The sequence below is a fragment of the Trichechus manatus genome, unplaced genomic scaffold, assembly GCF_000243295.1.
Source record: "Trichechus manatus latirostris isolate Lorelei unplaced genomic scaffold, TriManLat1.0 scaffold00092, whole genome shotgun sequence".
NCBI classification, from domain to species: domain Eukaryota; kingdom Metazoa; phylum Chordata; class Mammalia; order Sirenia; family Trichechidae; genus Trichechus; species Trichechus manatus.
This window is the reverse complement of record NW_004444028.1, coordinates 4,392,862-4,457,828: the sequence shown is the minus strand read 5'-3', so window position 1 is coordinate 4,457,828 and position 64,967 is coordinate 4,392,862. Positions and strand designations below refer to the sequence as shown.

The 64,967-nt window shown below is 44.6% G+C and overlaps 2 protein-coding genes across 2 annotated transcripts; both read left to right on the top strand.

The window, feature by feature from the left end:
- Positions 1-4,794: 4,794 nt before the first annotated feature.
- Positions 4,795-22,637, top strand: DNAJB11 (DnaJ heat shock protein family (Hsp40) member B11). Its single transcript, XM_004382252.3, has 10 exons — positions 4,795-5,068; positions 8,010-8,166; positions 11,601-11,698; positions 13,236-13,368; positions 17,308-17,450; positions 18,568-18,650; positions 19,281-19,338; positions 20,916-21,027; positions 21,467-21,626; positions 22,544-22,637. Exons 1-10 carry the CDS (start codon positions 5,001-5,003, stop codon positions 22,606-22,608), a joined length of 1,077 nt encoding a protein of 358 aa, XP_004382309.1. The 5' UTR covers positions 4,795-5,000; the 3' UTR covers positions 22,609-22,637.
- A 21,984-nt stretch (positions 22,638-44,621) lies between these two features.
- Positions 44,622-53,040, top strand: AHSG (alpha 2-HS glycoprotein). Its single transcript, XM_004382251.1, has 7 exons — positions 44,622-44,993; positions 47,467-47,577; positions 47,892-47,976; positions 48,548-48,711; positions 50,014-50,115; positions 52,002-52,085; positions 52,708-53,040. Exons 1-7 carry the CDS (start codon positions 44,781-44,783, stop codon positions 53,038-53,040), a joined length of 1,092 nt encoding a protein of 363 aa, XP_004382308.1. The 5' UTR covers positions 44,622-44,780.
- Positions 53,041-64,967: the final 11,927 nt, after the last annotated feature.

Below are 64,967 nucleotides of genomic sequence, written 5' to 3'. Positions count from 1 at the left end.
ATTCTATGATATTCTTTGGACTCGGGCAGACATGGCTATGGCAGCATGCTTGTCCGTTTTCCCATTCTTACCTATTCTATGATATTCTTTGGACTTGGACAGACATGGCTCTAGCAACATGCTTGTCCATTTTCCCACTTTTGTCTGTTCCGTGATATTTCCTTGGACTTGGGTAGACATGGCTCTGGCAGCATGGTTGTCCATTTCCCACTTTTTCCCTTTTGAATATATGCCAAATAAAACTTTCCTTTTGCTTTACTAGACTTTATGATGTTTTTCCCCTACAACAGAATGCATATGAGGCAACTGAAAATACCACGCATTGTCCTCAAAGTGACATCCTTGCTTTTCAACACTTTAAAGAGGTTTTTTGCAGCAGATTTGCCCAATTGCAATGTGTCTTTTGATTTCTTGACTGCTGTTTCCATGGGCATTGATTGTGGATCCAAGTAAAATGAAATCCTTGATAACTTCAATCTTTTCTCCGTTTATCATGATGTTGCTTATCGGTTCAGTTGTGAGGATTTTTGTTTTCTTTATATTGAGGCGTAATCCATACTGAAGGCTGCAGTCTTTGATCTTTATCAGTAAGTGCTTCAAGTCCTCTTTGCTTTCAGCAAGAAAGGTTGTGTCATCTGCATATCGCAGGTTGTTAATGAGTCCTCTTCCAATCCTGATGCTGCATTCTTCTTTATATAGTCCAGTTTCTTGGATTTATTTGCTCAGCATACAGATTGAATAAGCGTGGTGAAAGGATACAACCCAGATGCACACCTTTCCTGACTTTAAACCACGCAGTATCCCCTTGTTCTGTTCAAATGACTGCTTTCTTGGTCTATGAACAGGTTCCTCATGAGCACAATTAAGTGTTTTGGAATTCCCATTTTTCATGATGTTATCCATAATTTGTTATGATCCACACAACATACCCCAAAGGTCACACAATAAAAGATGGAGTCAAGATGCAAACCCAGGCAGTCTGAAGGGAGAGGCCCCTGCATTATCACCTTAATTCTGTTAGCTTCAGATGAGGCTATGCAGTGTTGCCTCATTCATGAAGCCTTTTTGGATTCTACTCAATGTATCACTCCTTTCTCTGAACCTCCATTTCATGATTTCTGGCCATTTTCTGCTTTCTTTGATTGTTTATGGCCTCTGTACTCGATGGAGATACAAAGATTAAATAAGAAGATGTAATTTAGTTCCTTTTTGCATAGCCTCTCTCCCCTATTAAGCATCTTCCTGAAATCAGTAATCTTGTCTTCCTCGTAACTCCACAAGAGCTAAGATGCAAAAAGCAGGGGATTTGGATTCAGATAGACCTGGATTAGGATCCAGCCTGTACCACTTAACTAGCTCAATAACCTTGGACAAATTTCATCACCTGTATGTGCCTTAGTTCTCTGCAATACTAGTAATTTTTTATTGAGCACTACTGTGTGCCTGGCAGAGTACTAGGCACTAGGGTTACAGCAGTGAACAAAACAGACAAGCTCCCTGCTTTCTTGGAGCGTATGTTTTAATAGGGAGAATATTGTTGTTGTTGATGTGTGCTGTCGAGTTGATTCTGACTCATAGCAACCCTATAGGACAGAGTAGAACTGCCTCATAGGGTTTCCAAGGATCGGCTGGTGAATTCAGACTGCCAATCTTTTGGTAAGCAGCTGAGCTCTTAACCACTGCACCACCAAGGACAATACATAATAAAGAAATAAAATAGGATAATTTTAGATAGTAATAAGTGCTATGAAGATATGAAGGAGAGGATTAGGGAAGGCCACTTTGTAGTGTGGCTATTTGAGCTGAGGTCCAAAGAATAAAAAGCCAGCCATATGAAAATCACAGAGGAAACAACTATTAATTTACTCAGAAAATTTTTGGTCTCCTACTCTGTGCCAGGAACTGTTCTAAGATACTGGGGATACAGCTGTGAAGGTAACAGACCAGATTCGTGATCTCATGGAACAGACATCCCAGCATGTGAGTACAGGGGGCAGGGGTGGGTACAATAAAATAGGATGGTATAAGAATAAGGGACTCAGTAAGGGCTAATTTTGATTGGTTGGTCAGGGAAGTCCTCTCTGAAGTGGTGACATTTGAACTGATATCTGAGTTAAAAAAGGAGTCACCCATATTAAGATCTGAGGGAAGAGTGTTGCAGGCAGAGGGAACAGCAGGTACAAAGGCCCTAGGATGGAATGAGCTTGGTGTATTCAAAAAAGAGAAAGGAAGCCAGTTTTGCTGGAACATGGTAAGAAGTATACTAGATGAGGGTACAGATCATGTAACCTAGTGTAAAGAGTTAAGATTTTATTCTAAGTGCAATGAAAAGCCATCTGGGGCTTTTAAGCAGGAGTGACATAATTTAACGTTTTAAATCATGGGAGAGAGGGACAAGAGTAAACAATGGATGGTAGGACATTAAGAATGGAGGCAGAGAGACCACTTAGGAGCCCTTGCCAGGTGAGAGATGGTGACTTGGCTCAGAGAGGGAGTAGGGGAGATGTAGAGTGGTGGACAGATCCAGGATACAGTCAGGAGGATGAATAAGCAAACCTTAAAACGGGCTGCTTGGCATGATTGAAATGGTTAATCCCAGACCTAAATTGAAATTCTATTTTAAATTAAGCTGCAACTAGGTTTGAAGCTCGCCTTTGTCTTCTACAAAAGACAAGCTGGCTTCCTGTGAAAGTTTTCATTGCTTATGACATAAAGAGTGTAGAATTTATGTAAATTATCTTGCTATCTTAACTGCTCTCGGGCAATTAATCCAGTGTATACCTAGGCCCTAACTCACTCCCTCCCAGCCAGATGGGCAATGTTTATGTTACGGGACCTTAAAAAATACCTAGTTAATTAGTACTCCACCAGTTATCAGACCACTCCCAGTCACCTCCCCACCACGTCGCTCACTTCCTCTAAGTTGTTTTGCAGACCCTCTGGAGAATCCCAATGAATCTGGATCTAACCGGCTTAAGGAGGTCAGACATGTGCACAGCAGACAAGAGTGACTGACAGACGACTTCGGCCCCCCATGCATGCTCAATAGCATGGGAAAACTGAGGTCAAGGAACCAAAAGATTCATCTAGGAACTTAAATCACCAAACCATGTCGTCTGCAGTAGCCGAGTCTACTTCAAAAGCGAACAGTCCATCCGCCGCTTCCGTGCCAAGTCTTAGCCCTGCCCCATAATAAATAATCAATAGAAACTATGAATATGTAGAAAATGTGAATATGTAGAACTTCCTGATCCTGCCTACCTGCCTTCCTCCACCCCTATATGAATATGCATAATTCCCCAAACCTATAAAATGTGAATGCTTCCTCAAGTCAAGGAACTCAATCTGAGGTTGATACCTCTGAGTTCCCACTTGCTAGCCTGTGAAATAAAGTCTTTCTTCCTCTCAAAACCAGCGTCTGAGAGATTGGGTCCTTGCACACTGGCCAAGGACGCATTGGTCCGGTTTCATTTACATTTCAAGAGGCTTCAAGTTAGAGCTGATTTAATTTTCCTAACCAAATGGTCGACTTTTACATTTCAAGGACTCCAAATAGGGTTGAGCCAGCCTACAATCAATCACTAAACCCCCATCAGGAATGCTTACATAGCTTGCTTTAGAAATATTGCTTTAGTCAACTTGTATTGCGAAATAAAAGATTGATGTTAGGCTAGAAATTGATGTTTAGGAAAGTTTGTAGTTTGACAACCCCTTGTAAACTTTTTCTTCCTTATCCTGTGCCCCCTTGGATGTAAAACCACCTGCCTTTGTTATTCTGCCTGATAAATACCTCATTGCTCTCCCTGTAAGCCAGAACACATGCTGCCTCTTGCTTGAGTGCCCGTGGGATTCTCCATTTTGTGAAAGGATCTTGTCTTTTTCCTTCGATAAAATCCTTTGTCGTAATTTCTAGAGGAGGGTCAGTGTAGTGTTACCACTAGGACAAGGAAGACACCTAGAGTTTTGTTCTGAATTCGGTAGTGAGTTTACTGAGATGAGCAAAGCTAGACTGGGGGAATCAGAGTTCTGCTCATAACTGTAATAACAGTTATTATTCATTGCGTGCTATCTATGTGCCACACCCTGTGCTAAACGACCTAAAGAATTTCTCCTATTAAAAATTCACAACACTGTCGGTGAGTGCTTTGCCCTAGTTTGGTTAATAAAGAAGCTCAGATCCGTGGGAGTCTTACCGCTAAGACGCGGTCGAAGCCTCATCCACACCTAAGTCTGCCTACCTCTACCAAAAATGTTCACCTTAGGTACCACGATCTCTTCTCTGTAAAATGCGGACAATTTCCTCGTGGGGTTGTTAGGAGAACTGAAAATAAGATCTGAGGCAGGCATCCGTTGCACTGTTGGCGTGGAATTATCGTCCCCGCCCATTTCGCCGACGTCCCTCCGCCCCCGCATCCAGCCGGCGGTTCAATGTGAATGAAATTCCGAGACTTGTAACCAAGATAAAGCCTCCTTCCCGCAATTGGTTGGCGCTGGAGGAGGCGCCTTCTGATTGGTGAAGAGTCCGAGGAGGCGGGCGAGGGGAAACCTTCTACCGCAGGTGCCCTCGTTTGGCTCCACCCCGCTCTTACGTAGTTTTCTACGACGGGCGGGAACTGGGGCTGAAAGGATTTCTGCGGCGGCGCGACCTTCTGACGATTCCTCTTATAATTGGCCGCGAGACGCGGCTGCAGTTCTGAGACCTAATTGGTCGCCTGCGCCGCCTCTGAGGTGAAGTGTACCGCGCTGATTGGTTCCGAGGCGCCGGCAGCGTGTGATGCCCCGAGCAACCATTGGCCGTAGCCGGCTGCGGCTTCTCTCACCGGACTGGACTCCCGGGAAGTGGACTGGCAGAGGAAGGGGGCAAGCTAGCTGTCGCCGCGGTCCGAGTAGGAGACCCCCGGGGTGAAGCAGCCTCACAGGGCGGGGTGGGCTGGCGAGCCGACGCGGCTGCCGAGGCGGCTGTGAGAAGAGCGTGGGCCAGGGTCCGGGACAGAGAAACCATGGCCCCACAGAACCTGGGCACCTTCTGCCTGTTGCTGCTGTACCTCATCGGAGCCGTGATCGCTGGGTGAGAGACAGGCACCCCGCGGGCAGGGGGCACGTGAGCCAGCTTTTGCGAGGGAGGAGGCTGGCTGGGGGCAGGTTGGGGGCGTAGCATTGCTGGGCTGAGGGAGTGGAGAGGGGCAGTGCCGTGGTGAGGCGGTGGGGAGGAGGAATGAATAGTGCAGGCCAGGCTCGTGGGGTGGAGAGGTGCGCTGTGGGTGACACGAGTGAGAGGGGCTTAGATTCAGAGGCCCCAAAGACCTGAACTGGCCCAGGGGAGTGGGAGTTGGATCCAGTGCCAAACAGCAGTGGCGGGAGGAGGAGGGGCGTATTTGAAGGGAAGCAGGTGATTGTGAGCGAAAGCAGTGTCACGCAGAGGTGGGAGAGGGAAGGGGCGCCTGACTATAATGAAGGAGTGACCGTGGCAGGCTGAGGTTGAGGGCATGAGCAGATCTTTGGTCAGAGAGGTGGGTTGTGTGCCTGCGATGCAATGCTGAGCCTGCGACGAGCCACTGGGGGGTTGATATTAAAGTGGGTGGGTTATGATGCAGGCTGAGTGAGGAAGTGAGGGGAGCAGGTAGGGAAGCCGTGCTGTGACTGAAGAAAATGAATTGAGGAGCAAGGCAGACGCTTTGGGGAGCACTTATTCTTCTTCCCAGCTTCTTGGAGTATTGAGCCTAAGCTGTTATTGTGTGTCACTGTCGCTCTCAGTGATGCCTTCTTGAGAAGCTGAATGATATTATGAGCAGAAGTTCACCGACTAGTAGCTGACTGGGATTCTAGCCTACAAACCCCACCCCACTTACGGGTTATGTGACCTTGAAGGAAGCATATAAATTCTCATCTGTAACACGAGGATAATGTGCCACCTGTATGAAGAGAGGAGGACCAGATGAACTCTTGAGGATCCTTCCTGTCTTTCAGATCCACGATTCTATATGTTTGGTGACCATAGGATATGTATGCCGGGCTCGTATTTCAGAATGCAAGGATTAGTAGGGTCTTAACTTCTGACAGTTTATACCGTGTTCTACGTAGGGGCGATAGTACTTAGCAGCTTTAAAATGTATGTGCTTCGTATTTTCTTAAGAGTTTTTTTTTTTTTTCTATGTGCGTTTATGCTTACAGTTTTGTTGTCATTTTGTGAAACATTAGATGTCTAAAATATTTACTTATCCTAGGTAATGCTTTATTGTTTTTTTCTCAGGATGTTTTTTGTAGTTCTTTTTACATTTAAAGCAACAAGTACCCTAAAAAAAAAAACAAACCCAAACCGGTTGCTGTCCAGTCGATTCCGACTTATAGTGACCCTGTACAGTACAACTGCCCCATAGTTTCCAAGCAGCGGCTGGTGGATTCAAACTGCCGACCTTTTGGTTAGCAGCCTGAGCTTAACCACTGTGCCACCAGGGCTCCCAACAGGTACCCTAAGGTGTTTAAATACAATGTTGATATCGATGTTAATACTGTAGCTTTAAACTTGAGTCATTCATAAAGGAGCCTCTTGGGAATGGTAATGTTGATGCTGGGCTATACTAGCCATCACTTCTCTTCATTTTTTTGAGCTGTTACTTAACCATTTGTATATTAAGTATATTCTAAGCAAGCCTCATTCTTTATACATTTAGCCCTTTTGTTATTAATTATAGCAATCCTTTTGATTTATTTAGTCCTTATCATAAGAGATGTCAAGATTTTACACATTTTTGAGGGGAGCAAAAGGCACCTAATTAATTTTCACGTAACCCCTTGTGGATGATAATTTTTAAAAAAGTTACATGAACTGGTCAAATGTTTTTTTCCTAAATGTGACTAAGTCTTTATGAATTTTTTTTTTTTTTAATATTCTGTCCTGTATGACCTGGGTCTTGGTACCCCAATGCAGTTATTCCCCAATGCATTTTTAAATTACCATCACTACTACATCAGTGTCACTATTGTGAACAACTTTCCCACCCCCATTGTTGAGAGAAGGCATTTTCAGAATAACTTGCAGTGGCAAAAGGAATATGTAGATTTTTGTGTGTGTGTGAATGTTCTTATTTATTCATTTCAGTCAATGAATATTTATTGGTTTCTTCTATGGGCCAAATACCATCCCTGCCCTGAAAGTTTTTATAGTCTTATTCTACCTTCCCAGTGACCCTTCTTGCAAAGATCCCGGTTAAGATTAATTTGGTTCCAGCATAGTCCCTGGTAAGGAGGTCAGTGGATCTCTATGTCATCTCCCAGGTTACGCCGTATGCATACTCATGGCTTTCTAAGACATATAGACTCCTGCATATGGGCTTCAGTGTTTGTCTGTAACTAAGACTTGACCTAGACTAACTAGTATAACTAGAAGATTGATATTTCTTCTGGCTTGCTCCTTCAGCAAACACACCACAACTTATACATCCAAATGGATAACATTTTCTCTTTAGAGTTGTTATTTGGGCTTTGGTTTAACCTCTGTGTTAACCTCTGAAGTTAGCTTTAGTCACTTCGTCTTTAACATTCCAGCAGTTCTACTGTTAATCAGAACATTGATGTACCCATCTTTCTGAGTAAGGAAAATCATCCTTTGAAGTTATTATTTGACTTTTGGAAACAGTCAAAAGCCATTTCGAGTCAGTACAGGGAAATAAAGAGGAGAGTTAATTTGATTGTACAGCTATTGGCTGAAAATAAGCTGTGACCATAAAATAAGAGGATTTTTCTTGACCAAAGGTAGTTTCTAAAAGAAAAATGCCACAGATGTTTTGAATAATTCTAGCATTGCTCAAAAAGTACATAGCCTCTCATTGTGATACTTTATATAGGACTAGTGTTCTCGTTCTAGTCACTCTTTTTTTTTTTTCCATCATATGTATACCTTCATTTTCCTAACTCTTTACTCAAACCTAAATGTAAACGAAAAAAACCCTCACTTTTATAAAATGTAATGTACAACTCTTTGATACGTCTTCTCCCCCTACCCCCACCAGGCGAGATTTCTATAAGATCTTGGGGGTGCCTCGAAGTGCCTCTATAAAGGATATTAAAAAAGCCTACAGGAAACTAGCCCTACAGCTTCATCCGGACCGGAACCCTGATGACCCGCGAGCTCAGGAGAAATTTCAGGATCTGGGTGCTGCTTATGAGGTAAGTCAGGAAAAAAGGATCAAGTATGAACAAAACCTACAGATTACAGAACAGACCACAGAGCCTGGAGAAACACTCTCTTCTTTCAGGTCACTTCTATTTAAAAATGATAAAAGTAAAAGTCATACTTGTCTGTATTGCACCAGATGTCACCTTCATGTTAATAGATGACATTTCCTTCTTCTTTCCATGTTAGTATTGCTTTTATTAAGGAGAGTAATGTTGAAAAGATATGAATGAGAGAAAGTAAGATTAATAGACTAATGAGTAGGTTGATCATCTATAAGCAACCAGTCACGATTTGGGAGCGGGAGCCAGAAATACAAAGTCTAAATGCAAACCCGCACGCCCATAGGGACCAGACAAATAACATGCAGGGCAGGTATGAGATACAACAGGACAGTGGATTCTGCCTCTGTAATGGGGAGCAGTATGGAATGATAAGGCGTGTGACAAGCTAGAGCCTTCCTGCCCCATCTCAAGGCAGCGGCTGTTACCTAGCCAGGTGTTGCCCCATGGAACTGCAAACACTGTATTAACCAGATGATCTGAATTTTTTGAGAGAAGTTGGAAATCCAGATTTGTATGTAAATTCTCCTGATTGTAAAAATTAGTTAACTAATTCAGTAAAATTACAGATCAAATAAAACACAGTGATAGTTTGAATCCTCAACCTCTAATGTAGAAGTCAAAATACTTTCGTGTGTATTGTCTCATTTACTTTTCACTGGGACACCATGAACTATATCAGAGCAGGGCATATTTCTCTTCCCATTTTTTAAAAGGGCACCAAAAAAGAAAAAAAAAACTATTTTAACTCCAAAAATCATAGAGATAAAACTGAATTCAAATTAAGTCTCTGTATAGTAAAGAGGCTGGGAACAAATCTGAAAAATATTTTAGTAGTGGAAAGAACCCAGAAGGAAGGGATCCCAGAGGCTCCTCTCCCCCCCAATTAAAGACACCACGGGACTGAAACAGTGACTAATATCCATGTGAAACCTAGGGCTGATGGACTCCCCATTTTTCCTTCACACCTTCAGGGGGCCTATAGGACAGAAATTCTTAACCTGGGGCCCATGAACTTGAGAGGGTTGGTGGGCCCTCTAAAATTATGGGTAACAGTTTGTTTCTTGTTGATAATATACCAGATTCCATATTTTGCATGTATTTCCCATGAATGGTCCCATTATTTGCTAGAAGCCCAGTAGTCAAAAATATTTTCTAGGGAAGCTGTTGCTAAGAATTCACCATGCTCTTTCAAGAATCTATCATGTTCTTTATCCATGCCCTGGGCAGGGGTCCCTGTACATAGAGGATTCATGGGACTGCAGTTTGTGAAACTGATGAAAAACTTTCTAGTTACAAGTCAACATTTCTTCCTTCTTTGAAACAGTCAGGCTCGCTTGCCTTTGGTCCTTAGGTAAACTAGTGTTCACAAATCAGAATCCCAGGACAGTGTGAACAGTTCTTTTGTGAAGACAGGTTTGTCTTCTCTACTGAGCTGGGATTACTGCTGGCATTTTAATTAGTTGAGACCCTGAGTTGTTTGGCCAAAGTCAGCTAAGAAACCCCTCCTCCTCCTTTTTTTTAATAAAATAGTTTCCAAGATCGTGGAGTACAATTGCATTCCTTAGCCAGAGGAAAACTGAGTGCAAATAGATGACTCCAAGGGCAGTTTTTTTGAGAGTTATTATAGAAGCCTCTCATGTCTAAAAGGAAACTGGCTTAAAAGTGTCTTTATTTGGGGGTTTTGAAAATGATGTTGTTTATAGACGCAAATATGAAGTTCCTTTCTTGGCCAAGAAAAGACCAGAGAGTTAGAAATTCAGATTACCTACTAGTAAGAGGGCTGTTTTTGCTTTTAAGTTAGTTATGCCCCTCTCTGCTGCTGTGCCCCTCTCTGCTGCTATGCCCCTCTCTGCTGCTCCAAAGCACCTCTTTTCTAAGGATGTTTGGGAGAACATTCCTCTCTCTTACCTTCTGTTTTTGGCCCATGATAGTGACTTTGGTCATTTCTGAACTAACCCAGAAATGAGTTTTTGCTTTTAAGAATGCTCACTCTCTGTAAACTCAGTTTCTATTTATCTCTTTAAATATGTCTTAATGTCAGTGGTTAAGCGTTTGGCTGCTAACCAAAAGGTCAGCAGTTCGAATCCACCAGCTGCTCCTTGGAAACCCTATGAGGCAGTTCTACTCCGTTCTGTAGGGTTGCTATGAGTCAGGATTGACTCGACAGTAACAGGTTTGGTTTGGTTTTTTAATGTCAGGACATTTTTGTCATGGCTTCATACACATCTTTGAGGCCCTGAGCCAAAAGTGTGTTGTTTGAATATGCCAGACAGGTTTTTTCTTTTGCTGAGTCAACAACCACTATCTACTTCCGACCTCTCTTTTCTTGGGCCATCTTGAGTTTGGGCTTGAAATAACTTTCTCTTACAGTCTTCTATCTAAGTAGGAGTTTATGAATATCAAAAGAAGATTGTAAAGCTATTTAATTTTCAAAGATACATGTGTGCATATATTGCAGATGGCTCTGAATGGAAGGGAAGCTTTTGTTTGTTTGTTGTGCATGTTGAAGATAAATTTTGAAGAGTGTGGAAGTTTCTTGTGTTTTTACATTCCTCAGCATTGTATATGGGGTCGGTGCAGCGAGGAAGCATGAAGCTATGACTGTGTATTAAAACCATTAAAACTTAATAATTCTTTGCAAACCGTGAAACTGACCTTGAGCAACCTTTATAGAGCAATGTCCCTGTCTACCCTCTCTGCAGTTCAAACTCAGGACATAATGAACTGAAATACATATTTCATACACACAGGCCCAGATGGCATTGTTCCACAAGTAGATTTCTATATACACCAAAAAATGGAAAAACAGTGTCTGGAGATATAGCAGTATAGACCTTTCTAGAGGGGCTAGGGTCTGATTACCCTGATCTGCTAATCACTTAATGCCTGGTGTGTGTGTGTGTGTGTGTGTGTGTGTGTACACGCACATGTCTTGGACATATAAGGTAGGGCAGAGCTATTTTTAAGGCTTTCCTAGCCTACTGCTTCTATCACTAATGACGATCTGTCATACTTACATCCTAGTTGTGGTTTAGAGAGGCGATAGAGCAAACCACACGGGAAGTAAACCTGAGGGATCGTCGCACCTCTTGCTTCTCACCTTCACAGACACGTTGCTCATCTCAAATACAATTTTGAAGTGCCTAAATTCTGATAAATTTAAATGGAGAACGTAAACAACGTGGAAGTTACAAAATGGACAATACATCAAAAAATTTAGTCTGTTAGAGAAAATAACTGTTTACAACATGTCTTAATAATACGTACATTCCACAAAAATCTTAGACACAGTGTCAGAGTGAAAAAACGTGAATCTGAACATGCCTTGACTGAGTATTTTCCTCCACTGACTTTACACCCAGGTCCTGTCAGATAGTGAGAAACGGAAACAGTATGATACTTACGGTGAAGAGGGATTAAAAGACGGTCATCAGAGCTCCCATGGAGACATTTTTTCACAGTAAGTAATTTGCCCATCTGTAAAGTCTCGGTGTCTGGGAATGGGTCACTTGGTGGTTATTAAAGAATTCTCCTTGCTCAGAACCTTTTGGTGCAGAGCGCAGCTGTTCAGGTCCTTGACCAAGGATCAACCACCATCCTCCCTGGGAAGCTAGCCTTCTCCATTTTCACAAAGCTTCAGGAAAAACAGCCCTGAAAAGGCCGTCCATTTAGCCAACCACATCAGTCAAATCAACCCTGACAATTTTAGGGGGGCTTATGTGGAAGCCAGTTCATCCTCACTGTCTCTTGGAATCTGCAGATCATTTAATGAGCAAAATCATTCTTGTAAGCAGAGAGAAAGAAATCTCTACTCCCATACCTAGAGCTGCCTCTTTTTTATCCCTGTCAACAAGAAAGGGATGGTTATGATAGTCAGCCATGGGGAAAAGAATTGGGGTAAGGACTCTCTCCTGCAGTGCATAGCTTTCTGGGAGTGCTGAGTGGCTCGATAAATTAGCACCTTTGCCCTTGGAGCCCCTCTCTCTTAAGCATTTGAGTTTCCACACGCCCTGATGATGGCATATACTAAACAACAAAAAAAAAAAATCAAACTCTTTTTCATCAGTGGATTTCGACTCAAAGCAACCCCACGTGTTACAAGTAAAACTGAGCCCCATAGGGTTTTCTTGGCTGTAAAGTTTACAGAAGCAGATCACCAGACCTTTCTTCTGGGGCGCTGCTGAGTAGGTTCTAACCGCCAACCTTTTGGTTGGTAGCCAAATGCAAACTCTGCTCCACCCAGGGACCTTGCCATATACTGCGAGATCTTAGGCTGGGGTTTCAGGTTTGAAATTATAAACGAACAGATGTTTGAATATGCATTTTTATGGGGAGAAGTCTGGTTGCTTTCTTCAGATTCTCAAAGGGTTCATGAACCTTTCCCCGAAAGAAGTTAAGAATGACTGTTGCATACAGTAATTTCCCCCATTTTTTGTTTAGGGTGACAGTAGATTTCCAGGTCTTGCAAGGATGTACGAGTAATATAATTACAGCATCTTTTACTTCCCCAGGATTGATTTTGATGTTTTGGCCTACTGGGGATGTGTCCCGTTTCCCCCAGCTGTTTAAAGCAATACCTCGGGGTGCCACGAAGAGAAAAACTCCTCCCCGCCCACCGCTTTTATTTCAGGCTCAGGGAAGCCATTCACCGGGGTTGGTGGCAGGGGAGTTACATAGTTGTCATCATCACTGTGCTAATACCTGAGGCTTCTTTGTAATACCAAAAATCCACATTAAGATTAGAATTCCTGCACAACTGAAGGCTACTGTTTATATTCATTTCAAAATGTTGCTTTTGTGATGGTGTGGCAATATAATTGATGTTTTATAATAAAAATTGTGTATGCTGGATGACTCGAATGTATTAAATAAAAATGTCTTTTGGTTTTGCACAGCAAGTTGGTAGGACACAATATTCTATCAGCGTAAAGGGAAGTAAATAATTGTGAAACAGGGATTCTTCTTTCTTTTCCTGACGGTTTTGCACTTACTCACAGCTTCTTTGGAGATTTTGGTTTCATGTTTGGAGGAACCCCACGACAGCAAGACAGAAATATTCCAAGAGGAAGTGATATTATTGTAGATCTAGAAGTCACTTTGGAAGAAGTGTATGCAGGAAATTTTGTGGAAGTAAGTGGTTCACGCTGACTGCCAGAACTTGTTCTTTTGACTAAAGTAGGTTTCTGAGTACCCTTTATTTTAGGGGGTGGGGAAGTGACCAGGCACACGGAATTGAGTTCACTCTTGGTTCATGATACACTCTTCTCAGTTTTTCATGAACTCAGCACCTAGCCCAAGAACTCAGTAAAATACCATGACTTACATCTACCTAATGCTACTTCCTGTTCCCCTCCCCTGCCTGTCTTCTTGGGTAACGACTCTCCTGCATATTGTGTTTTTTGTTGCCTGGCCATTTTTGTTTGTTTGTTTTATTACACATACATGAGTACCTGAGTAATATATTGTTTTTGACTTTGGGAAGATGGTATCATACATTATCTTCTGGAACTGGCTTTTTTAAGTTACTAGGATTCATCCATGTTGTTTGTGGCTATAATTCTGCTGAATAAAATGTCATTAGGTGAATATACCATGATTTTTCAATAGGCATTTGGGTTATATTTCCAATTCCAAACAGTGCGTCTATGGGCATTCTTGTATGTAAATCCAGGCACACATGAGCAAGAATTTCTCTTGGGTAGGTACATACGTAGACATGGAATTCTGGGTAATATGAACAAGTGTTCTGTTTTATAAGATAATACTGTGTTTGCCAGCGATACGGTGATTGTCCCAGCACTTCCACTCGCAATTTTTAAGAGATCTATAGATTCACCACCTCTCTAAAACTGGGAATTGTTAGACTTCTTGAATTTTGCCCACAAAATGGTATCTCACCATGGTTTTGATTTCCTTTGCTCAATTAGGAATTAGGATAAAAATCTCTTCATATGTTTATTGGGCATGTGTGACCCTCTTGTGTGAATTGCTCCTTATAAGAGTGCTTTGTTCTTGCTCCTAATCCTTTGTTGGCCGTATATAATACAAATACAGACATGCGCTGCTAAGTCTGCCCCTCAGGCAATGTCCGACATTTGTGGTGGTGGTGGGGCCCTCCAGGGGATGCCCACAGCCCTACTTGGCAGTGAGCCCTCCCTGCCACTCCCCACCCACAGGAACAGGCACCCCTGCCCCTAGGAGGAGTGGGCACTGGATCCTGCTCTCCAGCGCACCCAAGGTCAGCAGGCATCGCAGGGCCTGGTTCGGGCAGGGGCGCCTGGTCGGGTCTGTAGCCGACACCTCTCCCCTGCTGCCGGGCTGCCCTGGAGCCAGCCCTTCTCCCTGCTGTGACTTTCTCAGGGCTGCAGGGTTGCGCGCTTGGCGGAACCGGCAGAGCGCTCACCTAAGGCCTCTGCGGGGGAGCCTCGCACGCCTCGGGCCCAGGTGTTAACGCGACATCCAAGTCACATAACTGCCGATTTCACAGAATCTGTTGGGGATGTTAAGCGATGCGTGACTGTATCCTACCAGTGTGTAACTTGTCTTTTCATTACATTGAAGATTAAATGAACAGAAGTAATTCATTTTAATGTGGTCAAAGTTATCAGTCTTTTCTTATATGGTTAATTTTGGTGTCTTGTTTAAGAAATTCTTCCCTGCCCCTAAATCAGGATGCTATTCACATATATATTCTACTAACACTTTGGGATCTTTTAATTTCTTGTTTGTTTTTTTTAATTCTGGGAATTTTATCTCCATTATTTCTTCAAATACTGAATCCTGTCCCCTGATACTTCCATCTGCTCTTAACTTTTATATATTTTTATATATATAGATATACACACACACATACATACATACGTATACATATATATATACACACACACATTCTATTTCTTTCTCCTTCCCTGCTGCTTTCTGAGAGAGGGCCTTATTCTGGTCTGACTGGTTCAGTCTTCAGCTATATCCGTTCTCATAATATCTGTGTTTTTATTTCAACTCGTATTTTTATACATAATATTTCTCCTTGATTCTGTTGTGATTTCTTAATATCTATTTTGTTTTGCTGATATCTTCCCTTACCTCGTTAAGTATTATCATGCTTGTTTTAAATGCTTGGTTCGTCTCCTCTAATACATTTGCTTCAAATATATGTGTTATCCACTTTGTTGTTTTTTGTTGGGGAGGCAGGTAGTTGGACTCCTTGGGTGTTGAGTTTATTTGGCCTGTGGCCTCTTCTTCCCCTCTGGATACCAGCACATCTCTTTCCCCGGTGGAGCGTATCGGGACAAGCCCTCAGCCGCTGGTTTGAACTGCATTTTGTTTGTTGTCTTGCTTTTGTTGTTGTTGTTGGTGTCTGGGGTCCTGCTGTTTTCTGTGGAGAAGGGACAGGCGGTACTTACCCCATGGTAGTTTAGGAGCGAGGACAGAGCTGCACCTGAGCTGCTTTTTTCTGGCGTCTTCTCACAGCCACCACCAGCTACCGTGGTCCCAGGTTGTAGCCTCCAGCCTACACGCGTAGCAGCTCAAATCAGACTTCCATCTCTGTGCTTTTCTCCCAGGTTTTGTCTTGGCGTTTCCTGGAATCCACGTTTTCTTGTAGTTTTTCCAGCGTTGGTTTTGCAGGGGACAGCTGGTCTCTTGTGCGTGTTTGCCATCTTGACAAGAAGTAAACGTTCTCGCCTTCGCTGTCGGTTTGCTCTGAGTGGCGGAGAGAAGAGGACTAGGCCATTACAGGAGATGTGACTGGCTGGTACTACTTCTGTTCAGTCTGCAGAATGGGAGAAAGGAGCCTTAAATACATGGCCATCTTGCCTTCAAAAACAGGAGATTGTTTAGGCGGGAGAGAGGGGTGAGCTTCGTTAACCCGTCTTCCCTGTTCTGCTGCCATTGCTGATACAGAGTGTGTATCACTTTTTGCAGGTAATGTGTTCCTAAACAAATTGCCTTTTAATATTATTGTAAAGGATGTAAGTGACCTTGCTATTTAAATGACCCCATGGTAAGTTATTTTTTAAGAAAAAATTACCTTGAGAAGTAGGCTAGTAGAGTGGTTAGAAGCGTGGCCTCTGAAGCCAGACTGCCTGGTTTAGAATCCGGCTCTGCTGTTTATTAGCTGTGTGACCTCGGTCACGGTACCTCACCTGTAAAATGGAGATGATAACAGTACCTATCTCATAAGGCCGTTGTGAGGATTCGGTGACTTCACAGATACAAGAGTGTTCAGAGCTTTGCTTGGCACAGTAGGTACTGTGAAGTGTTTGCTCTGGTTGCTATTGTTGTTGTCATTTATTCTGTTGACCTGGACTTCTGTATGTTGGTAGGCTTTGAGGGATTTTCCTCTGAGCATTTGTTTCATCCTGCTGAATGCACACTTACCTTGTGATTAGGTGTTTGACTAATTAAATAGGCAAAAACAGGAATACATTTCATATATGTATAATGATTTTCACATACTTGGAGAGGTCAGAATATTTGGTTGCAGCTCGTCTACACACATGCAAAGAGATGGTTATTGTCTCTAACTACGCGTTTCTGAATTGAGATAGCACTGGTAGACAGTCGTAGAGTGAGCTGCCTGAAACATGGAGGCATTTCGTTAGGTTAATCATGGGGTCAGGTTGTAGTCACATACCTCTTCTTCAGGTGTCGTGCTTCCCATGGCTCAGATTTCGTAAAAGAAGGTCATTCTGTGAAGTATCACTCAGCAGCATCTAGCTGCGGCCCAGAAACGCTGATTCCATACACATTGTTTTCCAGGTCTCTTCTTGGTTACTCTCCTTTATCTCCCCTCCTTCAGCTTTAGAATTTGAGTCATTTGAGTGTCTGTTTGCTTCATTCCTGTTTTGGGGCCAGTTTGTAACTCCTCAAAGAGTTTTGCGAGCTTTAGGTCACCCTGAGGGTTAACTTGCCAGAAAAGGAGAATTTCCAGCCCTGGCACATGCGAGGGCCCTGATCGGTTGAGGAAAGTAAAAGCTGTTTTACTTGAAAGAGCAGGCTTGATGCTTCTAGGCCAGGGTTCAGTCCTGAGGTACCCAACCCAGCTGATGTTGTTTGTGTACTTCTCAGGTAGTTAGAAACAAACCTGTGGCAAGACAGGCACCTGGCAAGCGGAAATGCAACTGCCGGCAAGAGATGCGAACCACCCAGCTAGGTCCGGGGCGCTTCCAAATGACCCAGGAGGTGGTCTGCGATGAGTGCCCGAACGTCAAGTAAGTGAAAGCACCTTCTTTGCCCAACCAGGAGACGGTCTAGTGATGCGATTTATCTAGGAAGATGCCGGCGGTCCACAGTTAGATTTTTCTCCTTCCCTTTCTCTCTCTCTTTCATGTCCTACCAGAGGATAGAGCAAAGAAATGTACTTTTTTTTTTTTTTTTTTCCGCAAAAAGTATTTATTCTAAATATCTCCTTACATGTTTCTGAACAGGCATTACCCTTTGTTTCTGAATATCTTTAACAAGTCTTAACATTGCATTTTGTTCGTACTTGGAATATTAAAGCAATCTTATATGTCCAGCCAACAATTCAGATTAGAGAAGTAATATTTGCTGATTATGTTATAAAAACAACTATTTAATTGAGCCTGAGTCCTAGAAAGCATTTTAAAGATAACAACTGTTGCCAGTTATCGACGTTGATGTTTAATACATTCCTTGGCACTCAACTCTGACAGATTTGTGACACCATGTGCTCCAAAAGTAGGCCTAACCCCCTAAAAAACCAAACCCGTTGCCATCGGGTCAATTCTGATGCATAGCGACCCTATAGGACCAAGCAGAACTGCCCCATAGGGTTTCCAAGGAGTGGGTGGTGGATTGAAACTGTCGACCTCTGGTTAGTTCTTTACCACTGCACCACTAGGGCCCCAAGTGTAGACCCAGTCACTGCTTTATTCTGCCTCTTCAGAACTCGCAACCGCCAGTCGTGACTGTGCGTGTGTGCGTGGCTCAGAGCTCTATCAGTTCCTCTGAGATCAGAAAAAAAATCAGACAGGATAAACCCTTGTGGTAGATTCCTAATAACGTGAGCCTGTCCCTCCGGATGCAAATTTATGTGAGTAGTTTAATGTGTTACTTATCCCACAGTTCAAGGTAATCAGCCTGCTGCAGGCTTTTCTGGAGGCAGCAGCTGGGTGTTTTTGTAGTATATAGGAGCTTTGTCCTGGATGTTGGAATGTAGGAAATATCCGTGGGAATCAGATAGCTTTGTTGAGTAGAGGTACAAGGGAGTCTTCTAAGAAAAAACTCTAATAAAACAGATAAAACTTTATCTATCTGGGACTTGGTTCATATCTTTATATTTTTCTTTCTTAATTCTCTTTGTCTCAGACTAGTGAATGAAGAGCGAACGCTGGAGGTTGAAATAGAACCTGGGGTGAGAGACAGCATGGAGTACCCCTTTATTGGAGAAGGTGACATATTGATATTGTTGTTTTGTTATAACTTTCTGCCCTCTGCTTGTGAATACCCCTACCCCTGCCTCACCCCATGTCGTAATGACCACACAGTAAATGCAAGTACAACGTCAACGCTTTTCAGCCAGTTTTAGGTGCAGAAACCCTTTTATGTCTGTCGTATTGGTCACTTTAAGCAGTAGCATTACTGTTTATCCTTCAACTATCTGGCCAAAACTTGCTATCAGGCAGCCTAAGTTATACCAAGATTTAGGGCATTCAGACCTTAGTGGATTGATTTTCACACAGCAACGAAAGAAGACATGTGACTATATTGGCATTAATAAGGTGCTTGCAGACCTCACCTTTGGGATTAAATTGAAAACTCTAAAAGAGAAAAAAAAGCTTTAAGGTTTCAGGTTCAGGAAATCAATGAGTCATTCTTTGTCTAGGAAATAGGTATTTGTTGCTGCACCTGAGGCAGAGGTGACCTTCACTCATCACCTGATATTTGATATAACCAGCTAGAGACACTGTTCTCACAGATAAATTTGACAGTCAGTGCCTAAGGTACTGGCTTAAAAAATTCTGTCTCTACTGCCACATACATTTGCCTGATTTACGGTATGCTGTAATCTGTCATACTAGGTGAACCTCATGTGGATGGGGAACCAGGAGACTTACGGTTCCGGATCAGAGTTGTCAAGTAAGTAATCTAAGGGGCTCCTGCCAACCACCAGAGCACTTCCAGACTTTTCTTGTTTCATGCCATTGGTGCCCTAAGCTGTTACTTGTGACTCTACAATAATGAAGATTTAATTTACAAAATGTTGGATCGGGGCCTAGAATTGAGCCTCGGTTATTTATTTATTTCAATTCCAACTCATGGCAACCCTATACGACAGAGTAGAACTGCCCCAGAGAGTTTCCAAGGAGCGCCTGGTGGATTCGAACTGCCGACCTTTTGGTGAGCAGCCTTAGCACTTAACCACTACACCACCAGGGTTTCCATTTATTTATTTAGGACCTACAAATCCAAAAGATGTTGGAAAGAAAAAATTGATGGGACGAGTGAGGGGTTGAAGGAGGCAAACAAGAACAGAGCCAAGGAAAGCAGAGATTTTGCCTGAGGAAATATGGCGCCATGTAAGAATGGGCCACTCTTCCACAGAGAGAACGTCCGTTACATAGTAGGCAGCTTTTCTGCAGAAAGAGGTCTCTGGGCTTCTCTCAGCATGAGTCCTGCTTAGGTCATAATCTTGCCAGAGACTCAGGCTTCCTTGTGTATTATTTCTCCCATTACTCGTCAGAAACCCGTGTGATCTTTGCGTCTAGGGATTTATTGAAATAGGGTTCCCACCTGATACGGAGAATGGGCCCCCCACTGCCTAGGACTTTTCCCTCACTGCACTCTAAAATTTCAGTGATTTTTTTTTTTTTTTTTAATTGTGCTTTAAATGAAAGTTTACAGTTTAAGTCAGTTTCTCATACAAATATTTATACACACATTGCTATGTGACCCTAGCTACTCTCCCTATCATGTGACAGCACACTCCTCCTTTCCACCCTGGATATCCCATGTCCATTCAACCGGCTCCTGACCCTCTCTGCCTTCTCATCTCTCCTCCGGACAGGAGCTGCCCATTTAGTCTCATGTATCTCCTTGAGCTAAGAAGCACTCTCTTCACGAGTATCATTTTATGTCTTATAGTCCAGTCTATTCTTTGTCTGAAGAGTTGGCTTCAGGAATGGTTTCGGTTCTGGGTCTGTGATCTTTTCCCCAGCTCTCCTTCCCTACCTTTCTTATCACTCCCCAGAGAAACTGGAACATGCGCTGTTCCCTGAATAAACCCCGTGCCTTCTCAACTCCGGGTTTTAGCCAGAATTTCCTCTTGCCCTCTCCCCACCCCCCAGCTTATCTGCATGTCTAGAGCCTACCTGACCTTGTGAGCCCAACTCAGGAAACCTCCACAAACCCATTCCTGATGTCATCTCCCCCGGCCGTTGCCGAAAGTTATCTTCCTCTCTTTCCCGTAATCGAGTCACTTACAGTTTCACTCACATGCTTTGGCTTCTGCTGATCACAAGCTCCTGAAGAACAGGGTTTAATAAGCCTTACACAGCTTTATAGTTTTGGTTAATACTGTGCACTGGAGGACTGGCTAATAAATGCTAACTGTTTGAAAGAGTGGTGGTCATCCTTTTCCAAGATTTCTCTAGAAACTTTTTGAACTTTTCTGAAGGGAAGATGGGAGCTAACTTTTTTTTCCCTTCTGTTTTTAGGCACCCAATATTTGAAAGGAGAGGAGATGACCTATACACAAACGTGACAATCTCACTAGTTGAGTCTCTGGTTGGCTTCGAGATGGATATTACTCACTTGGATGGTCACAAGGTAAACAAACTGATTTTCCTGTCCTGTTAAAGCCTGAGTATGGGTGGTTTTGCCATTACTTGGGCCACTACAGTCATTTAGAGCCACAGGGACTCCCGTGGGTCTTTGTTCTGCCTTCTCTCCCCGCTCTGCTGCACAGTGTCTCCCAGTAACAGTACCTCAGACCTTCCAGCTCCTCAGGGGTGACTGCACAGCCTTTGGCAGTCTTGCTTCTATAGTCTCCACTGGTAGAAGCCTTACTTTTTTATTTGCCTACGTGTTTAATTTTTCTCTAACGTTGAAAACCTTTTCTTTCTTTGGCTCACGTTGTCCTAGCGATGTCTCCCTTGGCCCTTCATCCTTTCTTCTTTGCTGAGCCTGTGACCCTAGCTGTGCGTGTCAGTCCTCACTACCTTAGGAGGGCTAGTCCTGTTCCAGTCCCGTCCCTTTTGCCTTCCAGGTGCATATTTCACGGGACAAGACCACCAGGCCAGGAGCCAAGCTGTGGAAGAAAGGGGAAGGTCTCCCCAACTTCGACAACAACAACATCAAGGGCTCTTTGATAATCACCTTCGATGTGGATTTTCCAAAAGAACAGTTAACAGAGGAAGCCAGAGAAGGTGCGGGGTGTGAGCGTGTGTGCGTGGGAGGGGGTGGGGGACGAGGTAGTGCGAGTATGAGAACAGGGTGGTTAAAGAGGGAAGACAGTGAAAACAGAACCTTCTGATGACATTTGTGAGCTACGGATCGGAATGAATCCTGCTTTCTCTGTAAAGGCAATACTAACAACCCTTCTGTCGCTGTGACAAAAGGCTGTGTAAGCTGGGCTTTGAAACCTAGGAGATGGGGTCGTGTGGGTGTATGAGTGTGAAATAATCACTTAGAACAAATTAGCTGGACCAAATGGTAAGAGGAAAGCTAAGAAATGCCTCTGGAGGATTAGATGCTTAGGGGTGATGTCTGTGATCACTGGTTGAGAAAAGGGCCTAATTGGTGGGCCCCAAATAGTAAAAAAAAATCCAAACCTGTTGCCGTCGAGTCAATTCCGACTCATAGCTACCCCATAGGACAGAGTAGAACTGCCTCAGAGGGTTTCCAGGGGGCGCCTGGTGGATTCAAACTGCCGACCTTTTTGGTTGGCAGCCATAGCTCTTAACCACTGTGCGACCAGGGCTCCAAATAGGAAAGAGAGAGAGGTGAAAACTGAGAAGAGGACGAAGAAAGAGGAGTGGAAGCCAGCCGAAGAGCTTTCTTTCCGTTTTGATCGCCTCTTCTCATTTTTTTCACGGGTCTATGTGGTCCGTGTGCCTGAGAGACAGACGGAAAAAGACCAGGATTATGCTGGATTTCCTTGTGCGTATGTGGGGATATCCCTATGGCGTGAAGGTGAAGATTAGTAGTTGTTATTTGCTTGTTTAATTCGAATCAGTGGTTGTCATCAGGCGTTTTGTGAGCCTCCACATGATAGACGCTCTTTAAACTCTAGGAAAGTTAGTATGTTTTTGTTAATGGATTCATTTGTCCATTCTTCCTTCAGGTATCAAACAGCTGCTTAAGCAAGGCTCAGTGCAGAAGGTGTACAATGGACTGCAAGGATATTAAGAGCGAATAAAATTGGACTTTGTTTAAAATAAGTGAATCAGTGATATTTATTATCTGCAGGATTTTTTTTTGTGTTTTTGTTTTTATTTTCAATACGCAAGTTTGACTTAATTTTTTTTTTCTTCTAATGATCGTCATGAAACGAATAAGTGGGCTTAAGAATTTGTCCATTTGCACTCGGAAAGAATGGCCAGCAGAAGTTTAATAATACCTCTCCCTTTGGGATTTACTGTCTGGTGCTGCTGCCCGAGTTTCAAGAATTAAAGCCACAAGAGGACTCCAGGTGCAGAGGAAGCACCGTATAGCGGGTTGAAGTTAACTGTCAGCTGTTTCATTCAAATGCCAACTGGAGAAGTGCGTTTTTTAAATACAATTCGTTGTTACTTTTCCTTGACTCCTGTTTCTTGTTGGTCTAGCTACGCTGGTGTCTCTCCCATCTCCATTTTAGTCATTTTTCCTTCATCTGCCCAGTTTCTCTCTTTGCGGCCTGTGAGCTATTTAGAATGTCTTCTACCATCAACCAAGATGGATGCAAAAACCAAACCAAACCCACTGCCGTCAAGTTGATTTCAACTCATGGCGACCCCGTAGGGTTTCCAAGGCTGTAAATCTCTACCGAAGCAGACTGCCACATCTTTCTCCCATGGAGCAGCTGGTGGTTTAGAACCGGCGACCTTTCAGTTAGCAGTTGATTGCTTTAACCACTGGGCCACCAGGGCTCCTTAAGATGGATGCCCACGCATGCAAAAGAGTGATAGAGATCCAGCCCCCATGCCCAGTTGTACACACATGACCTCTTCTAGAAAGCACTTTGAAGAAACTGAATAGATTTAGAGATGGGGGTAGACGAATCAAGTATCTTTAGATCTTTACACAAAGATCTAATTGTCCTTGAAAAAATACATTTCCTCTCATTTAATTTGGGAATAATAAAATCTGATGTGGAGACTTGACTGTTTAGAAAGCAGTTTTCATAGGTACATTCTCAGTTGACCTGTTGATTAGAACGGCTCTAGAAAGTGAGCGTAAAGCAGAGTTACAAATTACATTTGCCTCTTCAGTGGCACCTAATTCAGATGGTATGTGACCTTAATACATTTAATTTTTTCTTGTGGTTTAGTTGAAAGTTTACAGCTCAAATTAGTTTCTCAGACAAAAATTTATACACACGTTATGTGACCCTAATTGCTCTCCCTGTATTGTGACAGCACACTCCTCCTTTCCACCCTGGATTTCCTGTGTCCATTCAACCAGCTCCTGACCCTCTCTGCCTTCTCATCTCACCTCTGGACAGGAGCTGCCCGTTTAGTTTCATGTATCTACATGAACTAAGAAGCGCACTCTTCACGAGTATTATTTTATGTTTTATCGTCCAGTTTAATCTTTGAAGAGTGGGCTTCGGGAATGGTTTTAGTTCTGGGTTAACAGAGAGAGTCCAGGGGCCGTGTCTTCTGGGGTTCCTCTAGTCTCAGACCATTAAGTCTGGTCTTTGTACATGAATTTGAGTTCTGCTCCACGCTCTTCTGCTTCGTCAGGGACTCTGTAATACGTTTAGTTTTTGAAACTTCTTCACTTTTCTATATTCTACAGTCACATCCCACACTACTTTTCATGTCCTTTTGGACTTCTTGCCTCTGCTATTGAATGTTTCAAGTTGTTGGCAACGTGTGGGGAACTGCCTTCCAGCCAGCAGTATAGTTCCAGCAGATCCCCACATGTAGCTATACAGTGGCCAATGCTATGATTTGCCTTTTCATTACATTTTGGTCCTATTTTAGAAAAATAAGTAGAGAAAGGAAGGAGGGGAAAAAAAGGAAATTCATCAGTTTAGGACAGTTGAGAAAAAGGTGGAAAGCCGCTCAGTTTTAGCCTCAATCAGGTGCCGTTTGGACTTGAATAGTCCAATTGTGTTTTCAATTGTGAAGGATAAGAACAAAATTAAAAGGCTTATTTGAAATGCTGAAAATCTATCATCAGAAATCAGATGAAACAACCCATAAATACATATTTAAGTTCAGTGGACTTTTTGTACATTAAAGTTTCCTTAAGTGTAAAAGTACTGAATTGCCTCTAAACCTGTTGCCATCGAGTCAATTCGACTCACAGTGACCATATAGGACACAGTCAACTGCCCCGTAGCGTTTCCAAGGAGCAGCTGGTAGATTCGAATTGCCAACCTTTTGCCTCTGGTTGAGCATCTCTTAGAAAAGATCGACATTTTCCTTACATGTCCTAGCCCAGGAGAGCTTTTGATCATCATCTTCCCAAGATGTTTGCAAGAGTCAGTCATGACATTATGGGAGAGAGTTAATTAAATTACTAGTCTCGGCTGGAAAGACCCCAGAGGTGTAATGCTCTTCCTACAAAGAAGAATGTTGATGGGCTTTATCTCTCTTTCGCGATGGCTCCGACCGGCCTGACTTAATGAGTCAGAATGTTCTTTTATCATTGGACTCTGCACTTCAGTTAACTTCCGAAGCATGTTGTAAGTTGGAAAGATTTGTACCAAAGTTCCATAGTTTTTTTTGTAATAAACTGTAGGAGAGAGGGGACAGGAATGGCGGCAGGATCATAAAAGCAAGCTCCACTGGTTTCCAAGCATGGTGCTAGGTGCCGGGGATAGAAGGATGCCTGGAGCACGACTTTCGTCATTAGGAGTCTCACGTTCTAGTGCAGGGGTTTCCAACACCGACCCAAACCAAATAACTCACGCTCAATGCAGAAAACTTGGAGAACACACACACAGACTGCACAGATGCCAGACAAGATTTTTAACAGACACACACATGCACAAAGAAACCACCTCTGAAAACAAATTCGCCGGTACGCAAGGCCTAACCCGTGGCCGGTGAGGGGTTTGAAGTCTTTTAGCTGCATACCGAAAACTGAGTGAGCTTAACACAGATGGAGTACCTATAATGAAATGATGACCGACAACAAAAAGTGTCAGCTGCTTATCCAAGTCAGAAGAGAAAGCGACCCCGTCCTGCGTCCGCTGCATTATTCCTCACAGCGAGTTTGTGCTGTGAGTCTTCCAAGTCCAGTCTGCTGCAAGAGCAAGCAGTTAAAGCTGTATCGCCTTCACGGGTAGTTAATGCCTTTGGAGGAGACATTTTGAAGACATTGAAGCAGATGTGAGGATTTCTTTGGTTTTAATTATAGAAAATGGAAGAGTTGTTTGTTTTTTTAACTCAGATCAAGACCTTTGAGACTTAAATTCTCTGAGAAACTCGTAAGAAGAATTCATAAGAATAGACTTTTTAACAGATGTGATATTTGAATATACTGAACCTCCAACTCTGGGGTACAACTCAAAACAAGTAATCCGAGCATGTATGTGCATACAGAGAATTCGATCAAGGAGGACGTGTCATAAACTCAAACTGTCATTAACTACCACACCAGGAGTTTTTTTATGACGGCCTTTGAAGTACAAACCTTCGGGTGTGCCTGAATTTCAAGCCCAGGCCTTATCACGTGGCTCACTTTCAAGAGGGATCGGCTGAGTTGAAAAGTAGCCTGGGGTTACTAGCCATGGGGGTAGTGATCCTGCAATTTTGGTGATAGCATACGAACCCCAGAATAATCACAAAATTTTGGACTATATGGCCAAACTCTGGTCCACTTAGTCCACAGATATCTTGCTGTAGAAACTGAGAGATCCATAACTGATATCACTGCTATAAACCCATGTTCAGATAGGAGACACACTCTGGCTGATACACCCCATCGTTGTCCAGAAAGTAGTCTGTGAAATTGTAATGTTCTCACTGGTTTGCTCAAGTGTGACTGTGCTCAGCATCAGGTGTATAGTTGTGACTACTAGCTCTGCAGTCAGACTGTCTACATTCAAATCCCAGCTCTGCCCATGAGTAGCTCTGTGGCCTCAGACAAGTATCTTAACCTCTCTGAGCCGCTGTCTCCTCACCTACCTCATTTTCTGAAGATTAACTTGATGTATTTAAACTACTTCACACACTACCTAGCACATAGTGAGCACTCATTAAATATTATTGTTACTGTTAGGTAAAAAATGTGATTAAACTTTTTTTTAATTTAAATTATTTTTTGGTGAAAATGTACACAGCAAAACATACACCGATTCAACAGTTTCTACATGGACAGTTCAGTGACATGGATGACATTCTTCAAGTTGTGCATCCATCCTCACTATCCTTTTCCAAATTTTTTCACCACCATTAAAATAAAGTCGCTGCCCCCTAAGCTTCTCCTCTGACCTTTCAAGTTGCTGTTAATCCCATACAGACAATTCTTTAGAAGAGCACGGTGTTCAAGGCAAACATTCTTTACTAATTAAGTCATTGTTTGGTTTAAAGATAACTTCAGGGAATAGTTTTGGTTTAAGATTTGTGATTTAATTATTTCTGAAACAATTTGCACTTTTGTTAGAACGTCATCTTTTTGAAAGGAAGGCTGGTTATCCTTCCTTCCACCATGTTACTGATGAAACATTCATCGAACTGCCGTTGTGTGGGTTTCTGACTCTCTGACGCCTCCTACTTTGGAAAAAACATAGGAATGTCCCTGCTGCAGGATTTCTGCAGATGATGGACACCACGTTCTCAGTCTGCTTCAGGCCCAGAAAGACAGGAACTGCTAGAGGAGCATGCACTAAACAATGAAAGGGGGAAAGGCAAACCAACCCCAGAGCCTTACAAGAAAGGAAAGCAGGTGTCTCAGCAGCTGACCCGAGACGGGTCATCTGGCATGGGGTGTATACAGCAGGAAGCCTCAGACGTTCCAGGCCTTCACTGCTGGAGCTCAGGCGGCCAAGAGTCACAGCCCAGCCCCTACTTTTGATGACCTTCCTGCCCTAACCCCCTCCCCTCCAGGACTAGAGTGACCACCTCATCCTTGTGTTTGAGTCTTCTCAGTTTTAGCACTGAGAGTCCCATATCCTAGGAAATCCCTTTGTCCCAGGCAAACCAGTATGATTGGTCCCTAAGGTTCAGTGCCAAGGGGGCGCCTGCAGCTCACGTCATCCATCACCATCGTGGACAAGTGCAGAGCAGTGGCTGAAGGGACTGGAGGCGCTAGAGCCAGGTTGAGTGCTGGGAGTGTTCCATGAAAGAGGAGTCCACGGGAGATGGCAGAGCCCTGAAGGGGGGAGGACAGTGTGTGCAGGGACAGGTCCAGACCAGGGCGGGTCCTATCCAGGCCAGTTTGTAGATTGGTGTCTTAGGCTAGGTTTACCAGAGAAGCCAAACCAGTAAAGCATATATATATATATATATATATATGTGTGTGTGTGTATATATATATATAAAAAGAGAGATTTATATCAAGGAAATAGCTCACGTGCTTGTAGAGGCTGGAACGTCCCAAGTCTGTGGGTCAGGCTGGAGGCTCCTCCTGACTCACGTAGCTGCAGGGGCTGGTGAACCCAAGATCGGCAAGTCAGACAGTAGGGCTCTGGCTCACAGGCTGCAAAGACCGACAAATCTCAAGATCAGTTGGCAAGACCGCAGGTAGGCTGCTAGCCCAACTTCAAGAGCTGGAGGTCAGATGAACAGGAGCCAGCCACAGGATCCAGAGTGAGCAAAAGTATGAGACCCTTGCCAGAGAGTCCACTTATATCAGATGCAGCCCACACCCGCAAGGAAACTCCTTTTCAACTGATTGGCTACTCACAGCAGATCCCATTACGGAGGTGATCACATTATATCAGATCTCATCATGGAGGTGATCACATCATCATACTACTGCCAAACTACATCATAACGGCCAAACCACCGAGAATCATGGCCCAGCCAAGTTGACACCCAACTTTAATGATCAAAATTGGCGTACATTGTAAGTGACATTCCATGTTGAATATTTATTTAGCAGAACAGGGAGAAACTAATTTTCTTTGCTCAAAGTTGTATATGCACTTTATCCTTCACATTGAGGATAAAGGGAATCTGTGCATGCACTGACTATATGATTAAAATGTAAACTTAATTTCACAGTTTTTCTGTTTATTTTAATGAGTAACTTACTTACCAAGAGTAGAAGTTACTTACATGGTTATTGGTTACGTGTCCTCTGGAAAATATCTTTTAAATTATTTTTTTCTGGTTGTATGTTGGCAAAAACCTCCCAGTTTTTGTTGTTGTATCCTCTTGTTATTTCTGTTGGTCTCTTTCTGCTTGTTGTGTGGTTATTTTTTCTGTGTGTGAGTCCTGAACCAGACATCTTCTTAAGACACATATCAGGGAGTTCACAAGTTTAGACAATAAAAGGCATCAGTTGTTCTGCTGTAAACGCGCTATCACTCAGTTTCAGAATGTTAGCCGAGTCTGACTGCTGACGGCAGACAGCCGTCAGCTAGCTGCTCCTCCGGTCCATTTCCAGCCTCAGCTTGCAGGTGCAGATGGCAAAAATCCTCCGCAGAGAATGGCTCGCACCTGCGAGGCACATTTATTAGAATGTTTCTTTATATCCACTAGACGGCGCTGTCTACCACGGATGGTGCCGGAAGGATGTAACACCCCTGCACACCACCCCCCCAAAACAAGGATGCTATTGATTCCGACTCATGACGACCCCGTCCATGTGTGTCAGAGTAGAACAGTGCTCCATAGGGTTTTCAATGGCCTTGAATTGGCTATGGAACACAGTTTTACTCTGCAACACTTGGGGTCGCCATGAGTCAAAATCAACTCCACAGCAACCAACAACTCTGTGTGTGTGTGTGTGTGTGTGTGTGTGTGTGTGAGTGAGAGAACGAGCAAGAGAGACAGAGAGAGACAGAAGCACACAGAGAGACAGAGACAGAGATAGAGACAGAGACAGAAAGAGACAGAGAGACAGAGGTACACAGAGAGAGAGACACACAGACAGAGACAGAGAGAAAGACATAGAGAGAAACAGAGAGAGACAGAGAGACTCCTCCCTGAGGGCTGTGGCTGCCCTTGGCACCACGTCAGGAGAAGTGGTCCCAGAGCGTTGGTGACACCATCAGAAAATGGCGGCGCATAGCCAAGTGAGGCTTGTGGACAGTGGTAGGTCTAGCGTTTCTATTCAGGACTGGCTCAGGGTAACCGGATCCGGGTAGGGCGGGAGCTGACATGTCAGAGCTGCACTCGCATAGCATTTTTTTAATGTTACATTGAGAAAACACCGATTATTTTTATCAAAGAAAGGGGAGTGCTGATGGAAATTAGGGAGGTCTAAGCCCCACTCCCATAGGGTTGCTATGAGTCAGAATCGACTTGACCGCAATGGATTAGGTTTTTTTTTAAAAGCCCCACTCCACCCACTCCAGATCACCCCGGTACCCCAAGTTTCAGGTTCTCTGGTTAATAACTTTTCCCTGAGGCTATCTTTGAGCTCATGAGCAGGGGGCATTTGAAGACTTTGGACCTACATCTGGTTACATCAGACGGTAAACCAACCTTGAACCGTTTGGTAGCTTTGGATTTTTTACGAAGAGATAATGCTGACACTCCTTCCCTCTACAGTCCCTGCGTGCAGGTGGTCTCTGTTGGTTTAGACTTTCCCCCGTAACCACTTCCTATCCCTTCTTAAATGTGAAGCTCCCAAATTTCTTTTGGTTAAAGTTCCATCTTCTCTGTTCACTTTTCAAAAATATCGTGTATATTAGCTATTCACAGCGAGTGGCTGTTGCTTTCCAGTAGCAATCCAATGACATCAGGAGGATGAAAATACAGCTCTCTTCTGCAGAACTCCGCTGCCTGCTCCTGGGCACCTCCGCCTGTCCCTGGGCACTGCCGCCTGTCCCTGAGCAGCGCTGCCTGTCCCTGGGCACTGCCGTCTGTACACTGCTGCTGGTCCCTGGGCACCACCATCTTTCCCCAGGCACTGCTGCCTGTCCCCGGGCACCGCCGCCTGTCCCAGGGCACTGCCGTCTGTACACTGCTGCTGGTCCCTGGGCACCACCATCTTTCCCCGGGCACCGCCGCCTGTCCCTGGACCTGCTTTTGGGTGCTGCTGGCCCTTGCTGTGGGCACCACTTTGACTGCCGGACACTGCCTTCTCCTGCCCCAGCTGAGGCCCTGGAGCTCAGGGTGTCAGGAGCACACCGAGTTCTCTGCAGAATGTGAGAGAAGCCTCTTTGCTCTTCTCTGCTACGAACTGTTGACAGGCATCAAAGCAGAGCTGCTTGAGCTTCCTGAGGTGCAAACCTGGGCACTATTTTGTTATTTGACCATGGAAGCTTTGCTACCAGGCATGGTTTTGCTATTGTCGGACCTGGCTCTATTCCTAGCAGATGCATTCTGCCCCAGAAGGCCCCCACCCTCATGCAGGTGGTCTCCTGGTGGTAAGTCCCATGAGTCCCAGACCTGCAGCAACCCAGCTTAGAATGAGGCTGAGAGCTGGAGCCAAGCTGAACATAGCAGCTATCTATGTACCTCCGTCCTATTTAACTTAGGAGATGACTTCAAACTTCGTGAAGCCATGGGACATTTATGTTGGAAAAGAAAGGTCAAAGCATGCTGATCAAGTTGCAAAGTTTAGTATTTATACAAAGCAAATGGAAATACGCCGAAATCTGCGTTGGTGTGTTATTCATGATCCGTGTTGTTAATGCAAAGTTACAAAATTTTAAATTTAAATATTTGGAAAATAAGGTTGAAAATAGAGATTGTAAGAGTTTTGAAAGGAAATGTCTTTTTCCTTTTTTATGTTGCTGCTCGTCTGTGTCACCAGAGTGTGACTATAGGGAATTTTATAAGTGACAGCGCTCGCCCTGTTTGTCTTGTGGACCACTCCAGGCTTCTGTATGGGGAAGCCCACCACTGCAGAGTGAAGCGGGGGTCATGGAAGTGGAGAGGGGCGGACAGAGTATAGCATTTGGACCCTGGTTGGAATTCCAGCTCTATAACCTGACTGAGGTGCAAATTCCTGCACAGAACTTTTGTTGTAAGAGGGGACCAGTCAGCCGATGGGGATTGTTGATTGAGTTTTTTCTTGGTCTGTGTTGGATCTACTTTTTGACCTGTTTATTGGGTGTTTTTCATTCTTATTTCAAAGACCGTATTTTTCAATTAAGAATTTCTATTTGATACTTTTCAAATTGGCTCCTCTCCATCCCCTACTTGGAAACAACTTAAGTTCCCATCAACAGATGAATGGATAAATGAACTGTGGTACATATACACAATGGAATACTGTGCAATGTTAAAGAATAACAATGAATCTGTGAAACATCTCACAACATGGGTGAACCTGGAGGACATTATGCTGAGTGAAATAAGTCAATCACAAAAGGACAAATATTGTATGAGACCTCTATTATAAAAAGTCAAGAAAAGGATTTCACACAGACAGAAACATTCTTTGGTGGTTACCGGGGGGGGGGGGACAGCTAACTAGTTAGTAGGCACGTAGTAACTTTGGTGAAGAGAGAGATAATACTCCATATGGCGGAGGTGGCACAACATAATCAAGGTAAAGGAAGATACTGAAAGGTGCGCGAGAGTAAAAGGCAACAATGGTAAACACTAATACATATACAATCCTGCAACAACAGTAATAAACAAAATATACAAGTGGATACATAGGTAGATATATAAGCTGAACAGGGCTGGGAGGCTGTACCCACGTACCTATATATGTGTACATGCTGCGAATATACCCATGTGTGAAATAGTGCACACAGGGAGCACCGTCATGAAAACTTCTTAGCCTTAACCATATACCTCCTGGGACTGAAATACTGGGTTTGAAGGCTAGGGACCATAGTCTCGGGGGACATCTAGGTTAATTGGCATATCATAATCCATACAGACAATGTTCTACATTCTACCTTGGGGAGTAGCTCGTGGTCTTAAAAGCTTTCCAGCAGCCATCTAAGATGCAACAATTGGTCTCTTCCCGTCCAGAGCAAAGGAGAGTGAAGAAAACCAAAGACTCAAGAAACAATTAGTCCAAAGGACTAATGAAGCACGTGAACCATGGCCTGCACTAGCCCGAGACCAGAAGAACTAGATGGTGCCGGGCTACCACTACCGACCACTTTGACTGGAACCACAGTGGTAGGTCCTGGGCAGAGTGGGAGAGAAATGTAGTGCAAAATTCAAACTCATAAGTAAGACGAGACTTACTGGTCTGATAGAGACTAGTGTAACTCCGAGACTATGGCCCTTAGACACCGTTCAAACTTGGAACTGAAATCACTCCCAGAGATCACATTATAGCCATACAATAGACAGGCCTATAAAATGAACAATAACACTGGCGAAGAACGCTTATATCACAACAATTAACTACATGAGTCCCAGAATCAAAGTTCTGAAGGAAGGCAGGGGCTGGAAAGCTGGGCGAATGGACATGGTGGACTCAGGGAGGAAGGGAGGAGAGTGCTCACACATTCAGGGGTTTGCAACCAATGTCATCAAACAAGCCGTGCGTAAACTGTTGATTGGGAGACGTATTTGCTCTGTAAACTTTCAGCTAAACCACAATAAAATATTAAAAAAAAAAAATATGTATATATATTGGGAATTGGGAATTGGGAATGAAGCGGGAGACAGGAGATTTTAGTCTGTGCCACCCTCACAATTGTTGCTCTGTTTCAGTACGAGTACAAAATGAAATTGTGGGGCTCCTTGTTGAAAAAAAAAGAATTTCAAGATGGTGACAGCAAACATTAGCCCAAGTGCAGGGCGCTTCTGTGTGGGGGACCTTGCTTGTGCACCTATGATGACTACACCTGTAGACTTGGGTCCCCTCCTGGGGAATCTCCTGTGTAGCACCCCCTTCCTGAGCCCTGTTTCAGGCTCCAGAACCTACAACATTGTCGGGGACTCAGCTGAGCGCTCTGCCCCTGTATCTCCCAGCCACTCTGACCTACGCCTTATCCACTTTGCCTGGCTGATTCCCTTGGGTTGGCCACAAGCACAAGGAACAGGGAAAAATCTATCGGTTACCTTGCCACAATATCACTGTCTCTTTCCGGTCTCTCCTGTTGCCAGAAATTGCCGACGTACAACTCTCTCGTTGCCATTGTGTTTATGCATAAAGTGAGATCCCAGCACTCTTCTCCACGGTGCGTTTCTTCTCTCCGACCACGTGGGAACCACAGATGCGTACCTGATACCAGCCACGTTAAGTGTACTGTCGCATTTAATTCTCTAACCATTTTTTTTTTTAATCGTGGTAAACATGTTTGTAACAAAATATTTGCCGTTACAACATTCTTCACATGTGCAATTTAGTAACATTGACTGTATTCATCATGCTCCAACAATTGCACTGCTATTTTGATTCCTTTTATAGATACGTAAACTGAGACTCAGAGAGGTTAAATAATTGCCCAAGGTGATAAAGCTAAGGAGCCCTCACCCTTAGCCACAAGGCTATATCGCCTCTGTAGTTGAAGGCAAACACCGCATCTTACTCACTAATGTATTCCCCATCCTTTGTGCTCTCAATACTAATATGTTACAGGGTTAGTAACAACCAGGGCTTTGAACCAGTCTGACCCCCTGCTGAGAATTTGCATTTCCACCCCCCAGATATACTGAATCAGAATCTACGTTTTAACAAGATCCCAGGTGATTCTTAATTATTTTAACAAAATCCCCAAGTGATTCTTATATATAAGATTCTGATTCAGTATATCTCAGGTGGAAATGCAAATTCTCAGTAGGGGGTCAAACCCGGAACAAACCAGTTCAAAGTCCTGGTAACAACTCCCTTTTATGGATAGCTTATCACTTACCCAGCTCTACCCTGAGCCCTTGGCAAATGTTATTTCATTAAACCCTCAATAGTGCTCTATTAGCCCATTGCCACAGAGTCGATTCGGACTCACGACAACCTCGTGTTTCACAGTGGAACTGTGCTCCGTAGGGTTTGCAGTGACTGTGATCTTATGGAAGTAGATCACCAGGCCTTTCTTCCGAGGTGCCACTGGGTGAATTCAAATGGCTGACCTCTCGGTTAGTAGTCTAGCACAAACTGTTTGCACCACTGGGTTTTCTCTCTCACATTTAACAGATGAGCGAACTAAAGCTTAGCAAGGTGAAATCTCTAGGTCACAGAGTTAGCGAACAGCTACACCGATGTTTGGAATCTAAACGTAGGGCTCCTAATGAAGCTAGGCTGCTTCCACGGCCCTGACTCCCACCCATGGGAACCCTCTCCGTCCTGCTCACCCTACCTTCCTGCCAGGCTCCAACCTCCCACTGCCTTAGTCTCCACTAGACAGGCTCAGCCTGTTGCTTAATCCACCAAATTATTTGGCCACCTGCACAGTCCCAATGCAGAAAGAGAAAATTTCCCATATTGCCAGCCTCAGTCCTGGGATTTGCACCCTCTCAGTTTTCAGTTGTCACCTTCTGATATTCTAGAAAGAACACCAGAAGCAAAGACTGTCCCTAAGTGTGTTCGAGGGCAGACACCAAGAAGTAGTAAAAAAATGCTACAAGCTGAGGCCTTGCAGGAGTCAAGACAGATATTAAGTCTTCCATGTGTTTTAGCCACATGCATTTTCCCTCTCAACATTCAAGAAGTCTAATCAAGGCAATTTGTTAAGAATGGCCTGTGTGTTGGCTGTGTTATTAATCCCTTTAAGGGTCTAGATACGTCGCTGGAAACCAAGAGAAATTCTCCTTTCCTGTGAGTGGCAAGTGGCCTGTCTCCTTGCTCAGTAATTGTTGAATTGTCCTTCACTTGTGTACACACATATGTGCATAAGCCCACACCCACACACGTATCCATACAATTAATGTGACTCAAAATCACAAGATGATTCATCCTACTTTTATCCACCATTGGAGCCAAAACCAAAAAACCAAACCCACTGCTATCGAGTCGATTTTGACTCATAGCGACCCCATAGGGTTTTCAAGGCTGTAAATCTCTACAGAAGCAGACTGCCACATCTTTCTCCTGCAGAGCCACTGGTGGTTTCGAACTGCAGACCTTTCGGTTAGCAGTCTATCGCTTTAACCACTGTGCCACCAGTGTTGCATATTTAATAAGATGGTGAGGTGGTTTCCAGACTAAGTCACCTGAGATGTAACTGAAGGAACCGGGAGAATGGAGCCCAGAGAAGGGGGCTGGATACATCATGGTTGTCTCTAAATATCTAAAGCCCAACATAGAGACCAGGGAAGGGATTTAGTCTGTGTAGTCCCTGAGGGCAGGATCTGAGTCCATTGGTGAGGTTACAAGGCAGGTAGGTGTTGACTCAATATGAAGGAAAAACATCCCAGCAATTGGAGCTATTCAACAATGGGAGGGGCCGCCAGGGTTATAGAGAGGTTCCTGTGTCTGAAAGTGCTCACGCAGATCCCAGACGCTGGCAGGAGCCTCTGCATTGAGTGGGGGGCTGGTCTGGACTTCCTCAGTTGGTGATCATGTACTGGCTTACTCACTGCTGGGCAGGAGGCAGGTGTTGGGAATGCAAATTAGAATATGACACAGGCACGCCGTCTTCCGAGAACCTTCCAACTCAGGGAGTGGGCTCCTTTGGGTTTAACACATGTTGGGGGAACGGATCAGAGCCTATGTTTTTCTCACATACTCAGAGTCACCAACGTACTGCTAGGGAGCTAAACCCTTCACGATTTATGGATGTGTGTTAATGGCTGTGTGTCCAGAGAATACTCAAACATGTCAATAAATGGATCCACAGAATCGATAATACGACCCACTATCAAAATGAATATTCCAACCCCAGTAATCCACCTAAGGGGCAAAGAAGTGCCCAAATTTCAACAAGGTGCAAGGAGTTACTTTGCTCCAGTGGCCTCAGTGTGACCATATGGCCCTTCCATGGTAAGGTCATGGGCCTTCTGAAAATCTCCATGCTCACTTGGGCCCCAGCAGGCACACCATGGGGCTCATTAGCAGATGATGATCTTACCTCTTTTGGTGCAGTGAATTACTTAATATGGCCCTTCTAGCCACGGTCTTTGTAACTCCCAACAAATGACAGGGTGGGACTATGCAAATCAGGTGCTTGTGGGTCCACGAAGGAGATTGGATAGCTTACTAATAATGTAAATAAGCTGTATGGCACCCTTGTGGAGGTGGGAAAATACAAATAAGGTATATGGAACTCTACCAGGGGATTGATCAGTTTTGCCATCATGCTAAGCTTAAAATGAGCCATCCCAGAGGCGGGAAGGGAGGATCTCACCACTGCCAAGAAAGAAGAGCCAGGAGTGGAGCATGTCCTTTGGACCTGGGATTCCTGCACTGAGAAGCTCCTAGAACCAGGAGACCAGAGAGAGAGATCTGTAACATTGAAGATGTCGAGAAGTGGCAGCAGAGAAACGGCAGCAGCAGAGGCAGGAGACTGGAAGGAGATTGTGTGGTGGGCTTCCCAGCCCATGGAGCAAGAAAGCTGAGTGCTTTCGGGCAGGAGGCTTGCTGGTGGAGTAGGGTGTCTCCAATCACTTGGTGGAGCTAGGTTTGCTGACCCACAGGGCTAGAGCTGCGTGCCTTTGGGCCGAGGCTTACTGTCGGAGAGGGGTGCCTCTGGGCATTTATTGGCAGAGCTAAAAGAGCTTTGTAACATTTGCCCGAGAAGAGCAGAGGCCAGGCTGAGGGCCAGAGAGAGGTATCCCTGCGGGCATGGCTGAGAAGAGGCTGTCCTGACTGAAGAACTGTATCCTGGGCATTCCTGAACCTGAACCGTAACCTGTTACTTCCCTAATAAACCCCATAACTGTGAGTATGGTCTGTGAGCTCTGTGTAGCCATTGCAATGAATTATCAAATCCAGCAGAGAAGTAGAGAGTGCCCTGGGAGGGTTGGTTGGTGTCAGAATTGGTAAAGGTGGCAGAGAGATGAGGTATGTCAGACCTCCATCTCATAGGAATCAGTCTTGGGCTGTTGCTCTGGACTCTCCTTCCCCCTTGTGAAGTTAGAGGAAGTCGGACGCCCCCGCCACGCCATTTTTACCCTTCTCATCTTCCTTCTTGCCTGAAGAGTGCCACTCACCTTGTTTTGAAGACATGAAAAGTTTATGACAAAAACCAGCAAGACAGAGAGATGTGATTCTCTGCTTTGATTAGTGTTTTCCTGGAAAACATCTAACTCGCAGTAATTAATTATTTACCGTTTATTTATCTTCGGAACTAGAGGCAGAGATAACTTCAATGCTGGCTGAGTCATCCTTAAGTCAATAGGTGAAAGTCTCTTCTAAAAAATTGATTTTCAGGTATTTTTTACTGATGGAAATTATGTGGGAGAACTGATTTTTTTTTTTAATACTCTTTTAATTGTTTACCAAACTCAATACATGTTTCTATTCATTTAGTTTTTCTTCCAACTACACTATACAGCCAAGCTTTCTACTGGTAAGATGAATGATCTGCTTGCTTTGGGGCAGCGTCCAGCAGCCATTCTCTGCAGTTTTCTTTGGGTCCCATGCTCTTTTGCTTTGGGGCTAGTAGAGAAGGAGCCTTGGTGGTGCAGTGGTTAAAGCACTCGGCTGCCAACTGAAAGATAGACAGTTTGAACCCGCCAACAGCTCCGTGGCAGAAAGATGTGGCAGTTTGCTTCTGTAAAGATTTACTGCTTGGAAACTCTATGGGGCAGTTCTACCCTGCCCTTTACGGTCTCTATGAGCCGGAATTGACTCGAGGGCTGTGGGTAGAGAGAAGTGAAGTGACTGGGCGAGGGTTCAAATCCAGGCTCCACCACTTCCTTGGCATGTGATTGTCTTAGTTCCCTAGCTGCTGTAACAGAAATACTGCAAGGGGGTGACTTTAAAGAACAGAAATTTATTTTCTCACAGTTCAGGAGGCTAGAAGTCCAAATCCAGGGCACCAGCTATAAGGGAAGGCCCCTGTCAGTTCTGGGGAAAGATCCTTGTCTCTTTCAGCATTTCCTTGGCTCCCTGGTGATCTTCATGTGGCATCTGCCTTCCCCGTTTGTGCTGGCTTGTCTCTGTGTCTATGCTGCTCCTCATGACTCAGGAGTGATTAGGTTTAGGACACACTCTACATCGATACGGCCTTGTTAATATAACAAACAAAACCCTATTCCCAAATGGGATTTCATCCATGGATATAGGGGTTAGGATTCCAACACACTAACCCAAACCAAACCTGTTGCCATCGAGTCAATTCAGACTCATAGCGACCCTATAGGACAGAGTAGAACTGTCCCATAGGGTTTCCAAGGCTATAATCTTTATGGAAGCAGACTGCCACGTCTCTCCCCCATGGAGTGGTGGCTGGTCGGTTTCAACCGCTGACCTTTCGGTTGGCAGCCGAGTGCTTTAACCACTGTGCCACCAGGGCTCCACACATATTTGGGGGGGACATAATTCAATCCATAACCGTGACCTCGATCAGATTCCATAACCTCTCTGAGCCCCTGTTTCCTCCTCTGTAAAGGAGGGATGATGAGAATGCCATGTCTCTCATGGAGTGACAGGGATTAAAGCTCAATGCCTTTTACAGAATAAGCAGTCAGTAACAAGAGCTATGATGGCGATGTTTCACAGAGGAAGTGCTGGTCTAGTCTCAAAAAACCAAACCAGTTGCCGTAAGTTGATTTTGACTCACAGCGGCCCTATAGGACAGGGTAGACCTGCCCCCATAGAGTGTCCGAGTAGCTGCTGGTGGATTCGAGCTGCTGACCTTTTGGTTAGCAGCCGAATGCTTAACCAGTGCGTCACCAGGGCTCCAGCCTCAGAAAGGTCAGCTCCAAATCTCCTCACCCTTTCTTTAACCCTAAAATGATTCTTTCTTTTGTGAGACAGAATATTTAGGTGTCGAGGGCACGCTGAACAGTATATGGTAGGAAGTCTTCTCTCAGACAGAGGAGAATTAACGCTTTCCCATCATTTCTTATGCAATAATGAAAAGTCTACCGCAAGGATCATTGTGTTCTTGAGGCCAATTTCACACATACGCTCACCAGTCTGAATGATAAAAGAACTTCCCTTGAACAAGTAATAAGATTTGATAAAATACAAACTTTCTGTCTATTCTGGGTTCAGATTATGCCTCTTTCCCAGGCCTGGGACTAGGATGCCACAAGGGAGAGGCCTTGGGCACAAAATCAAAGGAGTCCCAGCCTTGAGAGCTGGTGCTTCCGTATGGTTTGTGCCTTCATCCCTTCCCTTGTCTCACCCTTGTTGGGGCCCTACTCTGCCCAGCTCCCCTTCCCCAAAAGTAGCTCCTTTTGGGATTTGGATTTGCAGAGCCCTCTCTCCACCCGGGGAAAGTCAGTCATCACCTCTGGTCGCTGAGCTTTAACCATGTTTGTCATGCTGTGGTCGGGCCCGTGTCTCCCAACTTGGGTGCATCAGCTCTGAGTGCAAAGGCTCTTCCAAATTACTGGGTGATGACTTCCAGGGCAACTGGCGCTGAGTTACCTTCACGAGAAACTCGATGCGTGGGTCCCTGGACAAGGCTAAGCTGCATTCCATCCACCAAGGCTTTACATTGGGAAAATGAATCCAAATTGTCCTCCACAGAGCAAACATTAGACTAGCTTCATCTATTAACTTTGCTGATCAGATGTTGCTGGACCAAAAGAGTTGAGTTGAGCTCCTTCAGGAAGATGAGGTTAAGAGCAGGTTTGGTTTCTTTTGTGTTTGTGAAGAGCAAACAGTTAAGCACTTGACTGCTAACCACAAGGTTGACGGTTTGAATCCACCCAGAGGTGCCTTGGAAGAAAGGCATGAAGATCTGCTTCTAAAAAGTCAAACTGAGAAAACCATATGGAGTCGTTCTGCTCTGCACACAGGGGTCACCATGAGTCAGAATTGACCTGATAGCAACTGGTTTGGGGTTATTTTTGGTGCCATCTTGTGGGCTCCACCCAAGAAGCACCGCTCAGCGCACTGCTGCCATCTTTTGGAGACTTTTTTTTTTTCATCTTTTGGAGACGTTTGATTCTCCTCTGATCCTTAAGCTTGTGAGCCTGGCTTCCTCTACCAACACCAACAAGCCCCTGATTCCTCAACACGCTATCAGGCAGAGCAGTTAGTATGAATACAAAGAGTATTGTTTTGATGCAGTGACGCGGGCTTTGCAGAAAATGTGCAGATAAGTAATTACAACAATAAAGCAAATGACTGGAAATATGGAGTAAATGCCTATCTCGTACATGGCATACAAAGCTAGAATCAGTTGGATAAAAACGACTCAAGATCACCCATGAGTATATACATTTGAAAGAATAGAATGAAAATCTTTTAAATTTTGAAATTGGTGTTCGCTCATGAGGCATTATAATCTGCCTCCCTTTGGCCCTAATGCTGTCTGTATCTTGGAACACACACCACATCATCCTAAACGTCCTAACTAAATGGCAATATATTTTTCTAAGGAAGCTGAAAAAAAATCTAAATAAGGGACCATTTTATTTAGCTTGTCACCAAAGTTATTTAAACTCAAGTATTAGATATGGAGTAATTGAGATAAAACCACAGTCATAAAACACATTTTAATAAAAGAATTCTAATGATTTTCACATATCTAAGTTCTCATTAAGGAGCCCTAGTGGGGCAGGGGTTAAAAGCACTCCGCTGCTAAGCAAAAGGTTGGCAGTTCAAACTCACCAGCTGCTTCAAGGGAGAAAAACGTGGCAGTCTGCTTTTGTAAAGATTTACAGCCTTGGAAACCCTATGGGTGGCTATGAGTTGGCATTGACTTGACAGCAGTGGGCTCGTTTTTTTTTGTGTGTGTGGAAATTCTCATGAAAGTCAGCCTGCAAGCAGTAGCAGAGTAAAACAGAGACCAGCTGAGCTACACGACACATGAGTTAAATTTGTAGGGGTGTCAATTGCTGTAGCCTTTCTGACGGGCAATTTGACGGGCAATTTGAGCATAGAAATTATGAGCTTTAAAAACACCAAATGATTCGAGTCCATAATTCTACTTCTAAGATTCTCTCCTGAAAAAATGCCTAGAATCTCAAAGGTTCCTGAATAAATCTTTTATATGATAGTGATAAGCTGACAGGAAACTAAATGCCCAACGATAAGAGACTGGGTTAAATAAAGGATGATGCACGCACAACAGAATGACAGGTGGCCATTTTAAAAGCACGTTTTTAAAGCCTATTTAATAACGTGGGAAAACGCTCTAATTACAATGTAATCTGAAAAAGAGAATACGAAATTGTATATGCAGTAGGATCTAAATTTTATTAAAATATTTATAAGGATAGAAAAAAGACAAGATGGGAATTCACCACGCGGTCACACGGTTTCTGCACGAACCTCTGTGAGGACGGTTTTCGTTTTCCCGTCCACACGAGGTAGGACAATCTTTGGGGTATTTGCTCTTCATGACATGTCTTGTTTTTATAACATGAACTAAACAGGAAAAGTATCTAATGTTTTAGAAATCGTCACCAATGGAAGATCCGAGAATAAAGACACCAACCCCTTAGCTTCTGAACTCAAAAGCAATGCTCCAAGTATGAGACAGAAATGACCAGAAAGGATTTATCATCAGACAGGTGCTTTTTTTTCTCCCTGCGCCCTCAGAACGAAATGGCAATACAGCTTCCCCAGCTCAGTGTGGGGGTCTGAGAGCAGAGGAGACCTGAGCTCCCTTCCCAGGGGGCAGCACAGGGCAGTATCACGTCATAGAGGGAAACCCACTGAGTAGTGGGGTGACACCAGAGCAGTGGCGGCCATAATAGCAGGGGATGTCTAGGTAGATGGGTTTGAAGGCAGCTTCATTGACCCCCACCCTACCCCTCCACTGCCCTGTGTGGCCCAGCAGCCAAGTTTTGCCATAATCAAAGAAAGGGGGGCACTTAGCTGAGAGAAGGCCTGAGGTCTAGAAACAGTCTCAGAGCTGGAATAAGGGACCCCTAGTCAGAGGATCGGAGCCCTGGTGACGCAGTGGTTAAGAGCTTGGCTGCTAACCAAAAGGTCAGTAGTTCAAATCCACCAGCCCCTCCTTGGAAACCCTATGGGGCAGTTCCACTCTGTCCTGTAGGGTCGCTCTGAGTTGGAATCAACTCGACAGCAGTGGGTTTGGTTTTCTCGGTTAGTCAGAGGCCGCAAGAGGACTCTGTCTACGGACTAGAAGGAAACAAGCTTGGCACTAGCTAACGGGTGGACGTGCCAAGAGGACAGTTCACCTGAGAGAAATGCCAGCAGAGGCCAAAGACGGACCCCTTTCCACCCTTGACTGACGGGGCATTTGCCTCAGCCTTTCCTCCACCCTTCCACCTCAAGCTTACCTTTAACCCCAAAAGGGAGAAGAATGAGGGGAAACAATACCAAATGTGACTGGGTTTCAACCAAAGTGTCTGGGAAACCAGTTTCCCTGGAGGTGACTGGATGAACTTTTCCTGAAAGAGAACTCAGAGCCAGAAACCCAATAGCATTTATTTTACACACCTGAGCTTATCGCTTAGGAAATATGTACTCACTGTACATATATACCTTTTCTTTTTCAACTTTCAGTAATGACCGTATTTGATATTTTTAAAGATTATTTAAAAGAAAAGCATGCTATCCACAAAAGAGTCAGGACCCTGAAGAAAATGGGATATGATACAGGTGAGAATTTGCTGCTGGCTTTGAGGATCATCTCGCTAGAAGGCCAGAGCCCATTCTGAGTCTCTGAGAGCCAAGACTGCCTCCCAGACGGAATCTGGGGCCCTGACCACACCTTCTGAGCCTCCGCCATTAAGATTCTGTACAAGTATATGAGCAGCGAGGTGTAAACGTGAAAACAGGCCTTACAGTCACCTTCTCTGCCTTCCCCTTCCCCCACAAAATCAATATCATTCAGCTTCCCTGTGGAGAGCCCCTTCTTTTTTGTTTTTAACCAAGTTTTGCTGTCTGAAGCAATATCAAACAAGAGAGCAAATACACCCACACACAATGGTGACCTTTAAATATTTGAAGAACATGTTGGTCTCCATTTGGCGGCTTCTTTGCTCCAGGCTAAACCAAACCAGACCCGTGTCTGACATTTTCCAAGCCCCTCACTACCCTGCCCGCCCCCCTCACAGGGCTCACCTGGGTTTGTCAAGGCCCTCTTAAAAGGTGGTACCGATTGGAAAAGGTTGTGGAGAAACGTGGCACAACTTGAAGACTGTAACCAATGTCACTGAATTGTGCATGTAGAAATCTTTGTGTGTACTTTCACCAAAAAAAAAGAAAAAGGCGGCGTTGAGAACCAACACAGCGTCCCTGTGGCCTAGCCAGAAAGATACACTATAGTTCAGCTAAGGCCACGAAGGGCATGAAGGTGGCATCTGTGCCCTGAACTTCCCCTTCAGCTTCTCAGCCTGCATGGTTGGACGCAAACGCAGAGCTTTGTCGAACAGCGGCTGGTAAGCCAGGGCTCCCCTCTGCTGTGCACACGCCTTAGCTGTGCGCACCAGGCCCTGGCTCCAATCACTGTCAGCCACCCAGGAGATTCAGGTCAGAGCCCACCATGTTGGCACCCTTCAGGACCCTGGCAGCGAGGACTGGATAGAGGGGGGATGAGGGGGCAGGAAAACCCACCCTGCTCTGCTGGTCATATCTCTCCCTGCCTGCAGCAGGAACCCCCTCTCTCACTCCTCATCCCCACTTTAGCCAAAAATATCTCCCTTCCTTTTTTCTTTTCTCCAAGGAGCTTACCCAAGATCTTGGCATCTCCCATAAGCTCTCTCTCCCCACTCCTGCTCATCTGTGCTTTGCTGCATCTGTGAGCCTTGTTCTCCTTCTAGGACCTCTCTTGGAGGAAAGAATCCCCTGACATTAGAGGTTTTTAGGGAGTGGTTTTCAATCCAACAAGTCAGCTTGCTGAATACCCTTCCTTCTCCCTCACAGACCCCTGGTGTGCTCAGATCACGTGGCGGATACTGTCTCTGCAGCTAAACCCGCCCGTGCTCTGGGGCTGGCATGTCGGCTCCCGCCCCGTGTGCTGCGCTCCAGTCCCCTCAGCTGCTTTCTCTGTCTGCTGCTGTTACCACGTCCCAACAGACTTCGAAGCATCTCCCCCACAGTGGGATCGACTTTGGCAGATTTCTCGGGGGGTCAGCAATATCCTAATCTGTTTGCTTTTCCATAGCTGATGTTTGCAGGGCTTTTCTTGGAGCCTGAAGAGAAATCATCCCATGTCCTTGTGCAATTCCTCTGGCAGGCTCCAACAGATAAATAAAGCCCTCCGCCCCCCACCTTGAGTCTACCTTTCATAGCAGAGCACCTGAGTCGGTCAGTCCTGAAGCCTCAGCCTCCTGCTTTCCTGCCAGGGCCTCTCCGGGGCAGCCATGAAGTCCCTCGTCCTGCTCCTGTGCCTTGCTCAGCTTTGGCGCTGCCACTCGGCCCCACCAGGCCTGGGTCTGGTCTACAGAGAGCTGAACTGTGATGACCCAGAAACCGAGGAAGCAGCCCAGGTGGCCATGGACTACGTCAATGCACACCTTCTTCAGGGCTACAAGCACATCCTGAACCAGATTGACAAAGTGAAGGTGTGGCCTCGGGTGAGTGAGCCTGCTGCGGATGAGCTGCAAGGACCCCTGTGTGGACCTCAACTGGGTGCCTCGAAAGATCAGCATCTCCCATTACCAACAAAACCACAAAGGGGGCAAACTCTTTGATTTCTCCCAGGAGTAAAGGAGGGGGTAGGAGGAGGGCATGACAGGAGTCCATCTGTCCTGCAATCTGGGGTCTCAGGAAGGGTCTCAGGAGGGCGCTGGTAGCAGAAGAAAAAGCCTCGAATGATATTTCTAATATCACAAGCAGAAAATCTAGGGCCCAAAAGACTGGCTTCTATTTGTTAAGTTGCCACTCACGTCTCTGTCTTGGCCTCCATTTCTGTCTCTGATGTAAGGGAGACTGAGAATGAATGAAACAAACATTTGACAAGTGCCTACTATGTGCCGGGTATTAAGTTGGGACAAGTAGAAGGGGGGAAGGTGTTGTGGGGCAGGCAGTGATAGCGAAGTTTGTATAATTTCTTGGAGTTGTTCTTGAAGTTCCTCTGTCTGCATCCTTTCTTCAAAGCCTGGAAAATCCAGAAATATGCTTTTTTATCCTCGCAGCCCCCAACTCTGCTTCCCTCTCATTTCAGTTCTGCCTCACTCACTAGCACCCTCTCCTGGAGGAAGCTCTGCATTTCACGACGTGCGGAAGTGCCTCTGTTAACTCCCTGAAAATGTTCAGAGCTGCGCTGAACAGGAGCTGGGTACTCCTGGCTTTTTCAAGGAAAGTAACTGTCAAGCTGTGCCTTTAGTGGAAATTGCAAAGCCCACTCATTATGCACCTCAAAAGTGCACTCTGCGTTGTATTTCCCTTGAACTGATCAGTGTTTCCGCTGAACCACCACTGTACTCCTCAAATCCATCTGGGACAATCCTGATTTCGGAGTCAATCCCACTGCGAGGGAGATGCTCCAAAGTCTGTCGGGACGTGGTACAGCAGCAGAGAGAGGAAGCGGCTGAGGGGACCGGGGCACCGCACACAGGGCGGGGGCCAGATGCCAGCCCCAGAGCGCCGCGGGTTTAGCGGCAGAGTGTCCTCCACGTGATCTGAGCACACCAGGGGTCTGTGAGAGGGAAAGGAGGGTATTCAGCAAGCTGACTTGTTGGATTGAAAATCAGTCCCTAAAAACCTCTAATATCAGGGGGAATTTTTCCTCCAAGAGAGGTCCTAGAAGGAGAACAAGGCTCACAGATGCAGCAAAGCGCAGATCAGCGGAGTGGGGAGAGAGAGCTCATGGGAGATGCCAAGATCTTGGGTAAGCTACTTGGAGAAAAGAAAAAAGGAAGGGAGATAATTCTGGCTAAAGTGGGGATGAGGAGTGAGGGGGGGGGGTCCTGCTGCAGGCAGGGAGGGATATGACCAGCAGAGCGGGGTGGGGTTTCTTCAGTGTCAGAGGGAGACCAGCTCTTTCCTCTCAGCACCAGCAGGGGGCAGTAGAGAGCAGTAGTTTTGCCTCCTGCCGTCTCCAAGTCAAAAGGGGCGGGGGCGGGAAGCCAAAGACAGCAACAGCACGAACCTTTAGGAAGGAAAAGAAAATAGGGAAGGAGGGAAAGGAGATGGTGAGAGAGAAGGAACAACACCAAAAAAAAAAAAAGAATGTAGAGGGAGGAAAGAGAAGATAAAGAAAAAGCAATAAGGTATTTTCCGGCATCACCTTGCTTTTGCTTCCTGATTGAGCAAAAATCCAAAGCTGGCTTTTTCAAAGCACTGCTTGAAGGGTGCAATTTTAAAAATTAAAACATAAATATCAACACTCATTTTTAGCTTTCATATAGAGCTCAGAGTGAGGCCTGTGGCTCTAGCAACCTCCATACACACCTACCACCCAGGACTCAGGTGGGGGGAGGCAAAAATGACACGATATGGTGAAGGGGCCTAGCACATAGTAGGCGCATGTCACATGTCCTTCTTCCTGGCAAGCGCTCTTCAGTCCAATCAGGGGAGGAAGATCAGAGAAGCTTGGTCACTGTCCTGTCAACAGACCAGCTCAGAGCTATGCACAGAGTCGTAGACTAACAGTCGTTGTTCTTGTTAGGTGCCCTGGAGTCACTTCCGACTCACAGCGGCCCTATGCACACAGAACAAAACACTGCCCGGTCCTGCTCCATGCTCCTAATCGTTATGCTTGAGCCCATTGTTGCAACCACTGTGTCAGTCTATCTCGTTGAGGGTCTTCCTCTCTTTCGCTGACCCTCTACTTTACCAAGCATGATGTCCTTCTCCACGTACTGATCCCTTCTGATAACATGTCCAAAGTATGTAAGATGTAGTCTCACCATCCTTGCTTCTAAGAAGCATCCTGGTGGTACTTCTTCCAAGACAAAATTGTTCGTTCTTACTAACAGTAGGGATGACTTTTCCCTTACCTCCCCCAAAAGGGGGAGGGGCGGAAGAGCCCAGTGAAGGCTGACTCTGGCCCACACCACACGGTCGGGGGGAAAAGGCTGCTCACCTCCTCCTGCTTCTCCACAGCGGCCCACGGGAGAGTTGTTTGAGCTTGAACTAGACACGCTGGAAACCATCTGCCACGTCCTGGACCCCACCCCCGTGGCGAACTGCACCGTGAGGCAGCTGACGGAGCACGTGAGTGCCTTCTGAGGGCGCCTACGGTGGCGCCCCCCGCCAGCCCCACCTGCCCCGCCTGGGTTTAACAAAGAGCAGGCCGCGAACCTGTGAAGTTGCCCTGTGAGGCCGCTTTCCCTGGTGCTGATGTTTACAGCAGGCCAACTTTCTTGTTGCAGCTCTCTCTGAAAGCAGAGTATAGTGTTTTAACATTACCCAGTGGAGGGGTTTTGGGGGAGGGTCACCCAAAACCATGCCCGGAGGAACGTCTCTCCGGTGGGAAGTGGAAGGCCAGCCTCTCCTCCTGGACTCCCACTGTGGGTTTATTTCTCCAGGCTGTGGAAGGAGACTGTGATTTCCGGTTGCTGAAGCTGGACGGCCAGTTTGCTGTGTTGTTTGCAAACTGCGATTCCAGTCCAGGTAGAGATGATTCTTCTTCTTCTTTTAATCTTGCAGAGAGACTGGGAAGGAATCTGAATTGTTTTCAACCTAGGTGAAAACCAGTTGCCATCAAGTTGGCTCTCACACTTGGTGACCCCATGCGTGTCAGAGTAGAACTGTGCTCCGTAAGGTTTTCAATGGCTGATTTTTCAGAAGTAGATCAGCAGACTTTTCTTGCAAGGCATCTCTGGGTGGGCTCAAACCTCCAAACTTTCGGTTAGCAGCCAAGCGCATTAACAATTTGCACTAGCCAGGGACTCCTCCGCCTATGTAGTTCTAGCCAATTTGTTGGTGAGGAAAAGTCAAAGTCAAATTTCATGGGTTCTGGAATTTTAAAACTGTTCTTTAAAGAGCTCTTCTTATTGGAGGTTAAAATTGTCTTTAGAAAGCAGAAGTCAGCATGACTTGAGCCCCTTAAAGGTTTAGTAAAAGCAGAGAAAACGCCTAAAGCCTTTTGGAGCATGTGTTAGCCTTTTCTAAATAAGAAGAGCTGGGGTGATGGCACGAAGAATTCCAGCCAAGATCGCAGCTTCTTTTCCCTCTGTGCTAGACTCTGCGGAGGACGTGCGCAAAGTGTGCCCAGACTGCCCCCTGCTGGCTCCGCTTAACGACACCAGGGTGGTGCACGCTGTGGAAGCTGCGCTGGCGGCCTTCAACGCTCAGAGTAATGGCTCCTATTACCAGATTGTGGAAGTTTCCCGGGCTCAACTTGCGGTAAAGACTGAGAGATTTTGAGGATTGGGCAGTTTGGTGGGAGTGTGGCGGGAATGTGTGTGGTGAAGCAGCAGGTGAAGGACAGGGCAGTGCTGGGGCGGTGGGAGACTAGGGGAAGAAAGAGTCCTGGGCAGGTCTGCGTCGCGAGGACCTGAAGGCCCCTCCGCACCTCCCCTATGCAGAGCCACTGTAGCGTGAAACAGCCACAGACGGTCGTAGGCATATCTGCATTTCCTCGGTCCTAGTGACTCAGGCTGCTCTCCAAAAGGTCGGCAGTTCAATCCACCAGCCGCTCCGTGGAAACCCAATGGGGCGGTTCTACTCTATCCTAGAGGGTCGCTATGAGCCGGGATCGACTCCACGGCATGGTTTGTTTTTAAAGCGGGTGAGGAGTTCCCGCATTATCCAAAAGCATGCACAGAAAAGTCACAGGTCGCCACATCTTTGTTACCCAACACCGCGGAACAGCCAGAGAAGTCTCACAACTGATACTTAGAACGGCATGTGCCTGCTTATACTGACTGGCCTGTCGTGGCAGGACCCTAAAATGCCTTTGGAGTCGCTGGAAAAAAAACAAAACAAAACACCTAATTGTACTGTGTGTTGTTTAATACATTTGAATGCAATAGAATTCTAACATTAAAAAAACCATACTGGTATTCCGGACACCAGCGACCAAGTAACATGGAAAAGCATGGTGTAGTAATCCTGTTAGCCAGAGTATGTGATTTCTCAGAGCACCCTAATCCCAGACTACACCAAATAACAGATATTTTATTATTTGGTATCCATATGTTCCAAGTATTCTAAGAAATAAAAGCACAAGCAACGTCTTTCGTACTTTTATCTAATTTTTTCATCTGATCCCACTCTGTGAAATAGGTGGCACAGGGCTTAATCCCTTTACTTCCCCACCCCATTTGGAGTAACCTGGACCTTGGGACTCAAAATGCAGACCCAAGAGTGAGGACCGGGGGTGTCAGAGTGCCCACTGATGTCAGTCGAATGTCTGCCATCTGAGTTCCCGTGCCTCCACCTGAGTGAGAGACAATGGATACCTGTACCTCCTTCAGGGAAGACCCAACTTCCTACGCATAAGGTCTCTGCAGTACAGCACAATCCCACAGCACCTGTCCCTGTGTAAACCACTCAGGGTGGTGTTTCCTGGGCGACACTATGTGGTCCACGTGAATGGTGCCCTCCTGGAGCCGTGGCTTCGCTCTTTCCCTCCAGCCTCTCCTTCGCTGCCTTTTCCATGCTAAGTCACATTGCCTTAAGAGCATTTTCTTTTATTCGATTCAGCCTCTTCCACCTTCTACCTATGTGGAGTTTGCAGTGGCTGCCACTGACTGTGTTGCTAAAGAGGTGACAGACCCAGCCAAGTGCAACCTGCTGGCAGAAAAGGTAAGTCTGCAAGGAAGGACCTGGGGCTGTTGCTGTGTGGGCAGAGTCGGTCACAGAACAGAGCAACCTGCTGCGGTTTGTATTTTGGGCCTGTGGAAAGCGAACACCAGGGCCAAATGCCGCTTCCTGTTGTTGGCTGGGTCATGCCAGACTTCCTCTAGGGTATCCTCTTCTGCCCTTTCAAAAATCAATCAATAGACCAGCCCATGAAATAAACAATAACACCCGAGCGGAACGTGCTCCTTAGAACAATCAATTATAAGAAATCAAAAGGGCAATATTTGCCCCAAAGATGAGAAGCAGAAAGAGGTAGAAAATCAGGACAAAAGGAAACGGGGAACCCTGGGCGGAAATGAGGAGAGTGCTGACACATTGTGGGGAATGAAGCTAAAGCCGTGAAAACCTTTATGTACGAACTATCGAATGGGAATCTAATTTTCTCTGTAAACTTTCACCTAATGCACAATTAAAAAAAAAATCAATCAAAGTCAGTTGCTAAGGCCCTATGCATGTCAGAGTAGAACTGTGTTCCGTAGGGTTTTCAGTGGCTAATTGTTTGGAGGTAGATCACCAGGCCTTTCTGCTAAGCCCCCTCTGGGTGGACTTGAATTGTCAACCTCTTGATTAGCAGCTGAGTGCATTAACGATTTGCGCCACCCAGGGATTTCCACACTTGCAGGGTCATCATCAAATTATCTCACCCCCTGGAGGCTCAAGGGGCTAAGAGAAAGAAAAAAGACCGTTTCCTAGTGAAGCCAAGTCCTACCGGCTGCTGGGAGTTTGCAATGTAGATTTTCTGGATACACCTTTAATGGGAAAACTTTCAAGTCCTTGACCCAGTAATAGCCACTTCTAGGAATTTAGCCTAAAGAAATAACCAGTGATGTCTGACAGAAATATAGGGATGATTTATCATAGATTTTAAATGGCAGAAGAAAAATGAGATCTGAGCGTTCAACAAGAAGGGTTACTGAAGAAAATGCGGCACATCAGGAAATAGAAAATCCTGCAGACATTAAAAAATTCTGGTTTCAAAGAATGATGAATGATGTGAGAACATGCTATTATCGTATGTGAAAAACACTGGATACGCAATGGTGTGGTCAAAATTATCCAACTTGTAAATTACATATGATCTGTATTTAAAAGTGAGAAAGACAAATTATCAATGGACTCCAGACTTCCTGGAGCCATTGAGGATGGATAAACACCTGAAACTATTGCCCTGAGGTAATCTTCAAACCTTAAACCTCAAACCAAAACTGTTTCCAGAAGTCAGCTTTGAATCAACGACAGTTTAGCTTAATTAGTAAATTATGTCTGCCTTGATCATTGTGTTCTTTCAAAGATATATCTGTGTGGAATCAAACTGACAACATTATCTTGAAAGTTTAGATGAGAAACTTAGGGGGCAGTGAGTTTATGTTGATGGCAGTGGAATAATTTGGAAAAGAATAGTGGGAACAGTTACACAACTCGAAGACTGTAAGCAACGTCACTGAATCATACACGCAGAATTGGTTAGAATGGTATATACCCTTTGCTGGGTATATTTTCACAAAAATAAAATAAAACTTTTTCTTTTAAGTGAAAAAGAAACATATCAGTGTTAACAATGGTTATCCCTGCATCACCACCATTTCTGGGATTAGGGTGAACTCTCTCGTTCTCAAAGTGTTTGTTTACTACATTATATATAGATTATGTATTATATATCTCCATATAAACTTCAAAAAACAATAAGCTTTAAGAAAAAGATATTTAAAAATAAATAAATAAATTAGGAATTTAATTTTTTTTGCCCGATGTGTTGGAGTATCAATGAAACTGGGGGAGAAATCCACGTTTTTCCTCAGGTAAAATAGCTCCTCTCTTTCTCCGCGCAGCAGTATGGCTTCTGTAAGGCGACACTCACTGAGAAGTTTGGTGGGGAAGATGTTGCAGTGACCTGCACGGTGTTCCAAACACAGGTAACACCTTATGGTATATTCACCCTCATCTTCAGAATGCAGTGATCCCTTAATAATCGTCTAGTGTGTTAATAATTACAGAACCTTTGATGTTGTGTCCTTCCAAACCTCACAATATCGATAACGTTGGGGCATGCGTAATGATCAACAAGTGGACATATATTTTAGACGTGCCTTCCCCTGCCAAGAGCTGAAGGCTACAGGGCAGAACCATCTTAGTGCGTTGTTGACAAGGCCATCTTTTTATTTGTGGGGAGTCGGGCGATTTTCTGAGTTGTAGAGACCAGATGGCCAGATCTGCCTGGCAGCTTTCCATGGCTGCAGATGTAGATGACAACGAGGGTGGCTCTGCAGGCTAAAGTTAGCCATAAGGTGGGATGGGACATGTGTATGTAAGTCCACCATAACCAAGACAACCCGGTAAGACTGGGGCCACTACCCTATAATCCTGATGACAATTATCTGGACCAAGGTGGTTCTTCTTCTTCTTTTTTTTTTGCCAGATTCCTTGAAATTAAAAGTGATTACTATGAGAAAATTGGGTGAGAGGTGGTGAGAATTGTGGGTGGCTTTGTATGTGGGGAAGAAGCAAGCTAACCTAAGGAAATGGTCCCCTCTCCAGCCTGTGGTTCCACAGCCCCAACCAGATGGCAACAACGTGGCAGTTCCCCCCCTTGCAGTGGACCCAGCTGCACCTCAGCCCGCTCCAGCTAACCTGCCAGCGGCTGTCCGGGTGGTGGGACCTTTGGTGGCGGCGGCCCCCCGAAGACACCTACTACACCGGGCACACTATGACCTGCCCGGTGCCTTCTCAGGTGTGGCCTCAGTGGAGTCGGCCTCAGGAGAAGCACTCCACCCAGTGAAACCACCTGTGGTGGTGGGGCTTGCGCCCACTGGGCCTGCTGGTCCAGTGGTCCGCCCATGCCCAGGGAGGATCAGACACTTCAAGATCTAGGCTAGACACGACAGAGGTTAGAAGCTTTGGTACAGAGAATATAGCCACCATTTTGTCCAAGTCTGGGCTTGGGTGGAAGGCCTTGTCTGCTGTCAAAGCAAATGCCACATGTAGTCTAGACTAACATCATGTCCTGAATCCCAACTTCTCCTCATTTCTCAGAGGGAAGAAGCAGAGGGGGTGATGGCTATGTTTGATGGAAGGCATAAGGTCGGCAACCTGATTGTCATTATTTTGATGCTAAGGCCCCACCACTGTGTCCCCTGTCTTCTGGTTGACCTCACAAAAACCACTGAAACTGTGACTTTGAGAGGTGCTCTTGCCAAGCTTGTATCTGCCTGTTCATAAAAGTGCCTGAAGGACCTTCCTTAATAAAGAAGGTTCTAAACTGAAAAGTGGTCATAATTATTGCCTATTTCATCCAAGGGTCTGCTCATACGGTGATCTGCCTTCTCAACAACCACACAAGTGTCCCTAAGCAAAATCTAAATGAAAACAGAAACAAAAGAACAAAAATCTGCTGTATTATTATACACAGGAAAAAGTGAGAATAGGATCTGATCACAACCCGTAGGATAAACTCCATTTCTTTATGAGAAAAAAATCTTCTTCTTAAATTCCCTAGGGACATAAAATATTGCTAAAGAAGGGTCAAATGCCTGAACTTGGTACAGACAAAGGAACCATGGAAGTCTGGGTTCTTTCTCTAAGGAAAAGAGGGGGGAGGAGAGAAGAAGGTAAATAGTCTGTTAATGGGGCAACCATATAACTTATTGCCCATACAGAGACATTGGTGAGAGTGAAAGGGAACACTGTTGATAATTATGTTTGGATAACAGGTGTAGGGTGTGTGGTCACCCTATTAAGCAGTTTAGTGTATCCAAGGTAAGTCAGCGTATCCCAAACTCTTTTAGTCTAAGTATCCTTTTTTTAATTTCTGTGGATATTCCTGCCTCTGTCAAGCTAATGGTTGCACTCATTATTGAGAAAATATACATGCACAGATTAATTTAGGATCCTTTTAAGAACTCCATGGCCCTAAGGCAGTGGTGTGCTACTAAATGCTTAAGAACAGGCTGGGGTGGGGGTGGGACACCTGTTTTGTAGTGTTTATAGATTTCCACAGTGTAAATCCTCCCCCCATGATTTTAAACTACCAATAAGACTTGAGACAGCTTGCAAAATTCTTGAAAATTTAACAATTGGCTCTCCAGAGTGCTGTAAGCCATCTCCAGCACACCACTAACCTAAGGGACTTCTGGTAAGCAGTTTGGGAACCATTTCTGTAAGTGGCACCTGAAGAGCAACAGTGAGGTACACACCAAGAACTTGAAAATAAGAGAAAGAGCAGACCTATCTCTCTCTCTCTCTCTCTCACACACACACACACACACACACACACACGCACACACACACACACAAAGAAGGACGGCAAACAAGCACCTGAAGAGTTGAGACACCAGTATACACCTATTAGAATTGCAAATACTGACAGTACAGTGCTGGAGAGGCTGTGGAGCAACTGGAACTCTCATAGATTGCTGGTTGTCTTAGGCTGGGTTCTCTAGAGAAGCAAAACCAGTAAAGAGTACTGGCAAACCCAAGATTGGCATGTCAGAGAGCAGGGCTCTTGCTCACAGGCTGTGAAGATCAACAAATCCCAAGATCGGCAGGCAAGACTGCAGGTAAGCTGCTAGCTCAAGTCCCAAGACCCAGAGGTCAGACGAACAGGAGCCGGCTGCAGGATCCAGAGCAAGCAAAAGTTCATGAGCTTTGCCAGAATGTCCACTTCTAGTCAATGCAGGCCACATGCCCAAGGAAACTCTCTTTCAACTCGTTGGCTACTCACAGCAAATTCAATCATGGAGGTGATCACATTATATCAAATCTCATCGTGGAAGTGATCACAACATCGACTGCCAAACCACTGAGAATCGTGGCCCAGCAAAGGTGACACGTAACCTTAACCACCACACTGGGGGAAAGGCAAAATGGTACAGTCACTCTAAAAAGCTATCTGACAATTTCTTACAAAGTTAAATAAATCAGCCATATAATCCAGAAATCCTACTGTTGGGATTATGGTCACACAAAAACTTATACACAAATGTCTTATAGCAAGTCTGTTCAAAATTGCCAGACAGTGGAAATAACCCAAATGTCCTTCAGTGGGTGGATGGATAAAAAAACTATGGCACATCTGTACAATGGAATGCTATTCAGTGATTAAAAAAAAACAACTATGGACGCACACACAAAGGCATCACGCTGAGTGAAAGAGGCCAGTCTCAAAAGGTTACATGCCATATGATTCCATTCGTATGAGATCCTCAGAAGGACAAAGTATAGTGAAGGAGAGCAGAACAATGGTTGCCAGGGGTTAAGGATGGGGGGAGTTATGATTATAAGGGGATAGCATGAGGTAGTTTTATGGGGGGTGATGGAACAAATTCTGTATTCTAATTATGGTGGTGGAACAGCATTATTTGAAAATCACGAACAATATAAATTTTCCATAATAGATGACTGGTTAATGAAATTATGTTACATCTGATAAAGGGTTAACCTAACCGCAGCAGACCATAACCACAAAAGGCCAACTTGTTTGTCAGAATCTATAGAACTTCAAACAGTAAAAAACTACATCAAAGGGCAGAACGGAGTGCTCTTACGGATCCAATGGACTGTGGACATGCATACCAAAACTAAATAACAATTTACCCCAGGAAGCCAGTTAAAGATCTTCCCAATAACCATACATAGCTCGGATAACAAAAATCAATCGTCATGTGACAGACTCAGGACCCCTGAGCCAGCCAAGAGACCAAGTCCAGGAAAAGAAAACAAGAAAAGATCACCCGATCATGATCTTAGTTCTTTGCCTCTGCTTTAACCAGTCATAACCAATCACAGATACATACTTCAAGGATTGTAAAGGACTCGTTAAAAGACCTTTACTCCCAATGAATCAACACCTGTCAAAAGTGTATAAAAAGCACCTGAAAATTGTACTTCTTTGGATTTTGGTCTGTTTATAGCCTGAGTGCTTGCAGCCAATTTCCCATTTTTTGTTTTCTGATGTGTCACAATAAAGATCTCTTTGTTGCGGAAGGCTTTGGTGAAAGTTGTTTCTCTACAACACATCCATTCCATACAATACTAAGTTCAAAATCATGTTACAAAAATATAGCAAATCATGTAGGAGAATATTCACAATGTATTTTCAAATGCAAAAGCAGGTTTCAGGATTGTATGATACTAATTTTATAAAAATAATTTACATGTATAGGCATATTCATACATTGAGTATATGGAAGAGATGGAAGAAAAAGAGAGAAGGAAGATGATGCGGCAGAGTGCCAATGGAGATATTTAGCGGAGAGCTGGGAATGAGAGTCTGGCAGCTCTGCCAAGGAGTCTAGTCCTTCCCTGAGCAAACTTGCAAGAGGATCTTGAAAAGGCACTTTAAGCCAGTACTGAAAGAGACCTACCTGCTTTCCACCCTTGCTACTCACAGGCTTGGCTGGAGGGAGCACATGGAGGATTAGAGTGTTTTCTATGTCAGGGGACAGACACCCAACTCAAATTAGCTAAAGTAAAAGGGGAATGTTATTGCCTTGTTGTTGTTGTTAGGTGCTGTTGAGTCAGTTCCGACTCATAGTGACCCCACATACAACAGAATGAAAAATTGCACAGTCTGTGCCTTCCTCACAATCATTGTTATGCTTGAGCCCGTTGTTGTAGCCACTGTGTCAATCCATCTCATTGTGGGTCTTCCTCTTTTTTGCTGACCCTCTACTAAGTATGATGTCTTTCTCCAGGGACTAATCCCTTCTGATAACATGTCCAAAGTATGGGAGAAGAAGTCTTGCCATCCTTGCGTCTAAGAAGCATTCTGGCTGTACTTCCAAAACAGATTTGTCCATTCTTCTTGCAGTCCATGGTATGTTCAATATTCTTCGCCATCACCGTAATTCAAAGGCATCAATTCTTCTTTGGTCTTCCGTATTCATTGTCCAGCTTTCACATGCATATGAGGCGATTGAAAACACCAAGGCTTGGATCAGGTGCATCTTAGTCTTTAAAGTGACGTCTTTGCTTTCTAACACTTTAAAGAGGTCTTTTGCAGCACATTTGCCCAATGCAATGCATCGTTTGATTTCTTGACTGCTGCTTCCATGGGTGTTGATTATAGATCCAAGTAAAATGAAATACTTTACAACTTCAATATTTTGTCCATTTATCATGATGTTGTTTATTTATGTGCTGGGAATTCAAATGGATGAGTCTCACCTAAGGCACGGCTGAATCTAGGGGTTCAAAAAATGTCTTCAGTTCTCTCTCTTCCTCCACCTACCAGCAATCCTTGCCTTCAATCTTAGCCAGGATGGCCACTGGCAGCCTCATACCTATGTTGGCCTTAATGCTCAATTCTGAGGGAAGAGAGAAAGGCCAGGCCAGAAGAACCAAGGGAGAAGCATTCCCGGCCAGTGGAATAACAGACACAATGGCCCTGAGGCAGGAAATAGGTTGATGTAACCAAATAAGAGAAAGGAGATCTGTGTTGCTCGACCAAAGTGAGTAAGAAGGAGGAGAGAGCTGTAGAAGATAAGGTTGGACAAGTAGACAGGGCCAGGTAATGGAGGACCTTGAGTTTCCCCAGTAAGTGTTGAGATATTATTCTCAGTGCAATAGAAAACCACTGCTGTTGTTGCATGCTGTTGAGTTAATTCCAACTCAAAGTGACCCTATAAGACAGAGTAGACTGCCTCATAGGGTTTACCAAAAAAAAAAAAAAAGCAAACTGTTGCCATCGAATAGATTCTGACTCATAGCCACCCTATATGACAGAGTAGAACTGCCCCGTAGGGTTTCCAAGGAGCACCTGGTGGATTTGAACTGCTGACCTTTTGGTTAGCAGCAGTAGCTCTTAACCACTATGCCACCAGGGTTTCCCCATAGGGTTTGGTAGGCTATAATTATTGTGGGAGCAGATTTAAATAATCTAAAGGAGGCTAAATAGAACATCTTCTAGCCAGATGCTCAAAGTGCCTTAGGAATATCATCTGCCTCTCACATGTAACCAAGGGTTTTGGGATAGTTTCCTGATCTAACAGGAAATGGTGACCACAGGATAAGCCAGGAATGCTGAAATCAATTAGCACTACTGGGACATGTGACCCCATTCTCCTTACCTGAGGCAATATTAGTATGACTGAGGAGATCTGATGGAGGGAAGGTGCTAGGAGAAAAAGGGAGATGGCAATAGTCCTGCATATTCTCATTCAAGTGAAGGCTAGACACTAACTGGACTCTGTCATAACCTCCTAGGAGCTTTGACCACATCTTTATTAGGATTTCTTAGGAAAGAGTTAGGAAACTTAAATTTGTTCACACACACAACAATATGAGCTTGCTCAACAGTCTAAATTTACAAATATTGGCAAATCCAATCCTGAAGTATTGACTCAGTAAATTGACCCTTAGAATTCAAGGTGAAACAATAGTATATCCTTTTTCAAAATCTGGTCATCATTTTAGGTTATAATTGCAAAACTGCTCTTGTCTTGCCACAACACTGAAAGGCCCATCTTTGTTCTGGAAAGAAGCACTTCTTCTTTTCATAATTTTAACCTGAAAATGATCTGAAGCTTGTGTGATGGTTAAGGTTGGGTGTCAACATGGCTGAGCCATGATTCCCAGTGGTATGACAATTTTGTAATGATGTAGTTTGGCAGTTACGTTATTATGTAGTGCGGCAGTTATGATGTAGTTTGGCAGTTACATAATGATGCAGTTATCCTCCATTTTGTGAAATAATGTAATCACCTCCGTGATGTGTTCTGATGTGATCAGCCAATCTGTTGTAAGGGGTGTTTCCTTGAGGGTGTGGCTTATATCCAATATATGGATGTTCTGGCAAAGCTCACTGGCTTTTGCTCACTCTGGATCCTGCATCTGGCTCATCAGCTTCAGACCCCCAGTTCTTGGGAATAGAGCCAGTGACCTGTCACCTTACCTGCCAATCTTGGGTTCATCAGCCCCTGAAGTAAACAGGGCACTGTTAATCCATGGCATGAGATGGCAATAGAAATACACAAAGTATCACCACCAGTAGATCAAGTATTGGTGAGAGGTGAGGCTCTGGGTGATCCTATGTTTGATACTTCTCTAGACTTTTGTCAGAATGAGAAGTGTAAGGAAGCTGGCTGGTTGGTCCTACTTTCGCTAGACAAAGTGGCTAAAGAAAGACATGAGCTCAGGGCTTCAGCGTCACAGCTCAACCACTGCATAAATGACCTCAAAGTTGCCACTTGTGCCCTGAAAGTTTTATTTCATGTAGTAACAGAACTGATATTGCCAAAAACCAAAACCAGAGTCTTATCATAAGAGTGGCTGAATTACAATGCCAATTGTATTCCCAACCTTGAATGGCATGTGAAGTTAAAATGAGGGCATTAGTTGGGAAGAAATGGGATCCGGAAACTTGGGATTGGGACAGATGGGCAGATAATCAGGAAGCTGGGGACACGGAGCCCCTCAATTCGGTTGAATCACTCCTGCCAACAGAACCAGCCCTCTCACTTCCATCTGAAAAGATTACTACATGTTTGTCTGCTAAGCCACCCTCTCCAGTAAAACCATTAGCCCTTCCACCCCTATCATATGAGATTACTACAGCTGTGTATGAAGAGCCTTTGTGTGAGATATCTTCTAGGATGGCATCTGAGTCATTGCCTGGGACATCGCCTGAGGCAGATGCCTCATGAGACATTGCTGAATGTTCTCAGAACAAATTCTACCACCCACTTTTGCTTCTAGACCTATAACTAGACTTAAGTCTCAGCCAGCGCTGTCATCATCTGCAAATCACTACTCGCCTTTTGAGGAACAGCTTTTAACTTTTACTGGACCATAGTAGAGACTGAATGCTTAACCATGGGCCACCAAGTCATCATGCAGCCTGAGCTTCCCATCAGGAACTCGGTGTTGTCTGACCCACAGAGCCATAAAGTCGGACATGCACAGCAGCTCTCCATCATTAAATGGAAGTGGTATATACAAGATAGGGCCCAAGCAGGACCTGAAGGCACAAGTAAGTTACATGAGGAAGTGGCCCAAATACCCATGGTCTCCACTCCTGTCACATTACCTTCCTTCTCCCAGTCTGCAACTATGGCCTCATGAGGAGTTCTTTATGATGAGTTGACTGAGGAAGACAAAACTCTTGGGCCTGGTATACAGATGATTCTGAGAGATATGTGGGCATCACTCGAAAGAGGACAGCGGCAGTACTACAGCCCCTTTCTGGGACCTCCGTGAAGGACAGTGGGGAAGGGAAATTCTCCCAATAGGCAGAACTTCGAGCAGTGCACCTGGTTGTTCACTTTGCTTGGAAGGAGAAATGGCCAGATGTGCGATTGTATACTGATTCATCGGCTGTGATCAGTGGTTTCACTGGATGGTCAGGGACTTGGCAGGAACATGATTGGGAAATCGGTGACAAGGAGGTATGGGGAAGAGGTATGTGGATAGATCTCTCTGAATAGACTAAAGAAGTGAAGAGATTTGTGTCTCATGTGAATGTTCACAGCCAAAGGGTGACCTCAGCAGAGGAGGATTTTAACAATCAAGTGGATAGGATGATGCGTCCCGTGGAAACCAGTCATCCTCCTTCCCCAGCTACTACTGTCATTGCCCAATGAGCTCATAAACAAAGTGGTCATGGTGGCAGGGTTGGAGATTACGCATGGGCTCAGCAAACTAGACTTCCATTCACCAAGGCCAACTTGGCTACAGCCACTGCTGAGTGCCCAATCTGCCAGCAGCAGAGATCAACACTAAGTCCCCAATATGGCACCATTCCTTGAGGTGATCAGCCAGCCTGATGGCCAGTTGATGACTTTGGGTCTGTTTGCTTCATGGCATAGGTAGCATTTTGTTCTTACTGGAGTAGACACTCTGGATACAGATTTGCCTTCCCTGCATGCATTGCTTCTGCCAAAACTACCATCCATGAACTTACAGAATGCCTTATCCACCATCATGTTATCCCACACAGCATTGCCTCTGATCAAGGGACTCCCTTTACAGCAAATGAAGTGCGGCAATGGGCCCATGCGCATGGAATTCACTAGTCTTACTATGTTTCCCATCATTCTGAAGCAGCTGGCTTGATAGAACAATGGAATGGCCTTCTAAAGGCACAATTATGGTGCGAGCTAGGTGGCAATACCTTGCAAGGTTGGGACAATGTTCTCCAGGAGGCTGTATATGCTCTAAACCAGCATCCAATATATGGTACTGTTTCTCCGATAGCCAAGATTCGTGGGTACAGGAATCAAGGGGTGGAAATGGGAGTGGCACCACTCAATATTACCCCTGGTAACCCACTCACAAAATTTTTCCTTCCTCTCCCCACAGCCCTGTACTCTGTGGGTCTAGAGGTCTTAGTTCCAAAGGGAGGTATGCTCCCACCAGGAGACACAATGATGATTCCATTGAACTTGAAGTTAAGAATGCCACCCGAAAAAAATGAAGCTGGATTCATATCTCACACCACACACGAAAACTAGCTCAAAATGGACCAAAGATCTAACTATAAAACCTAAAATGATAAAGATAATGCAAGATAAAATAGGGATAACACTAGGGGCCCTGATACATGGCATAAATGCAATACAAACAATAGTTAACAATGCACAAACACCAGAAGATCAATTTGATAATTGGGAGCTCCTGAAAATTAAAAACTTATGCTTATCTGAAAACTTTGCCAATAGAGTAAAAAGAGAACCTGCAGACTGGAAAAAACTTTTGGCTACGACATATCCTACAAGTGTCTAATCACTAAAATATACAAAATACTTCAAAACATCAACAACAAAAAAGATAAATAATCCAATGAAAAAATGGACAAAGGCTGTGAACAGATGCTTCCCCAAAGAAGATATTCAGGCAGCTAAGACATGTGAAGAAATGCTCGTGATCATTAGCCATTAGAGAAATGCAAATCAAAACTATAATGAGATGCCATCTCACCCCCAAAATACTGGCAGTAATTAAAAAAAAAAAGAACAGAAAATCATAAATGTTGGAGAGGTTGCGGGGAGATTGGAACTCTTACGCACTGCTGGTGGGAAAGTAAAATAGTACAACCACTATGGAAAATGATATAACGCTTCCTTGAAAAGCTAGAAATAAAAATATGGTATGATACAGCAATCCCATTCCTAGGAATATATCCTAGAGAAATCCGAATAGACACATGCACACTCATGTTCACTGTAGCATTATTCACAATAGCAAAAAGATGAAAACAACTTCATCTTTTTCAAAAGATGAATAGATAAGCAAATTATGGTACGTACACACAATGGAGTACTACGCAATGACGAAGAACAAAAATGAATCTGTGAAACATCTCACAACATGAATGAATCTGGACGGTATTATACTGAATGAAATAAGTCAATCACAAAAGGACAAATATTGTATGAGATCATTATTATAAAAACTCAAGAAAAGGTTTAGACACAGGAAAAAATAATCCCTGATGGTTACGTGACAGGTGAGAGACGGGGAGGGGAAATTACTAACTAGGTAGTATACAAGTGTCAACTTTGGTGAGGGGAAAGACAACACACAATGTAAGAGAAGTCAGCACAACTTGACCAAGACAAAGTCATAGAAGCTTCCTAGACACATCCAAACACCTTGAGGAACCAAGCTGCTGGGGCTGAGGGCTGGGGACCATTGTCTCAGGGGTCATCTAGGTCAATTGACATAGTTCATAAAGAAAATGTTCTACATTCTACTTTCGGTGAGTAGTGTGTTGGGTCTTAAAAGCTTGCAAGAGGCCATCTAAGGTACATCTATTAGTCCCATCCTGCCCAGAGCAAAGGAGAATGAAGAAAACCAAAGACACAAGGAAAATATTAGCTCAAAGGACTAAAGGACCACATGAACCACAGCCTCCACCATCCTGATCCCAGAAGAACCAGATGGTGCCCAGCTACCAACATCAACTGCTCTGACAGGTATCACAATAAAGAGCCCTGGACAGAGCGGGAAACAAATGTAGAACAAAATTCAAATTCACAAAAAAAGACCATAGTTACTGGTCTGACAGAGACTGGAGAAGCCCACGAGATTATGGACCCTGGACACCCTGCTAACTCAGAACTGAAGCCACGTCCAGAGCTCACTATTTAGACAAAGATTAGACAGGACTATAAAACAAACAATAACACAGGTGAGATACGTGCTTCTTAGATCAATAAAATATACGAGACCAGATGGGCAGCTCCGGCCCAAAAGCAAGATAAGAAGGCAGGAACGGTCAGGAAAACTGGATGAATGGATATGGGGACGCTGAGACGGAAAGGGGGAGAGTGCTTTCACATTGCAGGAATGCAACCAATATTACAAAACAATTTGCGTATAAAGTTTCGATTGAGAAACTAATTTGCGCTGTAAACTTTCACCTAAAGCACAATAACATTTTAAAAAAAAAACCTACCTGGCCTCTTTAGGCTCCTCATACCACTGGATAAACAGGCAAAGAAGGGAGTTACTGTATTGGCTGGTGTGATTGATCTTCATTATCAAGGGGAAATCAGATTGCTATTACATAATGGAGTTAAAGAAGAGTATGTCTAGAATACAGGAGATCCCTTAGGACGTCTTTAGTACCACCATGCCCTGTGATTAAAGTCCATGGAAAACTACAGCAACCCAATTCCGACATGACTACTAATGGCCCAGACTCTTCAGGAATGAAGGTTTGGGTCACCGCACCAGGCAAAGAAAGAACCACGACCAGCTGAGGTGTTTGCTGAGGGCAAAGGGAATATGGAATGGGTGGTGGAAGAAGGTAATTCTAAATACCAGTTAGGACCGTGTGACCAGTTGCAGAAATGAGGACTGTAATTGTTACGAGTATTTCTTCCTTGCATGTGTACATCAAATATTTTTGTTTTCTTCACTTATAAAATACAAGATGTAAATGGGGTTAGTGCATTTTCAGTTATACGACTGTTAGTTGTATCATGTTAGGTGCAAGTATGACTTTATACTTGTCTTTATTTGGAGATTGTGTATGGTTTAAGGAGATGTGTACAGATGCCAAGTTGGCAAGGGGTGAACTGTGATGGTTAAGGTTGTGTATCACCTTGGCTGGACCATGATTCTCAGTGATGGCAATTGTGTAATGATGTAGTTTGGCAGTTTTGTAATGATGTAATTTGGCAGTTATGTAATGATCTAGTTATTTTCAATTTTGTGATATAATGTAATTATCTCCATGATGTGATCAACTAATCAGTTGTAGGGGGAGTTTCCTCGGGGGTGGCCTGCATCCAATATATATCGATATTCTGGAAAAGCTCACTGGCTGTCACTTGCTCTGGATCCTGCATCCAGCTTGTCATCATCTGACCTCTGGTTCTTGGGACCTGAGCCAGCATCCTGCCGTATTGTTGGCCAGTCTTGGGATTTGTTGGCCTCCAAAGCCTGTGAGCCAGCAGCCTGCCTTCTGACCTGCTGATTTGGAGTCTGTCAGCTCCTGCAGCTACTTGAATCAGGAGAAGCCTCTAACATGACGCTTGACCCACAGGCTTGGGACTTGCCAACCTCCACAACCACATGAGCCATTTCCTTGAGATAAATAGCCCTATCCATCTATCTATCTATCTGTCTGTCTGTCTGTCTTGTCTGTCTATCTATCCTTCTATACATAGATGTATGTATCTATCTATCTATGTGTATGTATACACTTCACTGGTTTTGCTTCTCTAGAGAACCCATCCTAAGACAACTGGTATCTCCCAAAAAGAAATATCACACAAAAGTTGGAAACCGTTCTCCTTAACACCAGTCATCTCATTTACAGTAGTATCATGGCTAGAGTCACTTTCAGCACTCTC

Coding starts and splice junctions, on each gene's coding strand:
- DNAJB11 (XM_004382252.3), top strand. CDS start 5,001: ATGGCCCCACAGAACCTGGGCACCTTCTGCCTGTTGCTGCTGTACCTC. Junction 8,167..11,600: donor ATCTGGGTGCTGCTTATGAG/GTAAGTCAGGAA, acceptor CTTTACACCCAG/GTCCTGTCAGATAGTGAGAA. Junction 21,627..22,543: donor AACAGAGGAAGCCAGAGAAG/GTGCGGGGTGTG, acceptor TTCTTCCTTCAG/GTATCAAACAGCTGCTTAAG.
- AHSG (XM_004382251.1), top strand. CDS start 44,781: ATGAAGTCCCTCGTCCTGCTCCTGTGCCTTGCTCAGCTTTGGCGCTGC. Junction 47,578..47,891: donor TGAGGCAGCTGACGGAGCAC/GTGAGTGCCTTC, acceptor TTATTTCTCCAG/GCTGTGGAAGGAGACTGTGA. Junction 48,712..50,013: donor TTTCCCGGGCTCAACTTGCG/GTAAAGACTGAG, acceptor TATTCGATTCAG/CCTCTTCCACCTTCTACCTA.